This window comes from Athene noctua, chromosome 18 (genome assembly GCF_965140245.1).
Source record: "Athene noctua chromosome 18, bAthNoc1.hap1.1, whole genome shotgun sequence".
In the NCBI taxonomy this organism is placed as follows: domain Eukaryota; kingdom Metazoa; phylum Chordata; class Aves; order Strigiformes; family Strigidae; genus Athene; species Athene noctua.
Window position 1 is genome coordinate 6,981,118 of NC_134054.1, and position 55,925 is coordinate 7,037,042.

The following is a 55,925-nucleotide window of genomic DNA, read 5'->3' on the forward strand; positions in this document are numbered from 1 at the left end:
GTTCCAGTCTTCTCCTGCTTTGTCCCTTTGCTATTTCTCCTGTATTTTAGGCATGGCAGCTCTAAAAGGATTCTTAATACCTCTGCTCACAACAATTAAGTCAAGCAGTTTACTTCAGTGAATCCTTCAGCTGTAGGTTTCAAAGCATTGCTAGGAAAAATCAGCACACATCCTAAACTAATCAATCCCATTAATAGTCTGGCTTGTGCTTTCAGGAAAATAGTAAGTAGCCTGGATAAAGTTTTTTTGGTTTGTTTTTAAACCTAAATTCACTTTGAAGTATAAAGATTACAATAGCCTTTCTGTGACTTGTCTAACTCTTTCAGTGGACTTGATTTTTCAAGTTACATGGGTGAAAATGGGGAGAAATCACTAATTGCTTCTGCCCTTTCTGGACTGCTGTGTGACTTAGCCCAAGCCTGCCAGCAAATGAAATACTCAGAAAAGGCATTAGAATCACTCCATCTGTGAGGAGCAGAAAGAAGCAGCTGGGTACACCAGGATAATGCACATGCACAGGATCACACCAGCTCAGAAGCTGTGGATTAAACCATAACTTCCTCTAAGTTTGCAGCATCAGTGCCTGGCACAAGAGGTGGAAAACAGAAGTCGACCTTTCTGTTAGTCTTAATCCTGCAGCAATAGAAACAAGGAAATAATGAAGCTAGTAGAAATAAGAAAACAGAAACTAGTTTGTCAGACCATGCTGAGTAGGAGAAGGCTCTCTAAAACCTAATTAGCGATAAATTAGGTCTCAAAGGAGGTACTAATACTTCTTGAAGGCAGGGTGCCTGAAACACCACCTGAGCAACAGCAACTCTGCAACCCTATTCTCCTGCAGAAGAGAAAGTGCCACCCTAGAACTCCAGGAAAGAAAGCATTCGTCCACCTTGCTCAGGAAGGTAAAGGCAGAGCCCAAAACAAGAGGGCTTCCAAAGAAAGGTTTCCAAAGCATGCCAAGGATGACAACTCAGCACCCAGTCTGGAGGATTTAGTTCTTTCTCACTGGCTCTCATAGTGCTACAAGCAAGTTACAGGAGAGAAATCAGATAATATTCTGTGCTTTTTCTTAGCTGGAAAAGAAGGAAGTAATGTTAGGTCAGGGACAAAGGAACCAAAAAGTTTAAAGAGTAGTTAATTGCTCTAACAGTTTCACCAGTTTCAATTCAAAATCTGTTGGCTGATTAGTACAAGAGCATTGCCAGGTAACTGTTTCTCTCTGCAGTGTGTTATCACCCAAGTTATTTCAGGACAAACTAGCAGATGACCTTCCAGGGACTATAATCTGAACCAGTGCCCTTCCCCAGCAACACGATGTATGGATTGCAGGACAGTGATAACAATCAGTTTGCTTTCGACATGCCTCTTCTCCAAACCACCACCTTGCTTAACGAGGCCACTTGATGCCCAGGAGTGCTCTCTGCCTCCACAGCTCAGAAAGGGACAGCTCCACCTTCTTCAAGAGGTAAGTGGGCATGAACCTGTTGTCAGTCAATGTGAAAGAAGCTGCTAATGGAAAAAAATAGATAATGAGAGCAGACAAGGATCACAAAAGGGAATTCAGAGTTTTATTTCCAAAAAAAGAGCAATGTAGTGTTGAAACAAAAATCAAGTTCAATTAGTTTTCCTCTGATTTGAATGGCTACAAAAATAGATTCTACCCAAATCCATAAAACCAGTTAACAGTACCATAACAAACAAAAACCAAAATTACTCATTCAGATACCACATACAGCAGTCACAGGAATCTAGTATATATTATTTAATGTTTTTTTTTAAAAAGTAAATTTCTAAAACGTTTCCGTTAAAACTGAAATACCCATACGATTTTAAAAAATTGTACAAAAAATAATTTTAAACCAGTTGGAGGTAACAGTGTGCGTTTATTAAAATCCTGCACCAAGGCAGTAACATTTATAATTTAAAATCCAGCCCAGTAGAAAATAGAAATGTGCAAACATTTAAAAGTTAGATGTACTCAGAGGCTTGTGGTGCATCAGACTTGGTGATCCACTTCTGTCCTAATGCAAGGCGGGCTCCAGGAGGAGATGTCTCTAATGAGGCACTAAAAGGGGAGGCAGAGGCAGGCATGCACAGGCATGCAAGTTGCAGCTCACTAGCCTGCAATGCAGGGAGCAGTGGTGGTGCTCTCTCCCCAGGGACGGTTTGCCCAGTCAGTAGTGTTATGGCACTCAATCCAACGCCAGGAAGTCCGTGATGAGTTCTGGTCAATCTGCTTTGGGATAAAAGAACACAAAAGTCATTTTAGAAAACTAATAGTTGAAAGCTAATGAGAGCTAATGAGGTGAAATATTCCACATTGCTATGAGCTCTGGCTACCTCGCCAACTTGCTTTATAGTGAGGTTAAGAGTTAGGCAGAAACCTTTAAAGGATTTTTAGCCCTTTCTTTAAAACTGATACAGCATATTTACTCAGGTGGCACATAAGGTGTTGAACAGTGCTAGTACATCACTCAGCCAGCAGATTCCCATCCTGAAAATTCCTATCAGAGTTCTGCACTATTGCAAACCATTTCAATGAACAGAATTTTATAAAAGAAACCTCATTCTGCTTTCTGATTCCTTTGGCTACTTCACTGGGCCTGAAATATCTTTAGCCTCACCTACCTCCTCCATTACTTAGTCCATGACCTAACGGACTTCTTGCCAAATTTCTTTCTGCATAGCTCCTGCAATGACACAAGAAAAGATTCATTATTGCAATGCAGTATCACGCCATCCACTCCCAGCTGCTGACAGAAGACCAGGATTAGGTAGTGTCCAGAGGAAGTGCACAGAGCAGAGCATGTCAGGCAGTCACTTATCCTTACACACCAGCAGTTACCAATCCCACCAAGCTTCCTGCATCCGTTGCAAACAGTAGTCCTTTGTCTACACTTCCATAGCCCCTGTCACCTGAACCTCAGTATTCTAGGGAGACAAGATAAAGCCCCGCACCCATGGTGGTAGCTTAGCTCTACTGTATAGACAGAATGGGAGCAGAGATACTGAACGTGTCCAAGTGACAGTGTCAAGCCAGGATTAAAACTCCAGAGTCCCATCCTTGACCAACTAAGCCCATGTGGCCTGCCCTTAGATCAGTATGGGTTGACACAAATAGAAACCTGTATGCGAATACTCAGAGTCCTGTTCCTTTGGGATGTGGGAATGTGATCTCTCCTGCTTTTCGGAGAGAAAGAGACAAAGCATTATTCATAAAACACATCAAGGGACAACACGTGAAAGAGAACCTGCCTCTCTTACTATTGCCCTTCAATAATTTGTGGAACACATACATGACCAGGTTCCAGCACAAGGATCTCTGCCATCATGTTGGACATCCCCCTGCTTTCAACTAGAAATGCCCTCCCTTGCCAGTCCCACCTATTAGGAACAGACGTTGGTTGATACTCACCCTTTGCCCCCCTCCAAAGTACTCTGGATCTCCTTCAGGACTTCTGGAAAGCAGAGGGTTAAAGCAGTGAGCCAAACCAGTGGAGATCTGCTTTCATGCAGCAGCCTAACCACATTCCACCTCCCCCTGAACAGCCTTTAAAACCTGTCTCCCACAACACAGAGGTCAGCATCATTGCCTCTTCAACAGTACTGGGTTTTTACTGAACAGGCTGGCATAAAGGACTGAGGCAGTCATTTGCCAGAGGAAATGTTGCCAGTCCCAGTGTACCAGAGCCCCAAAGGAACAGTCTGTTCCAGCTGTCATTTTACTCAAATCCTACTAGAAAGTAAAAATCCTTCTCTTATCACAGCAGCGAATGCAGCTATGTGAAACAACCCCTGCCTGAGGGCATGACTATCTGTCCAACCCCTCACTTCTACTGATATGTGAAAATCCAGTATTTCTACCAGTGCTGCGTAATTGCAGATCCCATGGAACTGAGTACTGGAATCCACAAAATTCCCAGCAGCTTCTTTTCCCACCCAGAAAGGCACCTGCCCTGTCAGTAGAAAGGTTTCATCTCACTCACTTTCGTCATTGAGTAAGGCATGTTCCATCAGCCTCCCAGACTTCCTTTCTAAAAAAGAGTAGGAAAAAAAGCTTTTACCTAACAATATTTTCCCCTTTTCATGAAATATATGCAGTTTCTGAAACCCACAATAGAACTAGATTATTTTTTTCCTGTTAAGTACCTTTTGACTTTACTGAATGCTTCACAACTAAGCCTTAAAGCCTCTCACATTCTGAACTGTATTTTCCAGCAATACTAGTTTGGCTAATGGAAGATCTCATCTCTAATTTCAAACCTTATTTTCCCACAGCGTCTTCCTTCCAGCAGAAACTACGTTCTATCCTTTCAAGGCAATCTTGCCACATGCAACTTACTTTAGAGCTAGCAACTACTTTGTCCAGGCAGGTCACAATGTTTCCTTCATGTGCCTCTTTACTTTCCCCTTTCTCAGGTAGAAAATATCAACCATAGCAATAGGAAAAATCTTTCAGGTTCACACATCACCATGCTGCATTTAGTACAATTAATTTTTGCTTACCATCTTCTCCATAGTCACATGAACTCCTTCCTGATCCCCTAGAAAAGGAAAGGAGGCAGAAAACAATCACTGACTCTGAGACATAGGAGTGCAGATAATTCATGTATATTCTTGGCAGCTACCAGAAGCTCCAGTGCATGCTAACTGAATGGTTTATTGGGCAAGAATGTAGGAAGGGCTTCATCACATGTTGGCAATGCAGAAGTCTGCAGGCACCAGAGAACACAGAAAATTTCTATAGGATCTCCATGAGTGTCAGATCTGTTATTTGCTGATGTTTCAAGAGGAGAGGAAGAGCACCGGATTTCTCTTCACAGAACAAAAGTTCAGCCTCATCAGTAACACACAGTCACTGAAGTATGCAAGAGTCAGGGGTCAGTCAGACACATCTTTAGGGAACAAGTAAAGCAAGCCAGAGCTTGCAGTTTATGACAGGGCTACCAATTCCAATGCTTCACTACTTTGTCCCACCAGCTGTACTGTTAAGTGGGAAAACCATCAGGGAGAAGGTCACATTTCCTAACACCAATCCATTTACAAATGTTGTTAACAGACTTCAAAGGTTGGGGTTTTTTTAATTACATTTTCTGTAAAATACAAAACTTTGTTGGAAACAGTTGAGTAGATCTCACAGACACAGTCAGTGTGCACGAGTTTTACAGACTTTACCTTGATTTTCTTGCAGCATTCTCCATGCCAGACTTGCTGTGCACATGATTGTTGCTTGTAACTTCTGGCATGTCCACAATGCACCGGGGCTCCACTAACCATTTGGTAGAAAGGGAAAACCTCTCAAACTCCGATGGTGAGATCAAATAGAAACCTACAGATGATTGGGAATTTATAAGCAATTCTCAAGTCCAAGAATACAGTTCCAGAACTAGAAGTGATCCAAAAAAAAATCCCAGATCTAAGCATCCTCTGTGTTTGGCAGAAACGGTTTGCATTTCCTCCTGTCTAAATGAGGAGGAATCATAGAGGAAGGTATTACCCCAGTTTCCCAAGGATTTGTTAGCCTAGAGACTGGGCAATTTAAGATTATGCTGGAAAATGATTGTATCGTCCTGTGCTGACACTTATGAAAAGCAGCAATAGAAAGATGTAAAAACTGAACTGTAAAGCAGCAATCCACCTTCAGCAGCCATAGGATGTTGGATCCCAGTTTTGCAATTTGAGTGGTGAGCCACAGGTGTGTATAGGAGGCACAATGCAGCCATTTCCACAGTCCCTGCTGCTTGGAGAGCCATTCTCTCCACCCCAGACAAGAGGAGGGTGCCCAGATGGAAGCTACCTGTGGGGCACATCCAACCTGTTATCTGAAAACCAGTGTATTCATTAACAATGGGATAAACTCACTTCTGCTAATTCACATGTCAGTACCTGCTGCCAGCTGGCACTGGCCAGGAACATATAATGGACATATTTATGTAATATTCACAAAATTACACAGCCAGGTCTAAACTAAGTCCTATAATCCCTTTTCCATTGTCTCAAACACACAATAGAGGTAGGTGATTTGGGAGAAGCACAGCTTACCTTGGCCATATTTGGTGAAGACACAGGATGCAATGCCACTCACATCTTCTTTGCGGATGCAAGGGTAGCGGATCTGTAACTTGAGAAAGGGCAGCGAGATGATCTGAATATCTCCCAGGTTAGTCAGGACAGCCAGGTCATTTTCACTGTAATCATCAGTCTTGCAGCTGCCAAAGTTTGCAACTGTCGCCTTTCGCACCCTACAGCCTTCCAGGGCCGTCAGCTTGAGCTTCAGTTTGGAGCTAACCTTGGGTAATGTGAATACCTGTCAACAGGAACAAGACACTGACATCTCTTTTCTGCACAATGGCAGCAGCCGCACCCCAGGACATCTGCTGCTCCCTCCTTTAACAATGTTTTCATTCACAGTGAATACACACAGGTGTAATCTGAGTCAGCCTGGCTCCCTGCTCACAGGACAAGTAGTAATCAGCCACTGTCAGTGTTGGAATCTCTTTCTATTCTGACATCAAGCAGTTCTACCCATCAGGCTGCAAACTGCATTACTCCCCTAATTCTGTCAAAACCCCTCCATATTTGACTACAAATTATTACAGAAACAGAACAGAGTTTACACACAGTGCTCTTCTGCATTAAAAAAAAACAGGGCCAGCCTACAGCAAGCTACTCCTAGTCTTCTCTTTTATGCCAACTAGTCAGTGTGCAAAACAAGAAGCTTTTTAGTCGCTTCACAGAAATGCCTATTAATTTGTGCCTCTGTACTAACCATGGCAAAAGCTCTTTCCCGAAAGCAGAAGCAGCGTTGTCCAAAGAGTATAACATAATATAGAAATAAAATGTCTATGTTCAGCACGTGCATCACTATGCTGAATACCCAATTTGTCAGCACACATCCAATTTATGGACTGCACCATACAGGAATACTGTCCCAGGGGTGTTATTCAGGTACAGAAGAATCAGCACTCCCAAGAGTCATTTTTCCACTGAGCAGCTCAGTGCTTTAGCAGATTTTATGCACAGTCCACACACATCTCCTGGGTGATACTTACCTTAAACTGCTCTTCAGACACCACCAACAGTTGATGGCTACCTTGCATATCAGGACTCTTAGAAAGGTCATGCGCTACTTCTAGAGGTTCTGGGAGGGGAGTGCTGCGCCCATCCAAGACAAGTATACCCACAACAGGAGCCCTGTGCATCAGCTGAATCTCTTTGGCTGGAGAAGCAAGGTAAGAAAAAAAAAAAAACAAACAGAAAAAACAAGCAGAAGTCTAGTCAGAAACACTGTTACAACCACACTCACACCCTCTCAGAGCTGGAGATCCATACAATGCGGTTATAGAAACTGCCTAAAAACATTTAGTAGTTAAAGAGTATTTGGTCTGAACTGGTTTGTGTTAAACAGTAACTATTATTACATAAAGACAGCGGGTCTGGCTGTCAGAATAAGGCATGTGTGCACTGAGGCTTGATGGTAAACTTCAATGACAGCTGACGCAAATTTAAATTTCTGAAGTCAGTAGGAAATGAGGCTAAGGCATGTCAAGCAGTGCTGGAGCTCACTTACTCCTCAGTCCAGCTGCTGCAGTGAGCATTGCTTAGCCCAGACACTGCTACACTTAGCTCCACTCTCACTGATAAACAGCAGTAATTGAGCTACCCTGCTTTGGTTATAAGAGTGATAACTCAGACCCATTAGAACCTTGCTTTCACGAGGCATACTTACCCTGCTCCGCCCTGACAGGTTCATCCATCCTCCTCTCTGCTGGAGGAACACGTAAACAGAAGGCGTAGACTGTACCTCCATTGGTGCCTGCCCACAAGGACGGGCAGTGGCGGGAGCCTGGAGCAACAAGAATGCTCGTGAGCAAGGCACCATCTGTGACATCCTTGGCTAACTGCTTTCCACCAGCTACACACATTCTCCCTGTTTACATCCTAAATATCTTTATATTAGGGCAGACTTGCCAGGGAAACTACAGGTTCTTAGGGCTTCTTTTCCAAATACGTGTCCATCTGCAGCCCTTATAAAGGACATGGCACATGATTAAAGGGAACAGTGTGCTGTTTCCATTAGGCAACACAATTGCTGCGTCCAGTTTTCACGTATTTAGATCACATATGAGCAGAGTAAATTTGTGCATGATACCAGTTTGGGCTCTTGCACAACCAGCCACCACCCTCACTAAAATTAAAAGGCTCTGCTGGGGGCAGGGGTGAATTTAGAGTAAAGAGACAAGGAAAACCTTATACTAAAAAGTCAGATGTCACTCCAGCACATTTGAAAACCATACATAAGGCTGCATCCAAAGATGAACTACTACTTGCCTTGGACTAGCCAGAATGGCTAAATAACAATTCCACATGACAACATATGCTCTTGTTCTATATTAGTTTTTCAGCATAGCACAAAGTAGGACACAGGAGGTGCTGAATTTTCCTGGCAGTAAATCCTAATACATTCCTTGGCAGAAGGTGGAAAAACCCATTCGGAAGAAAGGAGAGATGCTTTTTCTACTCACTATCTCTCAAGAAGGTATCAGCAAAATATAAGGTTCGCACAAAGCCAGTGAAAGAGTCTTCTGCAGACCGGGCTTCAATCTTCCGCTGGACTGGAGCCAGTTCCATTTCCTGCAATGTGTCTTGGTCAAATTTGGCATTTGCTTCTTGCACCTTTGAAGATGAGGAGACATTTTGTCAGTCAGATAAAAACACAGGGAAGGGAGAGAGACACAGCAATAGCAAGAGTGGCACCAATAGAAAGGGAAAGCACCATCATACCAGTGAACAGGTATATTCTGCATCATATGTTCAACTACAGAAAGTACATCTTCTCTAGAAATGTGACTATTTTTATCTAACAGGTAGCAGCATCAGCAATTGTCATTTTAGCCCTTATACCAGCACTACTAATACCATAGCAGGACTGCAGACCACCTCCTGCTCTAGGCAGCCTAATCGGGACTCTGTATGCTCCAAGCTGTAAACAAACAGGACCCCAAAAAGGTGAACCCCTCACCTCTGAGGCATTTCCACTACCCCCTCGTCGCTTTCTACTGGACACCCGGCTTCTTCTGATCCGCCTGAATGATTGGCGGAGGGACTTCTTCAAGGATTTCACCCGAGACAGTGGGCCTTCTAAAGCCAGTTGATCACTGGGATGCAGCGTACACCTGGAAGAGGGAGACAGTATGCATGTAGTCACTTTTTACTGGGTGGTAATCACTCCCAAGAGTCCAACAGGACACACACAAATGTCAGAACATGCTTATATATTCTTGAAGATCTTCAAGGACAGAGTCCAATGAGGCAGGGCTTCTTGCTACACTGACTGCTCTTGAGAAATCGCTTATCGTGACTTGCTTTGTTAGCCATTCCAGGCCATCCTTAACAGAGGATTACCACAGACCTACTGGAAAGAAGACACTTACTTGACAAAGACCAGTCGCTTCTGCTGGTGGTCAAAAAGCCCAAAACCATGACTGGTACCAAAGGCCACAAGCTTCCATTCAGAGTGAAGGGCCAATGAGGTGACCACAGCTGGTGGTTGACATTGGACAAGGACAAATGGCTGAAAGCCAGCTTCAAATCGAACAGGTCCATCTCGAGTCTTTAGTTTCTCATGACCTTTCCATCGATAGCCCTCTTGGTCCTGCAGGAGATCTGCTTCAGCATGGTCCACAACATGTTCTGCATCTTCATCATTCAGTTCCATCACCAGTACCTGAAAGGAAGAGGACAAACTTTGCTACAGCTTTTACTATGCAAGCAGTCCTCTAAGCTGCAGGCCTTCTCAGCAGCTGCAAAATATAGCATCTCTCAGGGCAGACAAATAGCATTAGATAATGCCTAAAATGCAGATCAGAGAAATCAGAGGACCATGAAACAACATTTCCAGCAACATATTGATTCAACACTAGAGAAATTAGTATTTCAAATTTTAAGACATCTCCAGGTTGCACTGTGATAACCTGCACTAAAAGCAAGGTTTATGATGACTCTTTATATTTCAATACCTGTCCTGCTGTACCAGCTACAGCCAAGTATCCACTGTATTTACACAGGTAGATCTTCTGGATCCCAAGTCGAGGATCATCACTATAAGGGTCAAAGGTACCAACCTAGGTGAGAGAACACAGTGACTGGTCTTTGCAGATGCATTAACTAGGACAAGAATCAAAACTCCTCAGATGTTCAGAAAGCTTCCATAAGCTATAGCTATCTTACCTTGCGAAGTGGAGGCCATTCATCCTCTCCCAAGGTGTTCATATTGTCATTGGGATCAGCATCTGTGAGAAATACTCTCACAGTGCTTAACTTATACAGGAGATGTAAGCAGACACCAGATGCATCCCAAAACCGCACAGTGCCATCTTCATGCCTGCATGGGGAGGGTTACAGAAACACACATCATACAGGAGAACAGAAAATCTCTCAGAGGAAGTTGATATACAGAGGGGGGGGAAAAAACACAACCAAAGATTAAAACACACTGTTTACAAAGCCCTGAGCTGTGGCAACCTAGAGCTTCAAGAGAAAGGATTTTGGGGTTTTTTTGTTGGTTTTATTTGTGGGTTTGGTTTAGGTTGGTTTTTTTAAGTTCAGTTTGTTCTCAATGATCTGACACCAGTGTACGATTTAATATTACTCCAAAAAGCACTGCAAAGGAGAAAAAGCTTAGCATATAGAAAGAACAACTCATCCTGACAGAAATACTATTACTGGGAAGGGGGGAAGGAAATCAAGCTTTAATCTTAATCTTAGTTCTCCAGGTGAAAATTGGCAACAAATCTTCCAAGGTAAGGGTAAGGACTTCTAACAACGTGCTGCATCAAGAATGAAGTCTGAGGAACAGCCCAATGAAATTCTGAGAAGTGCTTTGAAAAGAAAATGATACATTTTTATGCAATGAGACAATCTCTTGTTAGCTACTTCCACTCCTGAGCTAGATCTGTTCATGCTGATCAAAGCAGACAGCAGTCCAAGCTAATGTCTTTTTTGAGATGCAGAACAGTGTAAGGTAGGTGGAAAAATGCTTCAAAACCTGCAAGATTAAGCTCCACTTTTACATTGTCCTCTTTGAACCAGTTCAGATTACTGCCTGCACTTCTACACTGATGTTTGTGGGGGGAAAGGATAACACATCAAAACTACAAATAAGCCAACTTTAAAGGTTATCTGTGGACATCACGACCCCTTTGCTCAGAAGTAACAATCAGCTAGCTTTACAAAGCTAGCAGCTCAGCTTTGAGAAGCTGTATTGTAAAGCTGCAGCCTTCACTCCAGAAGATGAGCAGACTTTAATCTCATGGGAAGTTCAAAAGGAAGAACAGAAACTGGAAAGGGCTCCTTGATTGTTAACAGTTAAGTACATACCCTGTTAGAAGCAAGTCCCTCTGCGGAGGATCTGGAGCTATGTTGGTGCCACCATCAATCGGCCATGGCTACAAACACATTAAGGGAAGACTGTGACTTCCTAGGCAGTGACAGCATGAAGAGAATATGCAGTCAGCAGGAGAGCATGAATTTCAGTGCAAGTGGCAGTGAAACAGTCCATGCTTTTAGCTTTTGTTTGGATTAGATGTTCCTGTTCTGACACCAGCTGTGCTTTTTAGAAGATACTCTACACATTTCCTCAAGAAGCTTCATGCTTCTAAACAAGAAGTTTGTTACCACTGACAGCTGGGAACACTCAGACTTACTTTCTAGCTTGTCAAAGCCTGAAAAAAATATCACATTTTAATCCCCCAGTGTGAGTAACCGTACTGGTGGTGCTCTGGGAAAACGCTTTTCTCGACCCTGTTAAAGGCAGGACCATGTCTGTTGGGACTCATCCCTCCACACGCAACCAGCAGCACAGACCACCCACATTCTGAGGAGTCATGCTGTTCTTAAATGCATGGGAACACATGTACACTTAAAGCTGCCATACCATATTTGAGTAGTGAATGTTCTGCTTGCTCCCAGCACTGATAATCCTCTCCCACAGTTTCAGTGGGATGTTGGAGACATGGTGTGAGCAGGTGATGGCTGAGCAATGGAGAGAAGCCAGGTATGGAGGATGGACTGCTGGCCAGCCTGCAGTTTTCAAGTCTATAACTACCAGCTCTTCTTCTGCCAGCACCACCATAGCAGAAGGGTCATCAAACTCTGCAGAAATGAGATTCATTAAGGCTGACAGAAATGACCATCCAAGGTTAATAGAAACAAAGCTTCCTGTAAGGCTTATTTGAAAACTATCATCACAGATCTCTACACAAACATTTTTGTTGGCAAAACCTCTAAATGCTTCTGTGTTAACTGGGCCTATTAAGGCACTGATATTAATAGATTCCAAAACACTAACAGATTTACTGCAAATCCATGTTTCTTTGCACCACTCCTGGGACTGTCAGAGTGACTTTATATAGATTCCACCGCAGAATAAAAAACTTTTTAACAACATACATGGCCAAATAACACAAGTTCATATGCACCACTGTAACAACCAGAACCCAAAGGACCTTACCTACAGCTAATTAACAGCATGGAGCGGACAGACACGCATACAGCCCAGCAGTGACCCATTTAGTACTGTGTTAGGACCGCAGTCCATCTAGGCTAAGCTGCTTAAACACAGTAATGCCTTGGGTTCTGCAGAATGCTTCTCTCCTTGAACTGGCAAGTATTTACAATTCAGCTCTCTCACTTTTCATTTTCCCTGCTTCTCATATGTTGTGACACATCCTTTGGACTTTTTTAAAGAGTGTGTACATCATCCAATTATATTCATACATGTATTAGACAACATTTCAAACAAAAGAAATCTGCTAATGTAACTTTACAGATGACACCTGACACAATCAAGAAGTTAAGATTTTTCACTGTAACTAGAATTAAAGTGAAAAAAATTTAGTCTACAAGGACAATACTGCAGTAACGTTCGCAAGACAGACACAATAGCAACTGGTAGGGAAAACCAAAACCACTAATCAGTTCACACCAATAACGATTAAGACAGCTACAGAAATCTAAGTGAATATACAGCTGTAATGTGTCACATCAGGCAGATGGGTGTGATAAACAGTGAGCCATAAGCAAACTAGCAGCTTTTTAATGACCTTCCCTGCTAACCTGTACTTTTACTTCCCTTCTTCAATCGTTTGATTACCTGGAATATACTTGCAAGAAGGCACGTCTATGAGCAAGCACATACCAAGGCTGTTCACTCAGCAAAATTAACTTCAAATAATTAGTACCTGGCACCACTCTAGTTAAGACACCCCGAGTTTCACCTCTGACTAGCCACAGCCATAACACACCACTCATCAGTTTCTTCATGAAAAAATATGTTTTATATTCAGTATAGCTTTGCTTTCTTATGTGTTGTCACTTGCAGTTGCCTACAGGACTTCTGAATAGAACGAGTAATATCGTACCTGTACTACATTATGCATGATCAGCCCTGTGCTCTGACTGCTGCTGCCAACATTAATCAAATATACTGTTTTAACAATAACTTTTTCCCTGCAAAGGCATACATCTGAACTCATTGCTTATGGCAAGAATCTATTTTAAGTTGCTGAAGTAGCAAACATACTAGAATTTGTCATGACTGCCATACACTCATCCACCTGCTAATTAAAAAAAAAAAAGGAAAACAGGAAGGACTAGCCGTTTAAAAATTGTTTCCACAGCATATTCAGGGTAAAGTCACTAGCTATCACCATGCTGCAATGCATAAGCTTTGTACTTATTAAATTAAGTGGCTTTGGTATACAATTAATACCTTCGTATTGCCACTGAAGGGAAGACTGCTTAAGGGCAAACAAGGCAAGCTACACAGATCCACTAAGCTTAGGCAATCAGCCACAAGGAAGCTTGTCAACCACAGAAACCTCATTTTGTTGTAAAAAAACTTCCTCATTTAAGTGAAGCAGCTTCAGCTCCCTGTAGCAGCTCCTGTTTGTACCCACAAGAAGTCATGTTAGCTAGGTAATTCAATCCTTGGGAAGTGTAACTATAAAGCCTCTTTAGTTCAGTTGCTTCATCCTAAAGGGCTTCTAATCATATCCACGAACTGAACTTTCAGTAGTCAATCTCTTACCTAAAATTTTAGATTTCTTTCATCTTTAAGACTTTTGTTCCATCATCTAGAATCTGAGCTCTGTCAACTTCACAGAAAGCAAGAGGGTCTAGTTTCTTTAATGACAAAAGCTAAATGGTACCTCAAGTTTAGTGGCATAGTTAAGCTTGAAGGTTTAGACCTATGGGTTCTGCACATTTGGAAGATGCTTTGTAATAGGCAGCGTTGTGTAGGGAAAAAAATCTGTAACATACATATACAGGCACTTCACCTCAGTTACATTCTACCTATTTCTTCACTGTTTTTTCAGTGACTTGAGAGGGTCCATTAAGGTCTGGGGAAAGAGGCAGGGGGGAACCCAAAAGCTGTTTCTTTATGCCTACTTTCCCAAGACGGTCCTCCCCTGGATCTGTGGTCTGCTGTGTACAACAGGCCAGAGGGAGCCAACCTGCATCTACATATTTGAATGCCCACACGCACAGTGCATAGCTGGGAGCTGTCACCACCACCACGGGCAGTACACAAGACAAATAGGTTTGGAAACTAGTCTACTATGCAAACCAGAAACTAGAAAGCCGGAGAAGGTTCGCCCACAAGCTCCTAAAAAGCATCTAGATTTCCACAACTTTGTCTGACCCAACTTTGAATACTGCACATTTATGGAGCCTGAATCAGTATTTTATACTCTGTTACTTCAAGTTAACCAGAAGTAAGAACTACATCAGCATTAGACAAACAGTTCTTGGGGAAAATCCTTTACAATTCTTTGAAAAGAAAGACTATTACGGCTACTGTAGAAGTAAGGCCAACAAAGCTCTTCAGACAACACGAGAATCTGACAAGCTCTAAGCAAGCCGTGGAATAAGTCTTATTCAGTTTTAGAACTGTTTATACTCATGTTCACCAGTAGTAAGTAAATTAAGTTCTCTATACACTGACCTTTGGTTCTATGTCACCCTTTGCTGATTTATTACCCAGAGCCCTAGTCATAAATACAGGTAGTAATTAAAAGAAACAGTGTCTCAGTGGGAGTAAATTCAGTTTTTAATTATTGCCTCCTTTGAAATGCTGTTTTCAAACAGCAATATTCAGATCCTCCTTTCACAACGTGGTTATGTCCAGTGTCCAGCTTACACAGATATGAATGGAGTAGCTTAATTTTTTGAGAAATGTATGGCATTTGTAACCAGCCCATTCTTTATACCAGCATTGTACACTTCACTTTTAAATGGCAAATCTCTTTTATGGTTGGACTCAATCTTAAGGGTCTTTTCCAACCTAAATGATTCTATGATCCTCTATTAAAGTCTTAGAAAACACCCAAACAACTGACCTTCTTATCACATTTCATATGCTATTTATACCAGGCAGATTTCCACATGCGTACACAGCTATTCTAATTCCTCAGTAATGCCCTTTCATCACATACCTGCAGTAGGCTCTGAACTGAAGATTATAAAGAAGTCTATCACCCGTGACGTGAAGTCAAAGGCTGTTTGCTGACTGCCATGGACAACAGAGATACTGTGCCGGTCACCATAGCTAGCCCGGGGCATCCCTCCTTGGAATATAATGTAAGGAAGCCTTAAGAGAAAAGACAGAGTTAGAGTGGTGTATGCTGAAACAAAGAGTAAGCAAAATATCAAAGACAGGAGGCAAGGCAAACTTTGACAGAGAATTGCTATAATGTTACTCTAAAGGGCTTTTACAGCATAGTGCACTGTACCCTTTAATGCCTTTAAACAGGTGAGAGTGAGACTGACACCACAAACTTACCCATTTTTTGTTGTCTGCCAGTAGATCTTGGAGATGGCCTTGCAAGGAAAAGGACCTAAGAGGACAGAGTTATTTGCTGTAATTCAAGAAGTGCACCTTTACGTAAGAGGTTCATTATTGTGCTTCACCTAGGTCACCTCAGCCTCCAAGTCAAGGGGAGCCACCTGAATTAGTAGGCACCACCTCCTCAGACCAAGCCACATCAGACAAGTCTTCTTGCAAAGCAAAACAAGGCTTAGACTCAGGGGAAGTTTTGAACCATGTTGCTGATGGCTACTAGGGAGTGGAAAGTGCTGTTGTAGAAGCTGATTAACTAGAAAGGATTGTTAAAAACACAGGCATTCCTGAAACTAATGTAAAGGTGACAGAGCTTTAGAAGCTCCTATATGCTTGAAATATGAGGTCATCCCCATTTGATGGGTTTCCACAAATCAGAGGCTTCATTTCATCACTGCTCAGGTCGACAAAAAGCACACATAGCTCACTATTAATTACAGAAGATCCAAGCAACTCCTGCTGAACAGGACACTTGAACTAAAACAAAGAGCTGAATCATCAACACCCTTCTTCATAAGGAACGCTAGTCTCTTCAACACATTTGCTCTCCGTCTTCAGGACAGATCTCTACAATATAAAGGAGTTTAAAACCCAAGAACTGCAATCCCTTAGTGTAGGTTCACAACCTAGTCAAAAGGCAGCTCTGCATTTTGCCATTCGGATTAAACACTAAGGAGAACGTGACTTGAATTTCCTACATAATCTCAAAATCAGTTTGAGTTTAGATGAATACGAAAAAATTAAACCTCACTTACTGACCATAAGGCACAAGGTTTTCCAGAGGCTCAGGCTGCCTGTTGTCACCAGATACTGGCCACTGGGTGTAACTTCCATCATAGTGACAACTAATGAATTTATTGCCATCCCTCTGCCAGTAGAGGTTCTCCAGTTGCTGAAGAGAAAGACATACAATGACTGCTCACCAGAGAGCTGTTAACCCCCCCAAAATCCAACGCATTCTTACTAAAAAAGAAGTTTTGTCTGGCTCTCCCTGCACCTACTTGTCTTCAGAGTGCCCAGATCAGAAAGCACCCTTCCTCCCCTGCTGAACTGACTTTGGATTGAATTAATACCTGGCTGCCCAGGAAATGGTGTGTCACTTTGCTATTCTGCAGGTCCCAGAGGACAATCAAGCCCCTGCTGTATCCAATCAGGATCTGGTCAGGGTTCTTAGGATGTTCTCGGAGGGCTTCCACTAATTCACATGATCGCCTGTTACAGTAATCTTCTGGTACCCTACAGAAGCAGAAGAGAAAACCAAGAAAAGTTTATTCCAGGTACAACCTAATGTGACTGTAATAACAGTTAAGGTATAAGAATGAGAAACTGAAGCAATAAAAATTTCAAATAGATGAGAATCAGTACGATCTTTCCACAAATCCTTCAAGCAGCAGAAAAATCTTACGTAAAACATCACACCAGGCATGCCATGTGAAAAAACATCCTGTCCCATTTTCTTCAGGGAAAACCCAAGGTTTACAATGAATTCCATGACTGGATCCTAGGAGTGTAAAGACATTCTGAATCACCCACTCTATTCTCTTGTGACCCTTATAGAATAAAGGTAACATGGAAGTATCAGTTGGAAGCAACAGCAACATGAAGTAGGACAGTTTTCAGCAGCACTTCAATCTCCAGAGTGACAAAACCCTCATTTAGACAAAGCAGCATCGGAAGTTCTTCCAACGGTCAAAAAAATAAATGGGTAATTACAGTTAATGTTGACATTTTTTGCAAAAGTAAACACAAGGGACAGGGCACAAGGTTTGCAGATTTACTGCAAGTGTCTCCTGTATAGTTCTGCCCATACGCTATACCTCCACGGTCACAGTACTGGGTTAACCAGGACAGAAACTGTTACTTAACACATACCAGGACCAAAAGTTACTTTCACAAGAGTCATGCAGATTTGGACAATGCTTAACACAACAGTGAGGCCCCAGTACATAATCTAGGGTGACATTTTAACAAAGGATATGTCTGGTAATGGGATTCCACCTCTACACAGCAGTGTCTGTTTGCTCACTCACCGCTGCAGCACAGCCTCGGAGGTTATGGTCCTGTCCTCCAACAGTCTGAACGACGGAAGCTCCACTACAAAGATGTTGCCACTCTCTGTGCCAAGATACAGGACTTCCCGTGAGGAATGGGGAAGGACAGCTGTTATCTGCGTGGCACTGGGTGGAGACCTGGGGATGCAAAGAGACTCTCATCAACTGCATGCAAAAATACTACCTTACTGAACTTGAGAGAACTGATAAGAGGGATATTTACAAGTGTCATTTGTTTTATAGGCAGATATTTTGAGCCAGGCATACTTTTTTTGAAGGAGGAAAACACTAGCTTTAAGATAAATTATGTCCAAAGACTTTTCACAAGCACATGGACAAAGACCCAGATGCCTTTTTAAAGAAGCCTCTCTTATTGTGTTCCCGAAGGAGTTAAAAATAGCTCACCCAAAATTGGCAAGATCAAGTGAAACTAAAACCATAGCAGTATTTTAAACTCTGACTTAAGGGATGCTTAGATTTACTTAACCTTAAGATTTACAGCTCCTGTACACACAGAAGTGGATGCACAGTATTAAAAAAAGATGTCACTCTTTACAATGGCACAACACTTAAAAGGTGGTCTCCTGGGCCCTAGTCAAGTCCTGTTTGGTTTCCATGGATGTCCCTTTAATGGATTCCATGAGCCAGAGTCTGTAAGAACACGACAAGCTCTAGCCAGAACAGCAGCATAATTTTCTTACTTGCTTGCTTAGCCCCAAACTAGCTCAAAAACACTCTGGCAGATTACCCGGGTGGTCCTTTCAAGGTGAAGCGGTGCTCCTCCCGCAGCTCGGATGCTCCACTGTGCTGCTTCAGGCTCCAGAGATGCAAGCTGTTATCATCTAGCAGTGTCACCAGCTGGCACTACAAAACCACACAAGATGCTTTTTTCAGAATCACAATATTAAATGTAACAGTAAAATCCAGCAATAAAATTGCTGCTGTTCACAATTCTCTACTAAAACAGGACTGGGGAGCCAGCCACGGTTCTTTATAGCGGTGGATATATCCTGCAGCAACACTGTTAGCTAACAGCAAGGGATTTGGGGGTTGAGGGGAGACAAGAAGTAGCCTAAAGGCTAAAAACCCTCTTATATAGGACAAAGGCACAGGTTATCACTGAGGGGGATGACAAGGATTTAAGCTCTTGAAAAAGATCAGCCTATGCTGTAAAGCTCAGCAGCTGCAGGCTGTTAGCTCACCACCTTCTTGCTCAGCGTGGTTTGCTGCAACACACCCCAGCTTTGGGTGGGGCTGATACAGTCTACTACACCGCACTCCTTGCATTCTTCATGTCCAACCTCATTCTGGAGGGTTGTGTCAGAGTCCTTTTATGAGCCCAGCCCTGCTGGCTCTGTGTTCAAATTGAAGCATTTTACCTGCTGAAGCCACACCTGGTGCAACACTCCCCATGGGAGTTTCAGCTTATACCATTAGTTAAGCAAACAGACACCCAAAACTGCCTCAAGAATTAAATCCCTCTCAAAGAGGCCACTCATGGTATACTGGGGGCATCATGCAACAAAGTAGGTGGCCAATACACCAATCTGACAATCAAGGGAAGGGAAAGTGGCTAGAGAGCCACCAGACATTTGGAAAATTCTACCTTCCTTCTTTTAGTTTGTGGCAATAACTGTTCAGCAAACGCCAGGAGCAGGATTCAATACCCCAAAACACAAAGGCGACAAGCTTAACAGCAGGCGAGGTTAGCAGTACTGTTTTGAACTCCTGAAAATAATTAAATCAGTTCAACAGCAGCTACTGTTGTATCTGTTCTGAGCAGAAGAAAGACCACCCAGTCATACTGAAAGAATAGGGGCTGCAAAAAGGAAAAGGAAGTTCTCACTTCTGCAGCAGATTGCCTGCACTATTCTGGCCTTATTACCATTCCCAATATGTTGTTTGAGATAAATGACTAACAGTTACAAACAATAGAGCTACTCTTGAGTTGTATCGAGCATCTCCACAGCAACAAGTGCTGCTGAGAGCACAAAATACACTGGGATAAGCATTCCCAAGCAAGCAGCATTTGAATATACATGGTAATCAGAGCCCAGTTGCCTGGATCAAACTGAACACCTGTTTAAGAGAGTCTTACGTAAATCGCAGAGGTACTGAAAATACCCTTACCTGATCAGGTATAAAGTGAATCTGCATTACAGTATTGTTTTCTTCATGTAAACCCATGAACTCCACCCCAGGAGCACCATATCTGAAGAAATTTGTTGAGGATCTACAGTATTTAAGATGACCCACAGCTACAAGTAATTGATAAACAGCTTGCTAGCAAGCAAAATGAAAAGAGATCAGTTTGAAACCATGTTTTACTGTTAGTGATCTGGACTGAAGAGAACCAGTGCAAACCTCTTTGATTTTATATGCTTGTGGCAGGTTATGCACACTATGGGAGAACATGGAAGTTTACTTCATCTTTTAGCATACGCAGAAGAGGTGCCTGGACCCTGTTTTTTCTGAGATGTTTAGTGGTTTCCCAGACACTCCAATCCTGCTTAACTAATCTGTAACCAAGAGACAGATGGCTACCGCCTGCATGTGGAGTCCAGCCTCTGAACAAAAACAACATCAGGAATGAATGATTAAGCAGGCAGAGAGAGCACCAACTTTTCCTTTCTGGGCTGAGTGATATGCCTGTTTTATTGCTTGCCTAGCTGGTACTGTGCCATGGGAATCACCTCAGTGCCTTGCGTATACACAAAAATCAGACTGGCCACCATTACCTAAAAATGTTCAGGTCTTTAATGCCTGGATGGTCAAAAACTCAGGAAGCTGAAAGCATTTCTGACTTCAGTTTTAACCTTTGAAATAGAATCACTTTAAAAAAAAAGGAACCCTGCCCCAAATATTTAAACAACCCTGGAATTTACAACATGAAGGATTGCTAAACTTAGGCCAGATCTAGTCTGACCTTCTGCATAGCAGGAACAAAGAATCTTGTCTAATATCTGCAACACCTCAGCTTCTGCTTGAGCTATAGTTCAGCTCCTGGCAAGATAACCCCATTCTGATCAGACCGAAATCACTTCAAATCTAGGCAAACTGTTCCAGGAAACCTTAATTGCAAGTTTATACTTAGTCTAACTTCTTACAGCATTTTCAAAATTGCACATTCTGATGTGGCCAGAGAAATCTAGCTAAAATTGTTCAAAAGAATACAGTTTGATGGCTCCCGATCGTGTTCCAATGGCCATAAGGCGGAGAAATGGGCTATAGCCCAGTGCACTGGGTTGATGGGGAAATCCATGTTCCACAGTCTGGTAGAGAGAAAGAAAAAATCATGATCAGCAGCATGTTTCATGGGCATTGTTGTATACAGATAAAAACAAGAAGTTAAATATTGCATGGCAGTCTGAAATACAGCACTTAATCGTAGCTTTTTCTGTTGAAAAGTGTTCAAACACAGGTTAGATGTGCTGAACAAGGATGAACCCATTTCAAGAACCCCCGGCCTCACAGCCAGGGTATGCAGAAGTGTAACAGAAATAAAAGAGAAACATTCTGAAAACAGTAACCCAAGCAGCTCTTTATGTTAAGATTACAAATAGCTCTGCATAAGCACAGTTTACTCAGTTACCACAATACACTCCATCACTCCACATCAACTTTACTTCTGTAAACCAACTGCTCAGCACAATTTAAAAGTCTGACACAAATGCTGCGTATTGTAAGGTCAGCTTTATCTGCCAAATTCCACACAGGTCAGCCTTCCTGACCTCCTCTTGTTGACTGACATCAAGAAATGGTGCAAAGCTATGAAGAACTATTGAGCAAACATCAGTGCTTATCAAGAAAACTAAACATATTTCTTGTGAGGCAGTCAGGAAAACTGATGTAACTGATACCCATTTTCCAGTGGTAGCACAAGGAACACTGGAATTTAATGAGAGCAGGAGCCTGCTATGCCACCTCAAACTAATTCAAAGCCATTTGATAATAAAATATGTCAGTCACTATCATGGAGAGAAGGATGCCACTTGGCCTTAGTGGCTTCCCTAAAGTGCGATTTACACAGCACCAAAGGAAGATCTGGAGCATGTTGTACACACCACAGTTAACGTGTGCAATGCATTTACACACTATGAAATAATATTCTGCCATGCCTACAGGATGCAACCAAGCTGCTTGTAAAATAGCTCAGTCAAGTTTTTAGAAGTGCTAATGTACAGTTATCATTGTTTAGACCAAAAAAGTATGCATGAGTGTACAACAACGTATAGCCATGTAAAGATGGATTTGTGTGCCCAGAGATCAATAAGGCTACTTCCTGGAAAACATTGTTATCCTTATAGTCCCAACTTCCAGAAAAATATTCTTCTAAGGCAAGTTGGCCAGCTACAGAATAGGAATTTGTTACAAAACAGGCTGAGGACCACTCACACAAACAAAAAAAAAGAATAAGCAGAGAACCGTCCATCTACAGAAGTGAGGGCTTGCACCTCACCATCATTTCCATTATGTCTGAGACAGAGCTACCACATCACTTGGCTTTATGGTTTATTCAACCTAAAAGTAACACCTGGACTTTATTTCCGGGATAGTGATTTCCCAACTTAATGCCTTGCAGGAGAATCAAATAAAGCCAGTTTCATTTCTGTGGTCATGTCATTAGCCTGAGGTGCTCCCAGCTGCTACAAAGTAGTTTAATGCCCTTTTACTGTGGCATCACTACTTTGAGCAGAAACAGCTGAAAGACAAAGTCACAGAAGGATATGGCTAACTTCACAGTCTGCCAGACTGCTTCAGTTTTAGCCATTTGATCACAATTCATAAATTGTAAAAATAGACCTCCTTCCTCTAAATCATCAGTTACCCCAGTCTCAGGTCCTATTAGGGGAAGATGAGCCATTTTAAAGGATATAAAATTGGAAATATTGGAGCATTTCCCAATTTTATGCTTGCCAATTCATAAGACTGGGCAAGGGAGCAGTTACTAATTTTTAACCTTTTATATGTAGTAAAATAAGATTAGTACTACGAGCTCCAAGGCCACTGAGTTTATTTGTCTTTATGATAACTTAATCTCCAGCCTTACTTATTAATACTCTAAGAAGGTAATTTAAGTGTTAAATTTGTATTATTAAAAATAAATTTTGAGAAGTCAATCTTTTTAATGTCACCCTTGAAGTTGTTGCTAACCAACCTTTACTTAGCTACACATATAAAACTTCCTAGAGGAGACTGTATGAAATTAGGAACTTATCTATGGATTCAGAACTGAAACAGGGCAGTTTTCTAATCCAGCACCGGCAAATAATAATTTCTCTGTACCATGATAGCTACTGAGACAACACAGAAAAGTTTCCTTGTTGTCAGAGCTGTAAGAGTAGGAAGCTATGGTACACAATTCTGGGAAGAAGATTCATGGTAACAGGTTATCTTAACAACCGATCAGACATTTCATTGAATCAGCTGTAGCACGAGCAATAGACACCATTCCACTCTCCCCCAAAACAAAAGTGAGGAACTTGTTAGGGAGACACCAATGTAATTCCACTGTTAGTTTTAGTTTCAACTTGTTCAGTTGCTGCACTGTCATGTCATCAACACAACTAGGTGCCACTTTCAACGAAACATCAATTAGAAACTGTGTTTATTCCAAGATTTCTTCAGCCCAGAAGATAAGGCTTTAGCCTTTATTTTCATAATAGAAAACCATGACTTATACAATAGAGTACTGCCTGTTATGAAGCTGTCAAACTAGCCTAATATTGGCCTAATTATATCTTGGATTTGATGTGTTAATTCATAAACACATTAGACAAGTCAATAAAAGCTTTCCTTTTCAATTATGAGACCTATGAACTCTATAACCAAGTGTGTACCATTCAGTAATAATAATAGGAGAGTAATTAATTTTCCAGGTTTTCCTTCAATAGAAAATTTGCAGTACCCCCCATCCTATAGACAAATTTACAAAAGCTACAGTAACTATTACATCCAGAAGTAAACTGTTAATAATAGAAGGCCGCTGCAGAAAACAGAAGAAAGTATCAGTAACAACCACACTGTGTTGCACAACTGCTTATGCAGTAACGTACTAATGGTTTCTGATAGCTTTGAATTTTCAACCAAGATGCCCATGAGACTTAACGAAGAGAACTCCCTCCTATGTCATTTGTTTCCACAGCTGGGCAAGAAAGGCCTCTGGGTGACTTTTTGGCTGTATTTGATACCACCAGGGCCAGGCATTCACGTTCACTGTAGTGGTTACCCAGATCTTTTTCTTGTACTTATTTACACCCAGTTGTTAAATCGCATCAAGGCAGCTTTTCGGTTGTCTTTCCTCTCCTCTCTCAGGCAGCTTTCATCAGCCAATCCTTTCACCTGCTCAGCAGGTAAACCCAGCAAGGGGGAGCGAGGGGGGCAGAAGGCAGGAGAGGTTACAATGGAGCCTTTTCAGCAGAGCTGAAATAAGAAACTAGAGTGCTCACAATGTGCCCTTCTTCTCAAAAGGGCCTTTGTTTCTTTGAGGAAAGGTAAGAGCTTTTGTTTTCATTTTCCTCAGACCACAGATTTGTCAGACTCAGTAAAAGTAAGCCTGATGTCAGCGGCATTAGCTAACAGGATCGCTTCATGTCAGTCATATTTACTGCAGGAAAAGTGCCGCCAAACTTAACAGTTGTTCCCAGCCCACACTAAAGCTGTGCAGATGAACTTCAGTGCTGTCTTCTTTCATTTCTCTCCGCTTCTCCTCTCAGATTGTTTTATGACAAAGCAGAGACAAACCCAACCACAGGCAATACAAACCCTGTACCTTTATTAATATGTCTTTTGAAGAAACGATGAAGCCTGTATGCGTTAAATCTACTTTGCATAGACACTAATTCAGATTTAAGGTAAGTTATCCATTGCACCCATTAGCAAAGGGTTAGGAAGACTGAAAAGAGGGGAAGAAACACAAAGCCATAAATTAAACGCAATGTTCCCAGTTTGGTAACATTCAGCTGTAAGACAGGCTGGTTCACCTGTATGTTACCCATCATCTAGTCTGACAATGCCAGCCTGAACATGTTTCTTCTGCAGGGCTTGGACTGAGCCAAAGGCATCCAAATACTACTTCCAAATGCAGGATAAAGTAGTAGACTGCCAAGTCCACATACCTTATCCTTCATTCTATCCACTGAGCTAAAAACAGATTCTTGCAACAGGTACACACAAGTATGGGAAGTTCTTACTCATACAGAGAAACAGATATGCAAAGCTAAGTGACTAGCAGAATTTGGGAAAGTGTTTTTTGAAACAAACACAAGTTTGAGGACAGATTTGAAAAGCTAGTCCAGTGGCCAAATCAGTCCTTTAAAACCATCTGGACCACCTCTTAATCTGGAACAGAAATGCAAGCAGGGAAAACAGTAAAAAGATCACAACCTATTTATACTTGAGGGACTAAAACAAAAAAACAATCCACCACCACTGACCAAAAATACTTTTTTAAATTTAAGTCCATTACTAGGTCACCATGGCCAAACACACAATTATATTAATACTAAACTTGTGTGGCATCATGCACTCATATTCAACTTCAGTGTAGACAATAAAATGAGGGCAGGAATCCCCAGCATCTTTAAGGTACAGACCTTCCATTTAGTCACTACCAGCATCACACACCGAAGAGGAGCAAATACACCATGCAATTTTGCTGATCAGTGACTTTATAGTCCCACAAAATATTTCCCAAGCAGGTTCCTAACCAGAAGTGTTTCAAAGACCTCAAATAACAAGTATTTAAAAACTTGCTTACCAGCACTAATGTACTTGCTTTACTAGCACATTAGACAAGGACAGTCTTGGCACAGCAACTACTATGCTTCTTGGCTCCTTGAAGCCACAACCTTCAACAGGTCAGAATTAAGGTCTGACTTTCCCAGATCTTCTCAGTCTACCTAGCTGTGAGAAGATGTTTACTATATCAAAGGGTAGAGGCTTTCAAATGATCCATTATCTCTGGAAATACTGGAATGGGACACACAAGACTGAAAAAAAAGCCTTTATGCAAGAAAAAAGTATAATGTAAAAGATTCTGGTATATGTAATGGTATAGTGTTCATTCCCTTTCTGATTCTTGTTAGAAAAGAACAAGTTACTGTGACTTAAAAGTGCAAATGCATTTTGCAAGGCCTTTAATTACCAAGTTTTTAATGAGAGTAAACCATTAGGAAGTGTCCAAAGTAGTCGCCTCCCTAGAAACAAGATGCAATATTTACCTTCAGGACTGAATCAAATAGAGTCACAAATCCTGATGCCAGCTTCTAATATATTTGGAAGTTTCCCTCTGCTGCAAAAGCTAGTTCTTTCAACCCTGTTTTGCATCATTCAGATTAGTCTGTCTCTGGCAGGTAAAGTTTAGCCAAACATTCTCATAAGAGAAAGGCAAATTCAAGGAAGAGACATCCCTGAAATAGCAAAGGTTTTTCCAAAGTATATACAATTTTATACATTTATAAGCAATTCTGAGCCATCCCTGGGATGTCTTTTCTAAAGCTGACACTGCATTCAGCTAAATGCAAGCAACTCAATCCTGGTCTTCATTTACTGACATTTTTATAGCATCTGCACTAGAATTTCCTCACCGTAGCAAGCTGAAAATAGGCCTGAAGCACTCTTGAGTTCCTTTTGTCTCCCCGATGGTATGCATGGAAATGGTGTGGTTTAGTACCAAATTACCTTAAATCATTCACCTCAAATATCTAAAGTTCCACTTTAAGTATATATCTACACTAGAATTTTAATGAATCAAGGAGGTTATTTCCTAGGCTGACTTCATTTATCCATTATACTTTTCAGCAAAATTCCATTAAGCTTTGGAAATACAAAACCTACAAATGTATTTCTGATACCCAATGAAGATGTAAGTAGCCATTAGCCTAGCAAAGAATTAATATTAGCCATTTACAATGATGAAAGCACTATGTTCCTGGCCAAGTCTCAAAAGAAAAATGCCCAGACTGTCAGATAGATAGCACAGCCATTGCTGTTTTCCTCTTCACAGAGAGAAGAAAAAAAATCTAGATACACAGTCAGACTAAGAAAATAGCAAATTCATTATTAATGGCCATTGTGCTGCCTACTACATTTCTACCACAGACTTTTAAATTCACATTTAAAGACAGAGGCATACTTATAAACCCAAAGTATAATCATGGACAAGGAACTCTGGCTTCAGTTGCAGCATCACACGCTGTGGCTTATGCATATCTTTAGAAAAATGTTTACTTCCATAGCCGTACCGCAAAGACTACCTATAAGTAGTCACAGCACACAACAGGACAAACTACACAACACTCAAGAGTACATAAAACTGCTGTGAAGATCTCTTCTTTCAGCAAGTGCCACTCAACAGCGTGACAATATCCTTTCACTTAAAAACAAAGGCCAAAACTGAGAACATGCTCATGAGCTTAAAGAAAACTAGTCAGGCACATCGGGGGAAAAAAGGACAGAATTGAAAAAACAGAGAACAAACCACTCCTCCTAATTTTAACTTTTCCACCCACACTCTAGTAGTTTTTCCCTCCCTTTATACTGCGCAGTAGCTCAGGATAGATTTGCCTTGCACACATATGCCTTGAAGTTTGAGGAAAGCACAGTACCTTGTTAAACTGGAAAAGGTCACGTTTAAGCCTCTCTCTCACTGGATCATGTCCGGGTCTTAAGAATCTTCTCATCTTCCTTGCCGCAGTATCTTGGCACCAAAAATCCTAGTCAAAAATAAAAAGCAAAGCCATATAAATGAAAGCAGCCTAAGAAGAGAAGCAAGCAGATGAAGGTTATTTTTTTTAGTTCAGCAGGTAACACAAATCAGCCAGAGCAGAATGAGACATTGCTATCAAGTAACTAAAACCTGACACCACCACCGAGCAGCATCTCTGATACAGGACTTGCACAATACCATTTTCATACTGCTAGAGCAAACCAGTACAGATAAGCCATGAGGATTTTAAAAAAGTTTTTACACTTGGCCATTTTGCGATCACTTCAGCTGACCTTATCCAAAGAACAGGCAAACAAAACTGCAGCATCTGCATAAACATTTAGGCAAACCCAATCTAAAGGCCAACTCCCATGCTCCCAGGCATTATTGACTAGTATCAGTTTTCACCCCAGGTAACCCTCCAGCTATTGAGCTAAAAAGAGAAAGAATCACATTTTCAGCTCACTCCACGGGTACTGCAGAAAGGGCGCTGTGCTGCCTGCAGGGTAGCTGTGTTAATCATTAACTTGCTTTTGTAAAATATCAAGCCTAACTCCCTGCTCAAGGTGGGGTTAGGGGAAAGAAATCTTGCACCTGCAATTCAATGTGCAGCTAGAACTACAACCTTTCAATATATCTTACTGCCTTGTCTCTCACAGCACCAGGAGGATCCAAGCAGGACAAATTAGACCTGACTTGCATCCTAGCAATCACACTGGGGATACCAGGCTACAGCCTCATATTCTGTACAGCCCAAGAGATTCGTTATCGTATCTCCCCTCTGCAGAGGTGCTAAGTGGCAAGTAAAACTCTCACCGATTTGAATTGCATCCTGACAACTTACCTTGGTCTAAGTGCTCCTATCTGCCCTGGCCGTCTTTCACAGGCTCCAGCTTCCAGTGTACAGAGAGCTCAGCTGTTCATGAAGCAGCTACCAGACACTCAAGTCAGTATTTTATTTTAATTTGTTGGACAGAAAATTATAGCAATTTACCCACTACTCTGTACACAACACACATGCACAGCGGGGGCCAGAACTTGAGGTGTAATGAAAAGTCAGTATAGATATTGTACAGTAATCCATCATCAGAAGAGGTACAGCAAGGTGGGAAGCAGGAGGGAGAAGGCCGGTGTCCCAAGGGAAAGAGAGGGACTAGGAGAGCCAAAGAGACTGTCAAGTGAACAGGGAGCCTTGGGCCCTTGTTCAAACAGTGGGGCTAGAGGGTGATTGAGGGAGGAGAGCTTTCACAGCCTATCTGTATAGATGGAACCAGCAGAGCTGGCAAACAAGGTGGCTACCTGCATGCTTGTGCCAATAACGATGGTCTTTGGTTAATGACTTAAATCAGCCAGCCATTCCTGAGGAGCTTAAGTAGTGTTTCAGATGGTTTCTAGCAAGGCCTTACCAGCTGTGAAGGACCAAAAAAAAGGAAATGGCATTATAAAGAGGATGCTCCATAGCCATATTTTGAGAAGTCTCTCTAGAAACTCCCTGAACTAGAACCTGTACCTCTTTGTTGCATTACACCCCTTTTACCTTTCCTGCTCACGCTCCAAAATCTCCAGGTACAGTACGCAGTACTGTCCAGAGCTCACTAAGAGGACTGCAATGCAGTCCTGGTTCAAGGGACCAGAAGATCACATCAGCCCCAAGAGCCTGAGTCACTTAGTCCCCACCTAGAATCACCAGCATCTCCACTCACCACGGAGAAAAGTGGTGCTGAGCAGGCAGCTACAGGCATCTGTGTTTGTGAACCATGCCATCAGCACATGCAGGGGTAAAGAATGTGCAAGGAACACATACAGCAAGGGACCCCCCCCCCAAAAAAGAGGAAAAATAAAGGTGCAGTTTACTTGGAAAGTAGATCCTCGTGCAATGATTTAGGTACTTCAACTGTACTTTAAAAATTGTATCAGATCATAAGTCTTCTTTCACCAGATATTCCTAAGAGGGACTTATTTACACAAAGCTGTATATACTCAAAAGTTAGCAAAAGTTACAGAGCAGTGGCAAGCTGCTGTGCTATGCAAGGAGAGCATATCACACCCATGTATAACACACAGTTTGTACTTAGCCAGACAAGGAAAGGAAAGTGCCAAAAAGACGCACCCTTTCCCACTGTCAATCAATACCCTGGACCTGTTAAACTAGGCAAACCCACAAAGAAACTTTCCTCATAATCCTCCCCACTTTAGAAAAGAGACCTCATCAGCTGTGACAGCAGAGACAAACTCACTGTTAAAAGCAAAGTAAGAAGAGTGGGATTGATTTGAGAGAGACATAACTTTGTATTTAACACCCTGCTAGAACGTTTCATCCTGAAATATTAAGTACATCTAGAAGCACGCTGTTTTAACCTGCTTATGCAAGAGATCTAGCATTCACACTCCAGCCCACAACAACTTGCTCAACTGGCTGAGGAGCATAGTAGTTCAGAATCAAGCAGTAACTCACTTGAAGAAACGTCATCCTGACAAACTGATGTGTCCATTATGAACAGAGAAGGCATGATACAAAAGTCATCTCTCATTGACTTGTATCAGGGTTTCATGCCTGACCAAAGAAATTCTGAGTGTCACAGTACAGGGAAAGATGAGAGGAAAAGCAGTTTTGAGCAAAGGCAAAGAAGGACCAGTGAAGAGAATGGCATCCACTGTAGCACAGGTTACCCAAGCAGAACTATTATTACAAGTTTACAAAGCTCTTGTCAACGAGAAGAATTTTATTTTTAGTACAATAAGCTATTCCAATTCTAGAAAAACAAAAAGATTCCACAATCTGTATAAATCTTATCTTCCAGATGCACATTTACATATTAGCAGACCAGCTTCTCTCCCACACACCTTCAGTGTCTTACATAAAACTCCAGTCTCATGGGCTCTGTAGTTATCTGCCAGTCAGCATTTAGAACCATATGGTAACAGTTGTGGCTACCAGTAGCCAGAGAGGAATTCTCCAGTAGCCTCTGAAGACATGCCAGGTCTGCATGTATCTAATGTTCTTATTTTCCAGGGAAACAATTCTTTAGACTTTCAAAGATGAGCCTTTTACGAGAAACTACATGCAACATTCTCTTCTAAGATGCATTGAGGTCAGCTGTTTACAGGCAACAACAGCCCAAGGCTGAGTCAATCCCAGTTTTGCTCGTATTCAGTACGTGGACACCTGACAGCAAAGCTCAAGAATGCCCTGCACATCAGCTCTGTTAGCTGAACACTTCGCTAAATATGAGGAGGTACCCTTTTTCACCTCATTTGGTTAGATCCAGCCACAAAACAAAAGCTCTTCGCTATTCATACAGAAAGGCAATGAAAGCATGAATTGCAAGATGATCCTGTTTCCAATCACAGACTAAGGAGCAGTTAACATCGAAACCAGATTTTATTCTGGTTTCCTTGCTCTGTTCTGTTCATTTTAGATGTTGAGATTTATGGCAAGTACACATGCTGCGTCTCATGACATATTAAATAGAAGGCCAAATGCTTCTTCAGAGGAGAAGCATTAATTGTTCCTCACTGCCGTGTGTTAACAATCCACCAGAGCTCCACGTTTTGCTTTGTTGCTTTTGCATGCAGCAATATGTCTCAATGCCCATGCACAGCTTGCTGAGATGTTTCAGGTTTTCTCCATCAACTAGGCATGGGCTGGAGGGAAATTACCCTTTGTAGAAATTTGCTGCAATTTTAGCTTATGTCCTTCCACGGTAGTGAAATTTACAGCCAAAAGTACAAGAAAATCAATGCTGTAAATCCCAATCACACAAGTTAATCCAGTCTTACGAGATGAGGAAGTCCAGGTCAGAAGTTTTACTACGTAGACAGTATTAAGTATGGATACGGTCCCAAGTTAACCCCACAACAAAAAAATATACCCACAATGAGTTTATTTTGCTCACGTAGGAAAGTTGCAAGGTACCATCTGTGTGCTTCCTAGGCAACCTTTACTCAGCTTGAACAGGTTTTCAATGGGATAAGGTCCAACAGCTTTCTTTTCAAAATGCCATCAAGTATCGCAAAAACTCTTAAATCTTGCCTTGCTTTAGAACTCCTTTTCATTCCTTCCTCACCACCCCTTCCTGCTTACAGGTCCTTAAAGGGAGAACTTCTACCTATGCATCTGATAATACTTTATCAACCCTGCCAAAATGAAAGAGGCCTTATCAACAAGCTTTGTTTGAACTGCAAGCAGTTAGTGCTCCTATACAAACAGTCACCGCCATGGCCTTGTCTGAACTGGGTTTCCTCCCGCACCCAGAAGTTCGCCTTGTTCCTGTTACCAACCCAGTCAGCAGCAACAGAAGAGAGGCCTGACCAATTTCACAGGAAAAAGCTATTTCTTAGCACCAGCGATCTCGCAACTAAAATGATAAAAGCATCATCTAAACACTAGTCTTATCAAGTTTATCAGTTACAGGAGCCATCAGACATGACTCACTGAAATCACAAGTTTAAGAACACTTTTAGCCTGAAATCAATGAAAACAATCCCTTAGCTATTCTTTAACTGGGCTGTCACTGTAAAGTTCACCTCTACAATCACACTCAGCTGTAATACACTATCAAGACAAATACTCGAGAAGAAAGCACAAGCCACGCAGAAGAGCCAGAGCAAGGGCAGGAACAGTTGCAGCACATGGAAACCTTGGAAGTGTAAGACACCACCCGTTTTTCCCAGGATAAGGCTTCAGCAGGAAGATGCTCTAACAACATTAATCTCATAGTTTAATGAGACCACGTGGAGATCTGGCTTACACAACACAACTGCTGATTAACTGCCAGCCCCCGGCACTCGCAGTTTTATGAACAGGAGAGTGTTCAGATGCACCTTGCAGACAGTAGTCAGGCACTAGCAGAAAGGTAAACCTCTTGTAAAACATCCTCCTGTAAACAGGATTTATTTTTGTGAACCTGGAGAGACAGCCAGTTAAACGAACAACTGAACAGACTGTGTCAACACCGTGTGCAGGTGGCCACCCTCCCAAAACACAGAAAACATTAAATAAAAGATCAAAGATAGATTTCCCAAGAACTCTTGGAAAATAATTGAGAACAAATCATACAAATCAGGTAAGTTCATGTACTTTGACAGCTTTATGCTTGGAGTTAGCAGGGACTGCTCCCTTCCAATGAATTTACTAATTGTGCAAACCTTGTGTGTCATTATGACTCCTATTGTGTTCTCCTTGTCATGGGAGCATGACAACATGAAGTTTCAAAACGCTACAGCAGAACAAAGTCTTTGCACTGAACAACATTATTGCACATGATGCAAAACTCTTTGTATGCTTCTACCAAGAAGCGTGATTCAAATGAAAGAGTGGCTTGTAACTCTGCAACAGTATTTTACGTCAAACATAGTGGGTCAGTGGAGTAAACCAGAAAGCATTTGCTTCTTAAAGCAACACAAAGAGATCTAGCTAGAAGAAACTTTTAGATGAGAATTGGAGTTACCACAAAATTTCTGCACAGAAATCATAATTTAGCTACCACCAGTCCCTCCTTTGATAAACTCTTTTACAGAAAGATCAGGCTACAAGCAGTATCACATACTTTTATTGCCATGTACTAACTTCATTACATTATGTATATTTAAAGCCTCTTACTCTTTGACATGTCTCAAGCCTCTATGTCAGGCAAGAAAAAAACACACCTCTTCCATAAGCAATTCACAGGAACAATCACATTACTGTAACAAAAAGCCACTAGAGGATACAGGAGTCACAACTGCCTTAACCCCCCCAATAATTTTCTTCAGTCAGTAGTTACAACAGATGCAATTTGTTCAAAACCAAATAAAAGACGTGTCTCAGCACCATCCTGTGAAGACGTTTGAGAACTCTTCTCCCTTTTCGATACCCTAAACTAAATGGGGCCCCTCAAGTAGCTACAAGCAGCACTGATCAGGATTAGGGACTGCTCAGTACTTGCACAGATCATCCTTGTCCCCTCCGCGGGCCAGGCTGTCTTTAGAAGGAACGTGCCAGGATGCACGGAGAAGCTTGGGAGGTACCACCGCTTTGCATTCCGCTTGCCAGAAGCACCAGCTTCCCAAATCAAAGCTAAAATCACCAGGCAGCTGCTTTGGGCACACAACTTCACCCGAGACTTGGTAAAGCAAGATATTCCAGTTGACTGAACTGCTCTCAGATGACTACGAAGAGCAGCACTTCCCATCAAGTAACACATCACAATGGACAACTTTTATTATGTCAGTAAAGCAGTCCTCCTATCTTGTCACTACCCTCACACAAGCGTAGAGCTTCGTGCCACCACACCACAGAAACACAGATGCAGAAGTCTACTTCAGCGGCTCTACACCATGAACAACGGTCAATATAAACACACAGAACTTTCTCCAAAATGAAGATTAAACCTCACCTCCAGGAGAGAAGTCAGTAACCAGTTTGTTCCCATGCTACAACTACTGGGCAACCCGAAACAAAGGTAAACTACCTGTTTCACCTGCTCGCTGTGCTCCCTCACCCATCAAGCTCTAACAACTTTGGGGAGGGGAAAAAAAAAAAAGAACAAAACAGTGACATACCTATTTAATATAGGCAGGGATTTGAAGGAAAGAAAGCAAATGCTAACAGAGCATCCCAAAGGCGACGCTGCAATTATTAATCACATCTGCTTGAGCCAAGAGCAGCAGATGGAGGCCCCCAGGCCAGGTGGCAGGCAGGGCCACCTCCCACCGCCGGGCCGGTCCCTCCGTCCCGGGGCCGGTCCCAGCAGCCCCCCACGGCGGCCCAGCCCCACCGCCGCCCAGGGCTACACCAGGAAGTTACGGAGCCGGCGGCCACGGCCGCGACCTCCGCCAGCAAATCCCAGGATGTAAAGCTGCTGTGCGATACCCTCGACTGCCCGCGCCGGCCAAAGCAAACACAACTTGATAAGCCAAAAATAAATTTTAAAAAATCAAACACCTCCTCCCCCCCCCCCGAACAATCCCAACCCCGCAACACCAGTGGCTGAAGTTTAACGGGCGAGTCGCCGGTGTCCCGGGGTGCGCAGGGACACGGAGCTTCAGGTGTGGGCATTGCCGGTGCCGCCAGCCGGGCTCACCGGAGCGGGGCAGCGCGGAGGGCCCGAACCCCCGGGCAAGCGGACCCGCCCCGGGGCGGACGCACCGGCCAGCCCCTGGAGCCCCTCCGGAGGGATTCCGGGAGCAAGTCCTCCGGGCGCCGCCGAGCCCAGAAGGGGCGCGCAGGGTCGGGGCCGCCCCGGCCGGCCGCAGCGAGCCCCGCGGGGGCCGCGCTGGTCGGACCGCCCTTCCCCGCCAGGCCCCCCCCCAGTCCTGCGCCCCCCCGCTCACCTGCTCACCTGCGGGGCCTGGGGCCGGGCCGGGCCGGCCTCGCTCCGTCCGCGCCCGCTCCCCCCTCGCCTGCGCGGCGGCGGCCTCCGCGGGCACCTCCGGGAGGGGTGCGGCGGGGCGGGGCCTCGCCTGCGGACCGCCCCCAGGGGCCGGGCCTGGCGGGAACCGCCCCCCCGGGGCGGGGCCTCGCCTATGCAAAGCGCCGTCGTGGGGGCGGGTCTCGCATGCCAATCACGCGACCCGCGGCCTCGCCTCCCTTTCATCCGGCGCGCTCATGAATAATTCAGCAGTCCGAGCGCTCGGAGCCAATCCGAAAGCGGCCTGGCTCGGGCCGAGCGCGCCACCACGCCCCCCTCCCCGCGCTGGGGAACCGCCGGCTGCCGGGCTCTGCCCGCCCCGCGAGGGGCAGGGACCCGGCGCGAAGCCGGGGGAAGGTGCCAACCTTCCTGCAAACAAAGGAAGCGCTGGAAAGGCTTAACAGAGAGCTGGAGCCTTTGTTGGAAAGAGCCACACAACTGCCGCTGTGCTACCACGGCTCGGTCGCCGCCAGCCCTTGTCCTGCCGCAGGGAGCGGGTGAGGAATCCGCAGTTATGGAGAACACAACGGCAAGTCCAAGGTCCACCAACCTCTTCGCATCCACGCAAAAGCTTGAAATTACCTCTGACAAGGGGCCAGTAGCAGTCAACGTCTCGGCCAAGCTTCCAAAAGCGATGTTTTTCACTTAAAATACTTGTTTCTGTCACCTTCTTGCAACATCCAGCTGATCCGCATCACAGGCCACAATGAAGCAGCGGTATCAGTCTGCATCATAATCCCATCCCGCTAAAGGCACTGTCAGATGTTGCAGTGCTGAGCAAGGCAGCCACAGTTTCTCAATCCTCCCTGCAGTAGTTATTAAATTGTAATTGTTTTGTGCTGAATCAGGGAGTCTCTGCCCCAGCGAAACTCACTGGGTGGCTCTCGAGGAGTTCATCGATACAATTCCACCTTGGCGTAAGCAGATGAGACTGAAATAAAGAGGAGTGCGTCTGACCTAATTCCAGGACAAATGTGAGCCCTGTGGGTCAGACTGGAGCTCTTCTGGCTGCGCCTGTTCTTAGAAACTCTCTTCCCACTGCCTTTAATCTGCAAAACGGTCTGGGGGAATGCTAAAGGCATAGACCAGAGCTGCGTTTGAAGAGGACTATCAAAGCAAAAGCCCTGCTCAAAGGAGGAAGAGGTAGAGGAGGGCGTGTGGGAGGAGCTGGCAGACCCTGGCCTCAGCAGAGCCCTTCCTCTGGTAACATCTGATAACAGGGGTGTGTGAACCATGTGAGAGCAGCAAAGGGCTTGCCACCCAGGTGCCTGCCACCCTGGGCTACAGCACCTCTGACCACACGGGAGGAAGATGGCAAGGTGCTGTGTGCCAACAGGAACCGCGCGCAGACGGAGGGGCTCCGGGTCATGCTGCCCTGCCAGGGAACGAGGCAGTGGCTGGATCCAAACACAGACGGGCGTAGGAGCGGGGTTACACAGCCACAGGGCTGTATGACCACGGGCAGTTCACCAGCTGCTACTACTGAAGTCCCAGTAGCCTCTCCAGAGCATCTCCCTCTGCATAACCTACTAAGGTTTCTAGGAGAATTAAGAACCACACTGAGGAGCTTACATTGTTGGAAAAGGCTTTTTTATTGCTTAGCCTTCTCCCTGTCTCCAAAAGAAATTTAAAAATTATCAAATAAAATGCATCTAAACCAGTTGCTATTAACAGTTCTGAAAACCTCGATACCGAGCACAGCCATGCTCAGCACGCTTCCATCCACTCAGCAGACTCTCTGGCGCTTTTGCATAGAGGCTAAAACAAATTTGGTACCTGGATATCCTGGTGGAAAGTGCCCAAAGCAGAGCCTGGAAAGCAGCAATGTCCTCAGTTTGGAGCACAACAGCCACAGGACTGGAAGGCTAGTGAGGAATTTGTAGCTTCTTTCTTTACTCGGGGATCTCACTTGCAAAAGACAAGACAAGGATCCACAGCCAGGAAAGAGGACGTCAGGCTGACACAGAGGGGGCCGCAGCACAGCCCTGTGAGACCACCAGGTACAGTGTGGTGGTATCGGCACCCAAACTTTAACATGGCATCTGCGTGGCCAGAATACATCTCAGCACAGCCGCACCCACAGCAAATGGGGTGCCATCCGCAGTGCTCTGGGGCCTTCTGTGACCTCCAGCTGATGAAATAGCATTCAAGGCAGAGTTTCCTGCTCTCAAGTACCTGGAAACTTTACTCCAGGTTGCTGAGTTTTATGGCTGTCCCTTTTTAAGATCAGAACCTGATCTGACAGTTGCTGGCATAGGTGAATGACACCACCACTCAGGACACCGCTGATCTGATCAGCTTATTCTGCCCCTGATTGACCTCAGTGACTGTCCCAACCATTGGACTGGTGTAGCACAGTGGTTCGTTAAGATGTTAAATCACACGTTAAATGTGATCACCAGCAAAGTGTTTTCTAACGGTCCACAGGTCAAAGATGACATGGAAAAGACAGACTACTGGTCCATGAGATGAGGAAGCTGAAGAACTAGTGGCTTCAAGAACAAAGCAGGGCATGTTACAGTCCAAAAATGCCCAGCTAAGCCATACACGCTTGTTTGCTGTACATTTTGCTATTATGCCTGAGCCATCTGGTTGGGTGAAGTCTCTAACAGTGAATAAACTGGTCAACTACCCAAGGGTTCCAGTTATCACAGGCTCTATTTTCTGTAATATATCATTAATTAAGAAATCAAATCCTGAGTAAAGCTCTCCCCTTCATCCCATACCATTTCTGCAAGCAACAGCAACTTCAGTGGTTAACATCAACTGGCAGCTTGAACTCCTTCAGCGAATAAAAGGCAATTTCTCCATGATCCACCAGCGCAAAGACCACCGGGACGTCCCCACTCTGATATGTAACCTGCTTCAAAGCCCGCAGGGATGGAATCTGCTCATCAAAGCTGCAGAGAGAAAAATACCTCGTTGTTCTCAAAGCAAGAACACAAAGCTGTCCTGGCCAATGATCACAATGGGTCACTTTGGTCTTAGGAGTTGGTAGTGACCCTCCCCACCTCTTTCAGTCAAAGCAGGAGGCTGCCAACCCTGGGATACCGAGAACTGGGAGCTGTCAAATCCTTTGCCAAAAACAAGGGCAACTGCACACTGCTCCACGCTGTGCCTAGATGCAGCTCACAGGACTACTGGCAAATTGCCAGTCCAGTGCAATCTTAGTATCTTTGTGCTAGGAAGATCTTTAGGTTGCTGGGATCAACATCTGATCTGCTTTTCCCTCCTTTTAATTCTGCAGTTTGTTTGTTCTTAAATGAAAATACTTATAAAGCAAGGATCATCCTCCTTGCTCTCAACAGACCTTTGTGAAACTGCATTACCACCTTCCTTGCTGGCTACTACAGCTGCAGAAAGTGGAGCAGGGACAGTTTTAGTATGTATCAAAACTAGAAAAGGCAGAGATTGAACTTTGTACCTGCCTCTGAAGTTTAAGTATCAGATTCTGGATCCAGCAAGAAAGGGGACACCTATCCTGTTTGGACTGATCTTAAAGTTACATTTGACAAAGATCAAAATACTAAAGCTCTGGCCCTGAGCCTGTAGCAAGCTCTGGGAAGGAACATCCCTGCAGAAATCCATAGCGATCTGCACTGGCTGAGGATTCAGGTACCATACAGCTCCCTGCAAAACTGAGCTATACAGGAGTTTCACAAGCATCGCATAAATACAGCTGTGGCTTCTTATTCCTGACTCCAGTAATACTCAGACATGAGCAAAAACCAGATGACCAAACAGCGTGGGCTGAGTGCAAGGGCTGGGGGAATTGTCAGCCACAGCTTCCAACAAAGGAGGAACTGAAAGAAAAAAATAAAATTCCGGGCAGGACCACTCTCAGGGGAGGCACTCCGATATTCTGTAAAGCTCACAAGACGCTAGGTCATTTACAGATCATTAGGACTTCATTTCCACAACAGCAACTGCTGTGTTTCACAGCTTAAGACCCGTGAATACCTCCTAACACACATCCTGACATACGGCTTCCCAGGGTTTGTCTTCTTAAACTTGGCCACGGCATCTGCTTGATACACGTTGAAGTCTATCTTCATGCCCTCTGGGTCCTCCTGCAGCCTGCAGAAGAGCGAACACATCCACATTCCTATGGGATTGAAACACTGCCGGGTACAGATAAAAGCAGAGAAGAGGGAGCAAAAGCCCTTGAAGCCTGGCTCATTTGGGCCCTTTGAAAGGCTTCCCTCCTCAGAGGGCTGACCCTGCAACTGTTCTAATTACTTTCAGATCTTTCCTGTAGTCAGAGCAGAGCAAAGTCCCGCCCCACATCTGCCACACTCCTTTCTCCGCAGACCCCCTCGCAAGAAGCACCACTAACAGATACAGAAGCAAAGCACTGCTCTGCCCTACAGGGACTGCACACAAACACCACACCGACTCTGAGGCAGAAGCAGAATCAGAAATCCCAAAGCCAAGGTTTTATAATCACTGCAGCAGGGATGGCAGCACATTCCAGGGATAAGGCACAGGTGAAATCCAACCAAACCTCTGGGGCAGATTACCTGGCTGGGATGCAGAGAGAATGGCAGGAACAGAGTGCAACCCTGATGTTTTATTTGGACTGGAATGCCCCAGCTCTGCTGCTGCAGGACCTGGTACTTCACAGAAACGTCAGCCCCTCACTACAGATGCAACAGTCATGGAGCCAAGCGCTGGGTTCTCTCAGCATCCCGGCTGTCAGGAAGCTCCCAAACTGCTGCTGCGAGCATCTCCCAGACCTCACAAGCAGGGACAGTCACAAGACACCACCACTCCCTAACAACTACGAGCTGGATGGATGGATACTAACCGGGAGGCTCCGTCCAGGATGTGGGAGGGCTGCAGCACGCTGATCTGCTGGAGGAGCGCAGCTGGAGGGAGAAGCAACAGGAAAGGATCAGACCAGCTCTTTCTTTCCCAGGGCACTCCAAGCTCTCCACCACCACCCAGAAGCCTTCCTCCTCCGACAATGGCTGGCAGCACCACAGTCACCACTGGCTACTTCAAAGACTTCAACTTCCTCATCTCCCCCCAGCGCACAGCCCAGAACACCCTGCAATTGCTTTGCATCTTGCTGGCCCTGATTTCACATGCCTAAAAGCCTAGCAGGAAGGATTGCAATACAGTAGGACATGGGGAATGGATTAAAGACCTCCCGAGGCCCTGTTTATCCTGGCACTGGAGTGAGCTATAAAACGAGATGGAAAGGCATAGGACAAACTTCCTTCCCTCTCCCCATGTCCATGGCTGGGCTCCTCTGTGCCTGCTTTGCCTAGGCCTTCTCATGAGATTCTCCATCTCAAGGTACTGTCCCCTAGATGTTCAGCTTCTCGACGTCATCCCTTTTGCTGCTGCATACCAGGCAACGTTTCACAGAGTTGGGGGGGTGATGGGGTCCCTGTCAAGTTCCCAGAGCCGCTACCTGATGAGGTAGCTTCATCCGGCCGCAGAAGCGGGGTGACAGCTTGGTCCCAGAGATGCGGCGGTCGTCTCCAAACCCTCTGCTGGCTCCTCTGCTCCAAAAGGGCTTTGTACTCCTGCCAGTTGGAGCAGTGCCTCACCTCCTGGTCCGCGTTGACGCTGCTCTTGTACCTGCTCTCCCTCTCTCGCTGCTCCCTTTCCTTCCGTGACAGCTTCTCCTGTTTCTGATTGATGCGTGCACACCAGCAAGCTGCATCAATCTCCCTCCCCGGCACGTTCTCCGGCAGGAGCCTGTTGTCAGGCAAGGGCAGATGTGTGCACGGCTGGTCTGGGGCCACGTTTGGCAACATGATGGTGGTAAAATCCCAGCGAGGTGCATGGGTGTCAGTGCTGCTCTCCTTGTGGTCTCCAACCCGGCTCCTGGAGGGGCTCAGGGAGTCCTTTTGTCCTGTATCAAGAGGAACTGGGTTTGGTTCCCCCTCTCCACTGCCAGCATCTGATCCCTTTGGCTGCTCTGACAAGGGCTTCTCATCCATGGGAAGGCAGCTGGAGTCTCCACAGTCACCTCCAGCTTTTTCAGAGGTTCCTTCAGCTTCTGGAAGGTCCTCTGATATCTTATGTTTCTTCTCATGTGACCTAAAGACAGAAGCAGCAGCATAAAAGACAGGGAGAGAGTGTGGTGGAACTTTATTCCCTTTGAATCCTGTCTCCTCCCCTCTAACAGGAAGAGTGCAGTCTGCCAAGCCTGAAGGAAGGACTGTAAAGGTGGCAGGAACCCCCAGTCAGGTCTGCAAACCCTTGACAACCACCTCTTGGCTGGAAGGAGAGTGTTTGCTTGTGTGACAAAATGAAAAAAGCAGGCCAAAACAAGCAGTGGATACCAAAGGCAGAATAAACATCTCAGCAGTCCTGTATGAGGTTTGACTTCAACACCAGGAGAACCTCAGTCTTGATTTGTGCAGACACACGTTCCCAACCTGCCGTGCAGCCTCCACACACCCCATACGCTGACCCAAACACCTCCACACAAACATGATGAACTTCAGCCAAAACAGCACAGTCCAGGCAGAAACCTTCCTGCTAGCACCTCTTACTGCTGTGAGATTCAGTCTCTAGTCCCAGAGATGTGGCAGTTCTTAAACCAGCAGTTTTATCCATCAATTCCCAAAATTTCCTAACTCCTCAGGTACTGATTTACTTGTTAAAAGAAAACGACTTGTAGACCAGTCTCGTCCTGTTTCTTAAAGAATGATGCCACCTACTGGAAGCTGTCATAATTATTAGCAAAATTACTAATTATGCCAGCTTCTGTTTGCATGTAGGCAGCATCTAGAGGCCATGTGCAAGGACAGTACCCAGCTACGCCCTAGCACATTAGCTGCATTGAGAGGGGCTGGGTATGTGCAAGGTGGGGCACTGTGGTGTCTGCGCTCCCTCTAAAAAAGAGCAAGAGGAGACATCTGCCACGTGTTTCTTGTGCACTGACCTCCATCTTTCTATTCTGGCATCTCAGCACTGCAGTTGGGAGGCTCAGGGGCAGTTTGCCCCTATCAGCCCTGCCTGAAGTAAAGATATGACAAAAGGGCACACTGCAAAGAGTTCATGAAAAGTACTGCACTGCCTGGGGACAGCCGAGAGCAGCTGTGCCAGGCACGTCACCCACAGCACAAAGGGCTGAGGATGCTGTTCCCAAGCTGCAGAGCCTGAGAGAAGACGAAAGAAGGCTTTGGGCCACACCCTTACCGGGGACTGGAACTCCTCCTCCTCTTGCGATGGTGTTTCCCAGAGCCGTGACAGTGACTTTCCAGGTTCAGTTGCCTCTCGTAGGGAGACAGGACAGTGCTGTAAGGAGACACCAACACAGAGGCTGACAGCAGGGCGGGGCAGAAAAACCACCCTTCTGCTCAGCCCCCAGAACACAGCAACAAAAACCTTCTCTTCCAGGCACAGAAAATCCACAAGCAGGACCAGGATGGTCCTCAGTTCATGACCCACTTCACATTCCCAATCACCTCCGCAAGAGGGAGGAGCAAGGAAGGGTAGAGTGCCACTTTTAGCCTTTAATCCTCCCAAGGGACGGAATGCAGGGTCAAAGTCCTCTTCTCTGCTGTTCCACTGGGGCCATGCAGTGGGCACAGAGCTGCTCAGGGTCTTCAGAAAGGAGAAAGCAGCGTGGAAGGAAAAAGCTGGTTACCTGGGGTCGAATCTCAGTACAATATAACCCAGTTGCTTCAAGTGGCTGAACACCTTAGAGCAAAGGAAAGCAAGAGGGTTAAATGACTACCCTAAAACCTAACAATTTACTTCAGTTCCACTACAACTGAGTGAACATAGTGTGGCACTGGCAGAGGAGAAAATGCCAGGGTTAGGACTCAAAGAAAAAGTGGGGAAACAGGAACTGATCATCTGGAAGAAGGTGAATGGGAAAAACCAAAAATTACTCCCCTTCCCTCTCTAACTGTCCTGCTCTGCTCTCAGCCACTGGAAGTTGTGTGGCAGAGGCTGGGCTCTCTGACTTCATCCTCCCTGCAATAGCTGGAGGTCCCAACACACCTGGTAATGGGGCAGGCTCATTGCCTCCTGGGACAGCAGGATCTCGTAGGCTTCCTGGATTGACAAGGGCAGATCCCTGTAAAAGAGTTGAACAGAGCCCTGCAGGGCAAAAGCTTAGTGTTGAGAGAATCACAGGGAACAAATCTAGGCAAGGTCACACCAGTCTCTTCCCACTGTCCCAGCACCCTCCCTGACATGATATCCATGTCTCCCCATGTATGACCTGGATTATTTACAGTCCCTCTCCCATGCCCATTTCCCCCGCATGCCCTGGTTTTAGCAGCTGGGTAAGAAATTCCCACCCACAGCTGTCAGGTCCTGCTCCAACACTCCATCTGTTTGAAGGATGCAGCTGGGAGCACAACACTCAAAATAATCATTGCTTTGGAAGACAACTTTCTTTAATTTTGATGATTTCAGTGATTCAGGACTCAGCGCAACTACAAAAACATTTAGGAGACGAACTGATGGCATCCTCAGGTGTCATCAGTTGGTGGCTCCCCAGAAGCACTTACTGCAGTCCCAGCGATCCCACAGGTAGATTCTCTAGGCAATAGCAACTAACCTCCAGGAGGCAGTTTTAGGCTAGCCTTTTTCCTTTTTTTTATTTTTTTTTTTTTTTAAGAAAGTCTTTATTAATAAACAAAGAAAACAAAACACTAGGAACCACACCTCTCCCATGGGATGGGCTGAAGGCATCTAACTGGTCTTTTCCGCTTCTGGGGAGAGATTTGGTACTCAGCAACTGACTACATTTTTTTTCATCCATTTGTTTATGATCTATTGTTTGTCAAAATGCCAGAGGTAAAAAAGCCCTACCTTTGCAGTTAGGATTTAAGGGATAGTATCAGATGCCCATAATATTAAGTTTTACTAAGGGAAAAAAATTTCCATTTAGACCAGTGCACCCATTCTACTGATAACAGGTTTGGGTGGAAAGACAAAAAACCCCTCTCTACATCAAAAAAATCCAACTGAGCCCTAACCAGCATTTCTACAAGCAGATAAGCACTGAAAGCAACCTGGCCTCACTCTCCTGTCCACATTTAAATTTCTTTCCGCCATATATACTGGGAAGACATGCCAAGGAGCAACCCCAAAGATCTCTGCTTAAGTGTAACACATCTACAGCACTGGCTGCCATGTAACTGCCTTCTATTCCAATATCCTTCACATGGAAAGATCTGATTTAGTGCCTAAATGTGGCCCTACCAAGCTAGATAGTGTCACTAATTCCTATCAGCTTCTTAGAGAAGCACAGAAAAACTGTGCCAATGAACTTATGCACCTTGCCATTGCAAAATATCTAAGATACACTGGGGATAAGGGAGGAAGTCAGCTTATGACAGAGAAGGCACTGACCAGTCTCAGATGTCCTCATTAATTGTACACCAGTTCTGAGGAAAAGGATTTCTCAGTATCAAACATTTAATTCCAATTAACTCCTGCAAGGAACATAAGATAATGGTATGATCTCATTTCCAATTCCCAGAACAGTGAGTTTTCCTGGACTGCAGAAGTTCAAGTCCCTATACCTATAGATTTCAGTAAAGAATTGATATATAAATGCGTGTTTCACCACCCCCAGAGCTAGAAAGTAAAGATCTCAATAGAAAACTTCCTCACAATATCCTCAAGCTTCTTTCACTGTGGTAAGAGAGCTGACTTACTACTGCTATACTAACAGGAAATTTGGATCAGCTGAAACTCTTCTATTCTCCGTTGTCCTATTTGATGTAGGAGCAGGTTAAACGCGATACTAGCTGAATAAACTGGCCACTGATCCAACTAACACACACTGTCAGTGACAGAGGCTGCTTTACAGTACAGCATGTGAACCCATGGCCTGGAGACAAACAGCTCCATCAGCAACAGGCTGAGAGAGACAATTCCTGCAGAAACAGGTGTTTACCTGCTGCTCAAACTGCAGCAGCAACCAGGACAAGTCAAGTGATTTCAGACTTCAGTCTAAAACTGCTACAGCTCCTCCAATCATTTAGGAGGGACCCAGTGCCCCCATCCACGTGCAGGTACCCTACTTACACACTCCAGCAGGTAGAGAGCTTCCTCGGGCAGCAGGCACTGTTTGCCACGCTCTGTGAACCCCATGGTGTGCCAGAACTTCCCCTGGAAGAAAAGCACAAATCCCAGATGGGCTCTGACTGTTCCCTGCTGAGAACCAGACTCTCTCTCCTTTCGAGCAGCAAATTAAGGAATCTGCAACGGGCAGCAGGAGATGACGGTACCGAGTACACTCTGCAGCAGACTCACCGCAGGGGACTGCAGCTCTACGATGCCCTGTCCTGGCTTCCACTCAGCTTTCACCAGACTCCCCCTAAGAAGGTCAAAGATTAGTTTGTTATTACTAGCATGTTCTACAATCAACTCCTATTGTAGCAACAAAAGCAGCTCAGGAAGGTATCAAAAGGCAGCAAACCTCCAGGTGGCATTTTTACAGAGCCCTTGGAAAAACATAATCTTCTGGATCTAGAAGTACTATCTGAAGATTTTATCACCTACAACTAGTTAAGAGTGTCTTCAGTCAGCACTTCAGACATCTGTCCATAGGCTACAGCAGCCTCTGAAGATGCATGGCCTAAGCCAAGTTCAGATGCTGCCAAGACCCACTCAGACTGCTGTATCCCACTCACAGGTACTCAGAGGAAAAAATTAATAGCTGAGAAGGGTGACTTTGCAAGAATGAAACATGCATTTTTAGCAGCTGGCTCAAGGAAACAGAAGGTAAAACCTGTAGGGTTCACCACGGCCTTCCGCTGCACCTCTAGTCAGTACCACGATTTCCCCGTGTGAAAAGAAACCTAAACCTACTCAGTCACCCTCCCAGCCTGAGGGTCTCCACTGCTGCCCCAGTCTCGCATTGATGAGTGTACAAACCAGACTGCGACAATAGTGGAAGGTAACAACCCACCCTGTACGACCTGCCTGTCTGCTGGAGGTCACCATTCTCTCTCCAAGTCCCCAGTGATGTGATTCTATGTGAATAGCTTCTGCTGCTACTAATCAGTGCAGACAGAGAAACTGTTACCAGAAAACAGCAGGCCAAACAGGGAAAGCGTGGGCTGAGAAGTAGCATGTGAAAATCTCCCAATAAAGATAAGCTCCAGACACTGGTTGTGCTGTTGAAACCACCACAACTGATAAGCCAGGGGCACCGGGAGCCAGTCTAATCTGCACAAGGCCGCACATGAGCATCAGCAAGGGGCTGTGTAACTCGGGCCGTGCCCAAGACTGTGACTGCTATTCGCAAAGGCTACACGATTATGCACACACCTGAGAAAACTAAAGGCCCTTTGAGGGACTTTCTGAAAACCCACACTGAAGCTCCTGGTATTCCAGTCTGACCCCCTGCTCCGGAGAGGGAGCCGGGGTGAGCTGCCCTGGAGCTGCAACCAGGGAGCTGTGAGCAGCTGAGGGGACAGGCAGGAGATCGTACTGTGCTAACACCTACCTGCTACTAACTGCTCGATTTTACTCGTAGTAACACCTGAATCGTTAGCAGCTGTGCTCTGACCCCCCCGCCATGATCCCTCTCAGGGCAGAAGGAATTTACCCCCCGCGCTCAGCGCGGCCCCCCCCGTCCAGTCCCGGGGACTCACAGCCGCTCCACGCGCTCCTCGGAGAGCAGCTGCCACTGCTCCTCCCGGCACTGGCGCAGCTTCTCCGCCTGCTCGGCCGAGCCGTCGGGGATGAAATCCTTCTGCCCGCGGAGGCGCTGAGGGGCCTTGCGGCCGCGGGCCGGCAGCAGCTCCGCCGCGCTGCGGGGCGAGAGCGGGGGCGCGGTGAGGGCAGAGCGCCCCGACACCCGCCTGCGGCCGCCCAACTCGGGGCACCACCACCCCCCCCGTGCCGCGGGCAGCCCGCGAGGCCTCCCCACCCCAGCGGGCCCTACCTCGGGCGGCGAGACCCGCCGGGCTCCATGGGCGCGATGGCGGGAGCCGCTTCCTTCCGCCGCCGGGCCCGAGAGCCGGCGGGGCGAGGCGGGAGATAGCGCGTCCCCTGGAGGCTTGGAGGGCTGCGGCACCGGGCCGGCCGTCACCGGGGCTGTGTCTGGGGACACCGGGGTGAGCTGACCGCGACAGCAGCCGGTAGCTCCCCCAGCCGCTCTCACTAACCCACCCCCCAGGACCGGAGAGAGAGTAAAGTGAAACGGCTCATGGATTGAGATAGACAGATAGACTGATTACAGTCATGGGTAAAACAGGCTCAACTTGGAGAAAATTAATTTATTTGCGAATTAATATTAGTCCCAGGTGTGGATATCTGCTCGGGTGGGGGCCTCTCGGGGCCTCCTGGGGATCACTTGCTCCAGCACCTGAACCACCTCTTCCCTCCTCCTCTCTCCCTGACCATGCTGCTCACAGGCCATCCCCATCCCTCACACATTTTCCCCTCTCCTCACACTGCATTTTGCCCTTTCTTACATACGTTTCCCCAGAGGCATCGCCAGCATCACTGATGGGATCAGCCGTGTCCCACATTGGGGCTGTTGGAGCCATCTGGAACCAGCCAGAACCATCTGGAAGCGGCTGCATCTGGCACGGGGCAGCCCCATCCCCTCCTCACCGAGCCCCTCGCAGCCCCTGCAGCTGGTGCTGTGCGCTCTCCCGCATGTCCCGCAGCCCCCACAGCAGAAGCAGAGGTGCTGGGGAAGGAGGTTTCTCCCTTCAGTGCCTGTCACTATTTCTCAGAGCTTGGGCTCCCGCAGCACCCAGCACAGTGCCCGTGCTGCCAGGCTGTGCAGCAGTCCGGCCAGGCTAGAAAACAAGAAACCTCCCTGCAACGTGGCCTCACACCTCTGCTGAGGCGGCTGGATTTGCTGCCTGGGGAGGTGTGAATGGACCTGATGGAGAAACACACCAAAAGTTCAAGTTTCACCTCAAGCCCTTCTCTCGTTGCTGCGAGATAGCTTGCTGGAGTCACTGAGCCTCAAGTAGGAAAAATACAGCTTTCCCCCTACCAAAGTCCCTGGTTCTCACTGTGGTTTCCCAATAATAGTCCTTTGACAAGATGCCAATATAGGCAGATGAATGCAAAAACCATTCCCCTCCATTTTCCACTGAATGGTTTAATTTTCGCTTCCTGCCTGATTATTTCCTCCTGAATTGAGTCTTCATCCTGCAAAGGGATCAAGTGATTTTGGTCAGCGGTGCCTCTCCGTGGCATGCAGGGGGGATGAGGACTCACAGTCAGCATGAGGGGCAGCGGGCTGTGCTGTGGCAGCGCTTTTTCCCCCTGATTTCCAAAAAACATGTATTTTGGAGGCTACTCGGACTGCCTGATTATAACATAATCCCAGGATGCCACATCCTGTGGCTTTCAATTTATGGGCTGTCACCCCTTTGTTTAACTCAGTCTTTCTTTAAAATAGATGTGCTTAAATTGCTTGGGGAAAGGCTCTGATCCAGAATTTGCTTTTGTCACCCACTGTGATTACAAGACCCAGAAATGTCAAGACTAATCTCAGTTCACGTTTCTTTTCAATACTGGGATTTTAGCTGTCACAGGGCGGGGGGGGGGTGTCCTGTTCCTCACAGGGGCACCAGCGGAGCCTCATCCGTGGTGAGACTGATGTTCTCCCCAGCCGAAGCCTCTTAACAGCCCTAATTGACTGAGTGTCATCAGCTGGGTGTGTGTGGTCCTGAGGGGCTGCATTTTCTTTTCCTCGCTTACAAATGGAGGGTGAGGAGGGGTTGTTTTTCCTTATTAGATATTTTCCTGGGTTTAAGTTAGAGTTTTTAACATTAAGTATCTGTATACCTGTCTTGAAACCATGACTGTGACATTCCTGTTTTTTGATTTGTGTTTTTGCTCTTAAGTTTGAGGTGTTTTTCCCTTTGCTCTGGGTGGGACCTTAGTGCATCTCCAGTGGAGCAGCTGTACATGGCAGGAAACCGAGAAAGCAGCTCATGGGGACTGTCCTGAGCTCTCTGTAGTGACTCTTTGTAGCAGGACTGTGAGAAGGTACACATAATCGCTTTGAGCTGAGCAGTGGCAAAACTTAGCAAAACCAGGGGGTCCTGTGAGCAGAAATAAGGATGAATGTGGGAATGTGAGCTCAGAGACTGCTAGGGAGGAAGAGTATGAGTGTGAGACACCAGGTAGCAGAGTAGGATCCAGCCCTCATCATCTGGGTGGAATATGCAGTTATAAACAGCCACGAAGGAAGTTGATGGTGGAGGTCAAGGCTGCTTCTCACTCCCCTGTGGGACACTGCCCTCACCCCAAGGGGAAAAGGACTTGGTTTGATTGGAGACACCCAACACTGCATCGATGCTGTGCACCAGGACTGTGGGCTCTCAGAGCAGGTAAGTGTGCTGATTTTGCCCACTTCTCTCTCTCTCTTTTTTTTTTTTCTTTTTCTCTTGGGATAGGAAAAATATTGATAAAATGTAAAAAGTCTCTCAGGATTGGAAGTGTAGGCTGGCTGCTTCTTCTGAACAGGCAGCCTGCTCCTGGAACTCCCTCCTGCTGCTGACCCTGGTGCTCCAGGGGAGAGCAGAGCTGTGGTGCAGGGGGTGGGTTTGAGCCCTTTCAGTCCTTTCCTGTTGTGTCCAAGTCATGTTTGTGCTGTCACTGTAACCATAAATTCGTTGTGGTTAACTCCTGGATGAACTTAGTGTAAATAAACTCAGTATTTTTTGAGAAAATAATAAAACCATGGCCTTAGGATTGTTTTTCTAGTTTCTTGTAGTGTGCAAGGCGCAGTCAGGTGGGAATTGCGTGCTCTGTACTTGAACTAAGCAGCTCTGCCAGGTACGGCTACCTGCTTTAATCTCTGTGTTAACAACTCCTGCAGTTCCTGGCATGGTGTTTGGAAATATTTAAGTAACTCTGCAGAAACCAGCTGAGCCTCAGCTGTTCGTGGCTCAGACTTTATCTATTTGCCAACAAATGGTAACACTTAGAAGAGATGGGTAACATTGCCCATCCACTTCCTCTGTTGCAACCCATGAAGCATGTCCTGATACTTGGGGGGTTTGTATGTAGCTGCTTTATGTTATTTGGGACAGAAAAGGATATTAAAAACTCTCTGAAACTGGCAAGTGCTTCAATTCTTGTGTGGTGTTATCACAGTTGCTTAGCTCTGAGTTATGCTCATATCATCACTGTTCAACAAACCTGTTATCACAGGTTAGCTTAGTTCAGCATGAAATTGTCTAATTGTTGTTATATTTAATTATATTCTAGGGGAAAATATCTCAACTCTGAGCTTCTAGACATCATATAAGCAACTTAAACGTCTTACAGTAGAACATAAGAGGGGAGGGTTTGGCAATCAATTTCAACAGGATTTGGCAAACCTAAAATACACACTAACATACTTGGGTTTGGATGAAAAGTAGATAACGATGTCAGGTGTTACAGCTTGTCTAGGAGGTGTGGGATCAGTCTGTTTTCTAGCCTCACCTAGGAGTTTTTGGCAAATTCCTTGATGCTTTAGGATGCTTGTGATGCCTGTGATTGTTCCCACAGTGTGTTATAGCTGGGAGTTTGGGCAGGGCCGTGGAAAGAGACTTTTGCCCAAAAAAGAGACTACTGAGGAAGATTTCTGGGCTAAACCTCTGTTGCAACTTGTTAGGGCTGGGTTTGGGAGGTGTAAGAAGGTTATTGAAGAAAAAAACCCACCTGTCTCTGAGTACAGGATTTTGGAGATTAAGCAGTTAATACTTCTACATAACCAGTGTGTGTGCTATGGTTCACTGGCATCTACCTTTGCCTTCAGATGGCTGAGAAATGGAGATTAAATTTTGCCTTCTCTATTCTGATAAGTTTGTGGTAGAAATCGCCTTGGTGTGACTATCCATGGACTTCAGCACAACTCTTGGGGCTCTGCTCTGCTGCAAGAAAACTGATATGGTATCGTTACGCAGGCTTGTGGTATACAATAAGCTAGCTAAAGCCCCAAGTAATTATCTAAATCTAGTTTTTCAAACACCACTATGTGGATTTCTAGAGCTGCTGTCTGCTAGTTGTCTAAGGATTTATTTGAAATCATTTACTGGAACCTGCACATTGTTAATTACATGTGAAAAGCCAAGCAACCACAGACCAAATCCAGCAAGATAAATTAAAATAGTCAGGAGTCTTTCTTACCTCAGTGATGTGCTGCACTAGGCTGGGGGAAATGCTGAGATATTTCTGTCTGGAGAGAACGGCTGAAGCTTTTCTCATTTCCCCAATTTGCCTTGGCATCCTGCTCGCGGTTCACTTGAACAGATTGAAGATTTACGCTGGGATGCCTGCCTTGGGGTAAAGGAGCCTCACTGTTTAGACTTCAAGGCTACAGATTATGCTTCTTTCCCAAATTTCATAACCCCTCCTGCAATGTGTTTGCACTCACCAGGTGCTTTGAAATGTCTTCCCTGGGCTTTGGTCTGGAGAAGCACTCAAAAACCAGCTTGTTGCTGGGCTTTCCATGAAAGGAGATGCCTGGTAGGGACATGCTTTTTTGTTAGACAAGCGACTGATTTGGGACTCCCAGGATGTCTTTGGCTATGCTCTGCAGTGTCTCATTAGTTTGTGAAGCTCCAGTTCCTTACCTGTTCTGGGCATCCCAGGCTTTAAACAAAATGGGATTAACAGTGTGTTGCTGGTGAGGCTGGGAGCAGTGGGCAATTTATGTGCTAAGGAAGGGTGAAGAGCTGCTTGATGTCTGCACCAGCAGCCTTCCAGACCACTAAACTTTCTTCTGTGTTGCTGCCTGGGTTTTGAAGGTCTTTGTACTGATTAATTGGAGCACTGACGTGTGCTCCTCTGAGCTCTTAAGTTTAATTCAAGTTGTTATAATCAGACAAAGCCAATTTTTATAAAAATATATAATTTTATTTGGGTTCAATCAATTTAGGGTGGGAAGCAATAGGCAAAGCAGCGCTGGGTGCATGGAGAGCCGCAGCTCTGCCACACGCACCCCGAATTTCAAAAACCCCGCGTTCTTATACTCTTGTGTCATCGTCTTTAACCAGTCTTTCTCATCAGATGATTGTCCTGCTCTTTTTCATTGGATCATTTGGGTTGCTGGGGTGCATGTCCTCCTCCTATTAGGTCTTTTGAAAGTTTCGAAACCTTGGTCTCTTGGCGCGCTTTTCTCCTATTGGATTTTTTTTTTTAAAGCCTCATGATCTCATCCTTTTGGCGGGCCTTTTTTTTTTTTTTTTCCTCAAACAGAAATTACTTATCAGTTCTTGGTGGAGTTTTTTTAAGGCATAGTTACATTGTTCCCATCTAATGTTAGGTGGGGTTTCGGAGACACGGTTACATTGTTCCAATCTGAACGGCCCATTTTACATTTAATTGTCTAATATTTACAGGTCGTTCAAGTGTACCATACCCGCCTTGCCCAGCCCAGCAGATTAGTTACAATAGTTTTTATTACAACACCCACCCTGCTTAATTTAGCAAATTAGTTACAATAAATTATTACAAAGTGCTACAGCAAGAGGTTAGAATAATGAAGGTATCTTAACAGCTCCAGCAAACAAATCAGCCTTGTGAACACCAAGTCCTGTCTACAGCACCATGATGGTGACAGGTCAAGACAACTGCACTTACAGCACTACAGTGTGTTGATTTGTTCTCTGTATGCAGGGCTAAAAAGTATGTTGCTTTCTCCCTTTGCTTGCGGGAAGCAAGTTGCCAGCATGGTTACTGGATGGGGTGGGCAGGGATGAGTCTCCAGCCAGCAGCTGGCACAAAGCAGGCACTGAGGAGTGGAAGTAAGGTTGGTTGTGATTATGCCTTAGGCTATTTGAAAACTGCTGCTTGCAAGTTGGCCCATGGCAGCTGGTAAAGCACTTGTGGGATGGGTTGGAGAGGCTGGCATGCTCTGCTCTGAGGAAGAAGGTGCTAGGAGGCTTCATGTTATCTTCAAAAGAATAGCATCCCCTTTGCATTGTTGACTACTTTGATGCTTCTCTCTCTGCCAACCCCTGTGTTTCTGCGCTGCTGCCTGCTGCTGGGTACCCAGCTCTCACTCCTGAGCATCTCTTAAATGCTGGGAGGTGGTTTGCAACAATATGACACTTGCAACCCCCCCTTAAAATCTCCCAGGGTATGTGGCGTCAGGAGCCTGTTGGGGTTGATGGGATGCCCAGAAGGTCTTTGATCCCAAATGTCCCTCTACTTGTGGGATCCTGCTGGGTGATCCCTATCCCTTGGGGACCTTAAGTAGGTGCTAAAGACTCTGGCTGACTTCTTGCCACCCTTGCACAGGACTGCCCTTGACTTAAGGCCACTTCCCAACCAAGCAGTGCTTCTTGCATCAGAAGTGGTACACAGCTTTCAGAGACTCTATCAAGCCCACTTTGTGGCTGTAACTCCCTCTTGTTTCAAACTTACAACCAAGAACTTTCTCTTAAATGTGTATGTGGTAACTTATGTGATTGGATTCCATTTGGACTAAAAAGGAGATTTCTAGTAGTAGTTTCTGCACTAAAAGGACCATGTAAGCGGAAAAACACTCAGTGCCTAAGGGCTGTTATCTTTCTGCCAGTCACATATGGATATGGATCTGGGTCCACCTTGTAAAGCCAGTTACTGGCTTTTTACTCTTCAACAAGGCTTTGTGCTGAAGGATAGAGTAATTTTCACCTTATCCAGCAAAGGTGTGTTTTAGTCACCTGAAAACATGTTGGCAGCAGATGTGTTAATAGATGGAGCACTTGGGGGAAGTGTGGAGTCCACCTATGTGTGCAGTAGCCCTGGGGCATCCAGATGAGTATTGCATGCTGCAGCTCCTCCCACACATGCTGGGATTGTCCCATAAATCTTTTCCAAATAATCAAGCTGCTTTCCTCCTCTCTCCTCATAACGTTATTACTAAAAATTGAAATAAGTTGATAGCCTGCTCCCACGCTGGGCTCTGCTGCCTGTGCTTGCCGGGGAGCTCCTGGCTGCTTTGGGGGAGTAGTTTGTCCTGATAGCTTCTGCTGTTGGTCATCCTGAAGGCACTGAGCTTCACAATAGCAGCTGATGGGTGTCTCTGATTTAGAGCTGCCGGAGCAGTACTTGTTCCCCAGTGGTTATTGCAGCCCACCAGACCTCTTGTAAGAGGTGCTTCAGCTTCCCTCAAACACCAGAACTGAGACTTCAGCATGAAAGGTGTAGCTGTAAAATGCCATACAGGAGAAAAAAGTACCTATATATACTTGTCTTAAATAAGAGTGAAGAGTTCAGTGTGCATCTGCAATGGAGAATAGAGGACATGATGGAAATAGACTCTGTGGCCTTGTTTGATCCTGGGGTGGCTTCTTGGCTCCTGTGCCAGCTGCTCCCTTGCTTGTGTGCTGTTGTGCATCAGAAAGCACAGCTTAGTGCAAGGGCTGTGCCCCTTGATGTGAACCTCCAGACACCTGGGCTGTGCTTTGCCTCAGGTGTGGCTTGAGTAGTTTCCATTAGTGTGTAGCTAAATCAACAGCGTTTATTTCATTTATTTCATTTGGGAGCACTGAGGACTGGCACTACGAATCTTTCCCTGTCCATCTATAAGGCTTTAAAAGCTAAAAGGTGTGCTTGGGCTGAACCTCGGCTGGGATGTAATATTTGTACATAGTGCTCTGAACAAGGCACTTGGAAAAGTGAGGGCAATGCCCCTGAAGTGAATAGAAATGTTTCTTTCTCCTGAAAGCCTCATTTTCCTTCTCTCAGGAGTTCCAGCTGTTGCTGAGAGCTGTCAGTAGCTGTGGGGATGGGTAGATTTAAGCAAGAAGCTGTTCCAGTAGAAATGGCTTTACAGTGTTGACTTGAGCCAGGTGTAACTTTATCCTAAAGCACTAAAGAGACGGCTTTTTTTCCTGTGGTGCACTCCTAAAATGAGATTGAATTTATGCTTCTTCCTGAGCTGACTCTGAAATACCCACTAGCAAGCAGTCCTGCATACAGGGGACAGCATTAGGAGGGAATGAGTTTTGTTGGAAATGATCTGCAGTGTGGGTTAGCAATAATCCCGCCAGCCTAGAAGGATCTGGGGTGGGAACAGTCAAGATTAAGCCCTTTGATTATACCTACACATCCAAAGGTAACCCTGGATACAGAAACTCTTCTGTTATCAGTGTGCAATGCTGTAACAGGATGCTTGCAGCCAGCTGATATTACCAGTGTGCAGTACTGCTATCAAATGGGTGAAATATAGGAGCCTCCAAGGGGGTGGAGGATGGGGGAGGTTGTCTCTCTGCATCTTGCTGCTGGGTGGGAAGAAGGAATGGTTAAAGGGTGGAGGGCAAGGGCAGTGAGGTGACCTCTTTCCCCTTTGGGCAGTAGCAAGGCCAGAGGTGCTAAAATCATACAGTACAGCTTTGGTATCAGGGTTTTTTAAAGATTATTGAAAGCTTGGAAGGCATGGAGAAGGAAATGCCTTGGAGGGAGGGAATGTGAGAACTCAGTCTGCTTAGTCCTTATCAAACGAAGGACTGGGTGACTTAATTACATTGTAAGTACTTTCCCAGATAACAAAGAGCACTTTAATCTTGCAAAAAAAGGCACAATGAGAGCCTCTGTCTGAAGGATAAAATCAGACTAGTGGAAGCTAGAAATATTGCGCAGTCTGCTAATGACTTCCACCCCAAGGGGGAAATTTTGTCTCCTGATGGGATGGCATGAATTGGCCAAACTTGTCTTGGGTCTTGACTAAACCAAGCACCTCATTTGGCTGACAAGGTGATAGTCATTAGAGCAGACAGATGGGAAGAGGAGGTGTTTCCCACCTTGGGATGTGGGGAATGGGCTCCCTTGTCAGCACTGTGAGGCTGCAGGGTCCAAATTTTGGGGCTCTTGGTCACCCTTGAACATTTGGCCACCCTCTTCGTACTGGCTGTGCCAAGGCAGCTGTGTGGTTAAGTGAGCTGATGGTCCTGCCTTGGCCTCAACATTCACAAACTCGTGTCCAG

At 45.2% G+C, this 55,925-nt stretch overlaps 2 protein-coding genes across 2 annotated transcripts; both read right to left on the reverse strand.

The window, feature by feature from the left end:
- Positions 1–1,560: 1,560 nt before the first annotated feature.
- Positions 1,561–35,084, reverse strand: LLGL2 (LLGL scribble cell polarity complex component 2). The gene is made up of 27 exons (XM_074922418.1): positions 34,984–35,084; positions 27,561–27,668; positions 21,127–21,224; positions 20,083–20,164; positions 18,701–18,816; positions 17,932–18,090; positions 16,975–17,137; positions 16,661–16,793; positions 15,845–15,899; positions 15,498–15,652; positions 11,936–12,153; positions 11,380–11,447; positions 10,231–10,384; positions 10,020–10,124; positions 9,435–9,727; positions 9,023–9,176; positions 8,526–8,676; positions 7,730–7,846; positions 7,053–7,219; positions 6,043–6,307; positions 5,176–5,329; positions 4,507–4,544; positions 3,987–4,034; positions 3,416–3,458; positions 3,126–3,183; positions 2,629–2,690; positions 1,561–2,236 (listed from the first exon to the last, which is right to left on the reverse strand). Exons 2-26 carry the CDS (start codon positions 27,633–27,635, stop codon positions 2,637–2,639), a joined length of 3,123 nt encoding a protein of 1,040 aa, XP_074778519.1. The 5' UTR covers positions 27,636–27,668; positions 34,984–35,084; the 3' UTR covers positions 1,561–2,236; positions 2,629–2,636.
- A 2,717-nt stretch (positions 35,085–37,801) lies between these two features.
- TSEN54 (tRNA splicing endonuclease subunit 54) lies at positions 37,802–47,000 on the reverse strand. The gene is made up of 11 exons (XM_074922420.1): positions 46,934–47,000; positions 46,641–46,799; positions 45,295–45,358; positions 45,067–45,150; positions 43,024–43,122; positions 42,665–42,717; positions 42,214–42,312; positions 40,472–41,106; positions 39,860–39,920; positions 39,013–39,129; positions 37,802–37,952 (listed from the first exon to the last, which is right to left on the reverse strand). The coding sequence occupies exons 1-11, from the start codon at positions 46,960–46,962 to the stop codon at positions 37,802–37,804; spliced, it is 1,551 nt and encodes a 516-aa protein (XP_074778521.1). The 5' UTR covers positions 46,963–47,000.
- Between the last annotated feature and the right edge of the window lie 8,925 nt (positions 47,001–55,925).

Coding starts and splice junctions, on each gene's coding strand:
- LLGL2 (XM_074922418.1), bottom strand. CDS start 27,635: ATGAGAAGATTCTTAAGACCCGGACATGATCCAGTGAGAGAGAGGCTT. Junction 18,817..20,082: donor TTCACTTTATACCTGATCAG/GTAAGGGTATTT, acceptor GTGGTTTTGTAG/TGCCAGCTGGTGACACTGCT. Junction 11,448..11,935: donor ACATTCACTACTCAAATATG/GTATGGCAGCTT, acceptor ATGTGTTTGTAG/CCATGGCCGATTGATGGTGG.
- TSEN54 (XM_074922420.1), bottom strand. CDS start 46,962: ATGGAGCCCGGCGGGTCTCGCCGCCCGAG. Junction 45,359..46,640: donor GAGGAGCGCGTGGAGCGGCT/GTGAGTCCCCGG, acceptor TGACCTTCTTAG/GGGGAGTCTGGTGAAAGCTG. Junction 43,123..45,066: donor CTCTCTACCTGCTGGAGTGT/GTAAGTAGGGTA, acceptor TTTGCCCTGCAG/GGCTCTGTTCAACTCTTTTA.